Source organism: Gossypium hirsutum, chromosome D08 (genome assembly GCF_007990345.1).
Source record: "Gossypium hirsutum isolate 1008001.06 chromosome D08, Gossypium_hirsutum_v2.1, whole genome shotgun sequence".
Lineage (NCBI taxonomy): Eukaryota > Viridiplantae > Streptophyta > Magnoliopsida > Malvales > Malvaceae > Gossypium > Gossypium hirsutum.
In genome coordinates, this window is record NC_053444.1 from 32,301,266 (window position 1) to 32,373,354 (window position 72,089).

Consider the following 72,089-nt stretch of genomic DNA (forward strand, 5'->3'; position numbering starts at 1 on the left):
GATATGATTATGAGATGGTTGGATCTGACGTCTCCAACATCTCAAGGCTTCGTGGCATAACTCGAAGCAGACGTTGTTACAAGCCAAACACAGTGGGGAAAGAACCCATGGTATGGAAGTGATTTTAGAAAATTAACCAGAAATTGATGACAAAGAAGTTGATAAGGAAACAAGGGAGGACCAAAAGGGAGAAGTCGAGAATGATGAAGTTAACAAATTTTTGCATCTGATAAAGCATAGAGAGTACAGCGTAGTCGAGTAGTTGAACAAAACACCAGTAAGAATTTCTTTATTGTCACTACTTTTGAACTCGGAGTCACACATGTAGTTCCTATACGAGTTCTAAAACAAGCTTATATCGTTCATAACGTGTCAGTAGATAATGTCAGTCACTTAACAGGTAGCATTTTGGCCCCAAATTATATATCCTTCAATAATGATGAAATACCCCCGAATGGAAGATGAGGTACCAAGGCACTACACATCTTAGTAAAGTGTAAAGCTTATTCCATGGCTAGGGTTCTGATCGATAATGGGTCATCGATCAATGTCTTGCCTTTGTAAACATTGTCTAAGTTGCCCGAGGACACCTCATACATGGTATCGAGCCCTTTAGTGGTGAGAGCTTTTGATGGCACCAAAAGAAGCGTGATTGGCAAAATAGAGATTCCCTTGTTGGTAGGAGTTGTTAATTTCTTTATTCTCTTTCAGATGATGGATATAACACCTTCTTACAGTATGTTTTTGGGACGCCCCTAGATTCATTTGAATAGGGTGGTACCATCGTCCTTGCACCAAATATTGAAATTTGTAGCTTATCAGAATTTATGCATCATGCGAGGCAAAGAGGACCTGTTGGTAGCTAGCTTGCCAAATTCTCCTTTTATAGAAGTGGATGATGATGCAATAAAGAGTTCTTTCCAGACCTTTGAGGTGGCCACTGTGTCTTACGTGGCAGAAGGAATGCGAGCCCCTAAGCCTCATGTGCCACAAACAACGAACATGTTATTTGCCCAGACAGTAGAAAAGGGTTGCCAAATCCACTTAGGTTTGGGAAAAGACCTATAAGGCATCTCAGAACGTGTTTTTGTTCCCACTCAGAAGGATACAAGAGAGTTGGGATATAAGCCCACGAGGGAGGATGTCGAGAGGATGTGTAAAGAGCGAAGAGCAAATAGGTTGACCCACATGGCTGGAAAGAAGGTGGTGGAACCTCCTTTGATTTGTCCTCCACTATCTAAGACCTTTTACTCAGTAGGATTCAAGCACCAGGAAAGGACCCCGGTCAAGTTAATGATTAATAGAGATGTAGTGGATCTAAACCTGATTGGCGATAGGGTACCGATTTCAAGAGACTGGGTTTGCTACGACCCTTCTGCCTTGGACAACTGGTAGCTCATACCATTACCTACTATCCTTGAATCCTTCGAGATGTAATCATTTTTAAGATTTTTTATATCACAGTTTAATATCATTTAGTTAATTTAATTTCCTTCAAAAATCCATGTAAAATTGTTTTCTCTTTAATAAAATTAGATTTGGATCATGTCCCTAGTCACTTTTATTCATTCAATCATTTTCATTCATAAACCAATATAGATACTCATAATTATTTTAGGGATATACCTCATGAATTGATAAATGATCCAAATGACATCTTTGAATCAAATTCTCATAATTATGCTCACTATAACGATCATGAGATAGAAGAGGAGAAAGTTGTACTATATGAGTTTTTGATGCTAGTAGAACAAGAAAAGAAGCTTATAGAACCCCACTTAGAGGGAACGGATTTGATCAATCTGGGTGATGATGAAGTAAGAAATGAAATTAGGATTGGAACCACTCTCATGCCAGAACAAATTCAATTGTTGAAAGATCTACTTGTTGAGTTCTCAGATGTGTTTACATGGTTATACCAAGATATGCCAGGTTTGGACACCAATATCATGGAACAGCAGCTACCTTTGAAATCAGATTGCAAGCCCGTATACCAGAAGTTAAGAAGGATGAAACTTGAGATGTTGTTGAAGATTAAAGAAGAGGTCAAGAAACAATTTGATGCGGGAAAAGTATGACGTATTGAATAATTGAGAGATTATATGATCGATATGTGAAATGCTCACCTTGTTGTTGTAAATGTCTTGATAGGAAACTGTATTACATTAATTATATTTTTTTCCTTAATTGTAAACTGAGGTAAGAGTTTTGTTTAAGTACTTATGAACTTACTAAGCTGTATAAGCTTACTCTGTTTCATTTCTTATTTTCTGAAGTTGACGTTTTGTGAAACTAGGAAATCAGATCAATTTTTAAGGTTCACACGATCAAGCTTTAGTCTTAGTAGACTTTAACTCGTTTATTCTGGTTTTATGGCTTTTATATAGGCGATCTTTGGGTTGTTGGTTTGAAGTTATAAGTTGAAGTTTTAATATGTTATAATGGTTGCCTTGTATCAGGTTGAATTTAAAGATTCTTATGGTATGCTTATATAGTATGTAATGAATATACTTGATCTTGGTTCATGAAATAGTTGGGAAATGGTAAATCTTGAATGAAATGCATGGTATATGTGTTGTTGATAGTTGTGATATATGCATTTATTGGTTTAAGTTGTTTCATTGATATAGTAAGCTTTGAATATGTATATAGGTAATTGTATGTTTGAAATATATGATATGGTCAACTTTGGTAAAAGCTAGGTATGTTTAAGGTTGATAGAAATGTATGGTTTGGAATGCACTTATGGTAAATGAAAATTGGTGTTTTTATATATATACTAATATGAATGGTTAGGTTGTGTATTTTGAATTGGTTGTGATGGTAGCATAATGGTACATTGGTTAGACATTTAGGATGGACAATTTAAGTTGTGTTTTAGAATATTTCGATTGATTTGAAATGGTTGAAGAATGATTTAATGGTTGCTTGTAGAGTAAAAGAACTTACGATTTTGTAACTTGTTTGAAAAGGCACTTATAAGTACACACAGTCGTATGCCTTAATTAGGCATTTGGCACGACCATGTGGTATGTACGATTTAGGTGACAATTGGTTCACATGGCCACAATTAGTTACACGGCCTGGCAGCTAGTCGTGCGACCCTAAAGTACACGACATCAATCTGTTACACAGTTTAGGGACACGACTATCTGGTTTAGCTCCATACGACCTCAGCCTATCGCATAGCCTGATCACATGGTCGTGTGACCCCATTTACATTTTTACCATACTTTTTTTGAAATGTTTTAAATTAGTCCCTAATTTGTTCGTGAATTGTTTTAAAGCTTCCGTAAGCTTGATTAAGCTATGATAATGTATGAATAACATGTTTTTGACTATATGATTGATGATTAAAGTTCATTTAGAGAAATTTGAATTGATATAGCATGATTCTATTCTATTATGTACGGTAGAATCTCGTAACCCTAATTCAGTGTTAGATACGAGTGAAGGGTGTCATGTTTAGTAGTATTAGAGCTACGATTAAGTCGATTCTAGGATTAATGTAGAGCGGATTGAGTCTAGAATATACATGCCACAAATACCTGTGATAATGTGATACTTTTGATCCGATTTGACATTATTTTCTTATTAATTTAAAAGATGTTGGCTAAGTCTGACAGTGTTGTTATCAATGAAGTTGAAAGTAATGTCCCGGCTCTCAAGCAAATGTCCAGTAATAAAATGAGAAATGCCTTCTATGGTATGATATGTAACATTACGCCCGGTGTAGTCTAGGGAATTTGAGTATTGTTTATGAAGACATGCTTATAGAATAAATTTTAAGCAAATAAAATTTTAAGAACTTGTTGAGTGATTGAGAACTATGAGTACGCCCATGGGCGAAGTCCGTGTTAAGGCGAGCCTAGTGGTTGACGAAGCTCTTTTACAGAGTGTAAACCACCCCAACTGATAGACGTTAGTGGATCTTTCTTAGTATTGTTAGCCTTATTATTTCTTAGTTGAACTAAAAACTATGCAAGATAGTAGAGCTCGTTAAAGTTATTATAAACCTTTAATTTAGCCAGGTTAGGATCTAAATTAAGCATGCAGTTTTCAACTATTGTGTCCATTAGCCGTCATCTGGTTAGGATCACTCAGCTAAATATATTGCATTCAATCACGTATGAATAAAATTCATACTTGAGTTTAATTGAAACATGATCAATTGAGACACAAACACTATAAACATGATTTAAACAAACTTTATTGAATTGATGCAATCATCCTAGCTAAACATATTTAAGCTACCATTGTTGATGACAATATAGCAAAGCACATTGCAAACATGATTAAAATCAAAGTAACAAGTAAAAGAAGAATAAACTCTATTGAATTAGCAGTCTCACGAACTTTGATTAAAGATGTTTTCCTCTGATCCTCATGTTGCTCATTTGTTAATGGCTCCTCAAGGCGGTCGTCCAAGAGATGATCTTATCAAGGTTTTGTTGGCTAAGAAAAGAAAGAACTATGGGATGTTAGGTGTGGGAATGAAGAGAGTAAATGAGAGAATGGAAGAATGATATGAAATGAGATATGAGGGATTAAGTAAAAGATAAGAGATATATGAGACGAGAGTAGGTATTTATACTTGATGTTGGTGAGAGATTTTACTAAAAATAGTGAAAAATATCCCCCCTTTACTAATTTACTTGGTCGGCCACACATTGGGGAAAAGGGTGGATGATGGTTGCTTGATTCAAGCATGAAATCATGCTAGAATCAATCAAGGGTTGGACGGTTTCAAAGGAAAATTCCATGGGATATTTTTTGATTTAATTTCAACTGTAGGGACCTCTAATAAATATCCCAAAACTGATTTTTGGGCAGCCAACATGCTTGTGTCAAATTGGTCTTGTCTTCCCCTTGTCTGGATGGTTTTGTAACCCATTAAATAATTAGACCTGTCCACCATGTAACATCATTTTTAATTGGGTCAAAATAACATCTCCATGACCCAATTTGCATGGTTTTGTCATCTAAGTAAGGTATAATTGCTCATGTTCATGCAACAATTATAATAAGCTGCATATTATATCAACTTCATGTTAATACAATAAAGCACATATTTGCATTTTTTATAAATTCATGCCCATCAACGAACTATAAACAAAATTCACCTAAATAATTAACAAATACTCAGAATTAATATTATTTTTAAGTTAAAAGGTGTTATAAACTGCTAAAAAACCCTATATAAATTAGAGTTTACAACCGTCTCAACATCGAAACATGGAAAACATTGTGAATCTTTTCAAGTCCAGGTGGTAGAGCTAATCTGTAAGCTACCAGACCGATTCTTTTATAATCTCATACGACCCAATGAACCTCAGACTCAATTTCCCTTTTCTACCAAACTAGAGCACTTTCTTCCATGGTGAAACCCTCAGAAATACTTGATTGCCGACTGCAAACTCTATAATTTTCCTTTTCAAGTCTACGTATGATTTCTGTCGATCTGACACTGCTTTCAAACAATCATGAATTACCCTAACCATGTCTTCAGTTTCACGAATCCAATTAGTACCAACTAACTTAGATTCACTCAAATCTGACCAGTAAAGCGGTGTCTTACATTTTCTCCTATATATAGCCTCAAAAGGTGTCATTTTAATGCTAGATTGATAATTTTTATTATAAGCAAATTCTGCCAACGGTAAATACCTTTCCCAGCTACCTTCAAACTCGAGTATGCAGCATAATAACATATATTCCAAAATCTGTATTACCCGTTCTAATTGCCCATTTGTCTGCGAATGATACGCTGTACTAAAATTAAGTTTAGTGCCCAAGGCCTCATGAATTTTACCCTAAAATCTCAAGGTAAATCTTGGGTCTATATTAGAAATAATGGACAACGACACTCTGTGCAATCTGACTATCTCTGTCACATGTAACTCTACTAACTTTTCAAGTGAATGGTCAGTTCTGACTAGAATGAGATGAGCTAACTTTGTCAATCTATCAACAATGACCCAGATTGAGTCCTTCTTTCTCAATGTCACAGGTTGTCTCGATACAAAATCTATCGTAACTCGCTCTCATTTCCACTCAGGAATTGGGGCAGGATATAGTAATCCTGATGTTCAGCTTTTACCTGCTCGCAAACCAGACATTTAGTTAAAACTTAGAAATCTCACGTTTTATACTTGGCCACCAATACATCCGCTTCAGGTCATTAAACATCTTAGTACTACCCGGATGAATGGAGTATGTACTACTGTAAGCCTCTGATAAAATATCTTGTTTTAGCTCTAGATTATTTGGAACACACAACTTGTTACGGAAATACATCATACCATCAACATCTACAGTAAATCCAGTAGTCGGATCATTCTATATCTACTCTCGTTTATCTAACAACTTTCGGCCATCACCTTTTAACTCATGAATCCGTTAAAGAAATAACGGTCTATCCCTCAATTTAGCTAAAATAAAACCATCACCCTCCAATATCAAATACACATTCAATTCTCTCAAGGAAAATAATGACTTCCGACTTAATGCATCTGCAACAACATTAGCTTTCCTGGAATGATAATCAATCACAAGATCATAATCTTTTAGTAGCTCTAGCCACCGTCGCTTTCTCAAATTCAACTCTTTTTGAATCATCAGGTATTTTAGACTTTTATGATTTGTAAATATGTGACATATTTTACCATAAAGGTAGTGACACCAAATCTTTAGAGCAAAAACAATAGCAATTAACTCTAAGTCGTAAGTCGAGTAGTTCCTCTCATGTAGCTTTAACTAACGAGAAGTAGAAGCTATTACTTTCCCAACTTGCATTAATACACAACCCAATCTGCTGAATGATGCATCACTGTATACAACAAATTCTTTCTCAGATTTAGGCTGTGTCAATGTTAGAGCTTTTGTCAACATTTTTTTTAACTGATCAAAACTCCACGGGCACTCATCTGACCAAACAAAACGAACATTCTTCTGTAGCAACTTAGTCATCGGTGAAGCTATTCTAGAGAAGTTTTTAACAAAGCGACGATAATAACTTGCTAACCCTAGGAAACTCCGTACCTCTGAAACATTTTTCAAAGCTTTCCAGTTAACAATGGCAGATATCTTGCTCAGATCAACACGTATCCCATCTGCAAAAACCACGTGTCCAAGAAATCCAACCTCTCGAAGCCAGAACTCACATTTGTTGAATTTTGCATACAATTGTTTCTCGCGTAGAATTTGTAATACAGTTTTCAAATGTTGAGCATGCTCAGATTCTGTTCTAGAGTAAATCAATATATCATCAAAAAGTTCAACCACAAATCTATCCAACTGAGGCTGAAGAACCCGATTCATCAAATCTATGAAAGCAGCAGGAGCATTAGTTAATCTGAAAGGCATTACGAAAAATTCATAGTGGTTATATCGGGTTCGAAAAGTAGTCTTTGGTACATCACATTCTTTTACTCACATCTGGTAATATCCCGATCTGAGATCTATCTTAGAAAACACGGTTGCATCATTCAACTTATCGAACAACTCATCAATACAAGGAAAAGGATATTTATTCTTTATCGTCACTTTATTCAGCTCCCTGTAACCAATGCATAATCTCAATGAACTATCTTTCTTTTAAACAAACAACATTGGTGCACCCCATGGAGATACACTCAGTCGGATAAAGCCTCTGTCTAAAAATTCTCACAATTGTGCTTTAGGTTCTTTCAACTCGGCCAGTGCCATCCTATACGGTGGAATGGATATTGGTGTAGTCCTGGGTATTAGATCGATAACAAAAATCAACTTCACGTTCTGGTGGCAATCGCAGTAACTCTTCAGGAAATACATTTGTAAATTCATTTACAATAGGTACCTGATCCAGCTTCGACCCAGAATCCTAAGTATCTAGTATATAAGTCAAAAATGCCTCACAACCCTTACAAATCATTTTCTGCGCAAAAATAACTGAAACAACTCTTGTAAAACTATTTGCTCTATCAGACTCAACTGTAATCAGTTCGCCCGCCGGACATCTCAAACTAACCCGTTTCAGTTTGTAGTTTACCACAGCATCATGTAATGTCAACCAGTCCATTTCCAAAATTATATCAAATTCGTGATAGGGTAGCAAAATTAAATCAACGGGAAATACACAGCCTTGAATTCTTAGTGGACACTTATAATATATTAAATTAACTATTACACTTTGACCCATTGGATTTGTAGCTTAAACATCAAATTTGGTTGACTGAACAGGTAAATTTTTATCCGGAGCCAAAGAAGTGAAAAGATATGAATGTGTCGACCGAAGGTCAATCAAAGCATATACAGTAACATCAAAAAAATAGAATATACCAATAACGACTTTAGGCGCGGCAACCTCTTCACTGGCTCAAATAGTATAAGTCTGTGCAGGTGTTCTGATTTCAGATCTAACCGCTGTATCTTTAGTGCCACTGTGGTTCACCCTTGTATTGCTACTCTGACCAGGACATTTTCTCTTTTGTGGCATGGTCACAGGTTTTTCATTCCAAACATCAATCTCTCCCACCATTTTCGAACAATTGTGTACAAAATGATCAGTTGACCTGCACCTAAAACAATCACCCACTTTGGCCCTGCATTTACCAGTATGTCATTTCATTGAAAAACTCGTTGAACATTCTCCAACCAATACTCAAGTTTAGCCAGATCATCTTCAATTCTGCCCCGAAATTCTTCAACACCATATTTTCTAACCTTGCTAACCGAAGCCTGTCAACTCATTTCAACCATCGGAGGAGATGGAGGTATCACAGGAGGTACAATAGGGGGTGGAGGTTGTTAAGCCACGGGATTATTTCTCATAAACTTAGTGAGCCACTAACCTATTAAACTGAAAAACATACTCTTAACCTCATTTTCAGACATTTATGGAATCAGTATACTATGACTTGCACCAGAATCAGTAGTTGAAATATTACTATTAACTTCATTAGTTTCATCATGATCTGAATCAAATGACATCTTTAAAATCTACAAGAAAACAGGGGTTAGATCGAATCAATCAATATCACACTATCACAAGTTTATATGGCATGTAATTTTTAGACTTCAATCACACTACTTTTAGTCCGAGAATGGACTAAACCGTGACTCTGATAACACTAAATGTAACACCCATAACTCATACCCGTCGTCGAATTAGGGTTACAACATATTACAGTACAATTCAAAAGAAGCAATAACCGATAGCAACAAGTCTATCAAATTAATTAACAGAATTCATAAATAATTAAGATTAAAATAAATCATACATCTATGGGTCTTAAATCGAGCCTAGGAGGCCTTAAAATAGTTTAGGAACAATCAGGGACCAATTTGAATCAAATCAGAAGATTTGGGACAAAAATAAAAATTTTCAAAACAGGGGTCACACGGCCGCGCGTCTTGGGCATGTGACAAGGCCCAAATCGTGTGTCTCAAGACATGGTCGTGTGGCTATCCTACACGCCCGTGTACGACCTCACATGCCCGTGTAACTCTCTTAGGTCACACTGCCGTAAGAATGAAATACATATATTATAAAAAAAAATTAGTTGATATTCAATATAATATGTTAGAAAAGTATAAAAACATGGATGAGTCAAATCCAAAATGATTTAAGAACCTATTTATCTATACTATATATAAAGTGGTTGACTCAGTTAGTTTCATGAATCAACTCAACTCCAACTCAATTGTAAAATTATTAAAATACCCTTACTTTAAAAGATAATTAATACTATTATAAGAGTATTTTCATCTTTTCATACTTTTACATAATCTTCAAATAAAACTTAAAAATATTATTTAATAATAAAAAATAAGATTACAAATTTTTATAAAAAAGCACTTATCACTCCACTAAAGATCATTTGTTAATATATTTTTAAAAATATTTTTATGCACCCACTATGAGTGTGATAAAATGTAATTACAAAATAACCGTCTAAAATTATCCTTTATAAATAGCCACGGTTTGAAATTCAGATTTAAATTCCAAAATCCTTCCCAAATTGTAGTTTAAATTTTTTTTTTTAAATGATGCATCGATCCTATGAAAACTACTTTTTGGCCTTTATTCATATGATAGAATAGAGGCTAAACCCTTTCTTTAATATCGTCTCTAAAATATCCTTGACTCGAAACCATCTGGGTAGATTTAATCTTGAAAACCCTTTGGATCAAAACTCTTTATATGTATTTTATATGTACAGTGCAAAATAGTTGTCCCAAACTTAGGTACTTCAGTCAGTTTAAAATATAACATTATGTAATAACTGCTAAAACAAATTGGACATTACTGAAAACCAAGGAACAAAACAAGGAAAATTTGAAGAGAGAGATATATACATCATATACAGACCTCATACTCAACAATTGGCAACTTTCCGCCAAGATTCGTACATTTCCTATTAAGTGGAGGGTTGAGAGTTCCTAATCTACTCACACAAACTTTTACATAAAATAAACCTGCCTATTGTTCTTCAGCAGTAAAATCAGGCTCTGCAGGCTTCTGAAGTAGCATAGGTGGAACCCTCTCCAGCACTCTTGTTTTACGGCTACGGTTTCGCCGTAAAGCACGTAGTGCATTGGCAGCAAACCGTGAGGCATAAATGGTTGCACCCAGACTTGGTGAACTCCCACTCGCATTGGCTAAAGCGTCTTGCAATCTGTCCTCCTCTTCTCTAAGAGATTCTTCAAGTTTCTTTTTGCTGTAGCGGCGCCAAGCAGCTTGTATAAAACAAGCTGCCCAAGTCCTCCACTGCTGTGAATAAAACCTAAAAGTGTGGCGCAGCTGCTTACTGTGAAGCCGGCGGAATTGAGAAGCAACAAACTTCAAGTCATCAGCCACCAGAGCAAAAGCTTCAACTTCTGTAAGAGCTCGGACAGTTCTAGTTGAGATAGGGAGATTTGACGAAGAATGGGGATCTAGTGCCCAGGTGAGAAGTTCCTCTCCACAAAAATCCCCTGCCCCAATGTATTCAGAATTAAAGAAGCCAGTTCTTCCACCATTTGTTGTCATGGTCAACAATTTGCCCCTCATGATGAAGAGCATCTCATCAACTGGGTCTCCCTCCCGAACAATATAGCTCTCCTCTGTGTAGAGAACCGGCTTGAGACGATCACACATTGCATCCAGTAATTGCTCATCCATTTTTTCAAACATTGGCACCTTAAACGTCAAAGGAAATGAATGAAATAACCAAAATTAGTGATTGGCCGTGAAAATGCAAGTCAAATATTAACATGCATCATATTACCCCCGAAAAGCATGCAACCTGTTTAAAACAATGGTCAAGACGTCAAGGCACTCACTCTCATGAGCAGAGCCAAGCAAAGATGGCGCTTTATATCCCTTCTTAGGTCCTTGGGGAGATTACAAAGTAAATTCTCTTCATCAACTCCTCTAGTTTCTTGCCATTTGTATTGTTCATATCGCCTAATTCGTTCCCTCAGATTCTCAGGTAGTAAGCGATGGGACATCCATTGTTCTGCATCACGCCTTTTTACTCTCATCTCCTCCAACCTGGTAGTTGTGGACTGCAAATATGTCTGTTTCACAGAAAATTGACTCATTATAACCTATAATTTTGGGTCCTTAAGGAAGAGTGAAGTTGAAGCATTCACATCACTAAACATCCAAAAGTTGTTTGATATCTCCTATTGATTTGTAGTAGAAAGCCACTGGAAAAAATTGCACTGGTAACAGCACAAGACATGTACTTCCTATTTATCGCACATAAACATTATATTTGAAAGAGATACAGGGAGAGGCAAAATACTTGGACATTATAAAATCTGAAATCAACCAAAAGGCTTCAGCCATTTTAAACAGATTACATATCTCAGAAGAAGGGTTAGAGGATCCAAAGGCACAATCCAGTAAATAGCATGCAGAGCAAAAGATTTTGAATGATAGAAACTAATTCTTCAGAAACAGCCTTCAGAAAACAAGAATTGCCAACAAAATATTATGTCCTAGTAGATACTAGAAACCAGTCTCACTGCTACAAAACAAACATCTTGACATAAAAATTCAAAAGATTACAGATACTTGGTACGAACCTGCATATTTCCGATGAGAAATGAAAACAGAACCAAGCCCGAGATTGAAATGAAAACTGCAAAGCAGATTTCAAAGACATAGGTACTAGTTTCAAGGTTCTGACCCAGAGAACTGCAAAAACAATATGCAAAAGGATATCAGACGGTACTGTCTGATTTCAATGGCAATATGCTAACAAAATAGAGAGAGAGAGAGAAAACAAGGAAATAATACATGAATCTATACCAAAATTAAAATAAGCCCATTTCGACTGAAGATGGACAGAGACTCAACAAGCCTAAGTAAATCACCACAAGAGCTATGAACCACGCTTTTCAATTATGAATTAATCTCATTTCATCACCACCTCAAACCTTAGCACTAATCCTAACATTGTTTCCCATCTGCCTCAAGAAAGTAACGAAAATGTATTTAACACTTTTATAGAACAGGAGATGCTTACATAGAAACTTTTGGAATCATCACAACATATAAGGTTCATCACATTATATGCTCTATGTAGACTGCATGCATATTTCTGCAAACCACCCCCACATAGCGAAGACTGTTAATAGAAATGAAAGACCATTTATTTTTATTATGATTCTGAGAGGTCATGACTTATAAGTTAACCAGACAACTAAATTACATAGGTTTTTTCTTTATTGGCCATTAATTTGATAGTTAAAGAGCAAATACTTTCAGGAAATAGAATTTTTTAGAGTAATTAGATTCATAAATCTTGTAGATCCAATATGAACACAATAAAACAAAAGACAAAACAAATAACAATTGCAAATTTGGGAGATTAATGATTTATATCAAATGTTAAAATCAGTGTCAAAGAAATCAAAAGCTGCTTGCCAATAAGCATATTAGAGTTTGGTGTATATATATGTCAAAGATTTATCCGAATATTGCTGAAATACAGCCCATCTAGTAAAAAGAAACAAGCAATGACCAGTAAATACGTGATGGAAAAAGGAAAATAAATGAAAAGCATCTTATTTAGCACACCTTAGATTCTGCAGGCCCCACCAGAAACAGTAAAAGAATTTCTCTGGAAAATTTTCTGACTCCACAACACCAGATTGAAGGGCATTGAGGAAAATCCCAAAATTGAAAAGAGTCGTGTTGGGTGTTTGTATCGGGCATGACTGATTTAGAAACATGCTAAAAGAAGAATCACCATCACAGTAAAATGAACGGGGGTTACATTTAGTATTATTCCTACAGGCGTCTTTCCAGCATGTGTATTCCCTTTCAATAGAAAACAAGTACCAAAAAGCCCCAAAAACCTACAAGAAAAGCTAGTCATTTGACCATTATAAAATATAACAGAAGAATGAATTAGTCTTCAAGTCATAACAAGATATATATATTAAATATAACTATCCAGGGCTTACAAATATGAAGTTAACTAGATTTCAGATTTACCAAATGAAACGGAGATAATAACCCCCAGACAACATTTTACCCCACTGTTAGTTCTAGAGCAAAAATCAGCATCCAAAGAGGATGTCAGTGTTTGTAAAATATAAGTGATCAACTTTAAAACATAAATGCATTACGCAGGAAAAAACAAATATATATATATATGTTTCCAGTGGGGTGTCAATTTCAACGCACCATTATTTAAAAACAAGTTAAACTTTTCAGTGTAGCCAATAATTTGTTGTAAGAATTACAGGGACATTAAAGATGAAGAAAAATTGAAAACAATTCAAAACTTGTTTATCACGATTATAATAACCATTCAATGCCTACTCATTATGCACGGACTTGATCAAAAGTTAGAGTAACCCTTCATGTTTCACAATATATGCTGAACGCTTCCACCCATTTCAATCAAACGTTAATCAGCAAATAGGTATGACATGAATACCCCACCAAAATCAATATGGTAAGATACCTGCTCTTCTTTTTAAAAAAAGAAATGAAATGTCTAGAGTCCTACAAGCAATAAACCATTCAAGAGCATCCATAAACGAAATTGTAAGAAAAGATACAAACCTATTGTTAAAACTTACATGGCTTGCTAGCATGTAAAGAAAAAGATTGAACGCAGCTCCAGCCCATGCAGTTTCAGTTAGTATGCCAGAAGTCCTTGTAATTTCCTTATACAGTGGATATATTCGAAAAACTCTTGGAAGATATTGGAAGAGAACAATAAATGTCAACAAGTTCTTTGTATTCAATGACTTCAACCCTCTCATTTGGGGTATGATAATTAAAATCACCACCTGGACAAAAGCATAGCAAGTTAAAACCAAGATAATAGTATGGAACTAAATAATCATGAATTTATGGCTGAGTAAAACACTGCACATACTAGTACAGCAGTCAGGACTACATGCATTAGTAGATGAAAAAAAGGTTTCTATAACAATGGACTGTGAGCCTGTGATGAAACAACATATTTCCATTGAAGATGCAAAAACATAGCTAGTTACAGCAATTAAACTCATCCTTTGGACAACCTGATAACTAGCACTTGGTATGACAGATTATAGAATGGTTCAACAACTCAGGGTTTGATGGAATTTCTCAGTACTATTCACAATTCAAAGTGCATAACGAGAAGTTCATGCTCACCCTATAAATCAAAAAGATTCATCCACACATTTCATTTAACTTTTAAGGCCTAAATAGAGTATGACCTGCGACACATAAACCAGTTAAACCCAAAAGGAAGAACATTTTCATGTGCCTGTAATGTTTTCTTACCTGTGGAAGGGGAAGAACTGCTAGAACATCGATTACAAAGTATGATTTCAGATACCTCTTTGCTATTGCCAATGAATCTTCAACTAAAACGCCTCTTCCAAATACACGAGAAGAAGGCGCAATGAACCCAGTACGAAATTGAAAAATAATATGGATTATATAAAAGATATCTGTGAATGAGCGCAGCACACCGGCTGTGATCTCCATCTTTTCATCCAAAACAAGGCACTTCTTATCATCATTTATCACTGGGACATAAAAGAATAAAGGATCAATTGAGACTGCTATGATACAAGATAATAAAAATATCTTGTTCCACCTTTGAAGAAACGGCCCCTGTGGATCAAGAACTTTCTTACTAGACCCAAACCCACGGTTAAAAGAACAAGATTTAAATGATCTTCTAATCCCTTTAAACCTTTCAGAACCAGATTCAACCCCTCTTTGTAACTTTTCTGAAAAGGAATTTATTGTGAATCTAATTTTCCCCGAATTTATCCAATTATTATCAGAATAACGTCCTTCAGTGCTTCGCCCTGAATTCCAGTCCTGGAACCTGGAAGACATCATTTAAGCGAAGTAATCAGTCTAGCATTTCATGTTCTGGAAAAAAGAAAGAAAAGGAGCTGAAAGTAGTAAGAGAAAATCAACCCCTTAACTAATTGCACAATATAATTGCTGTCATGACTCATGTGAGAAATGAAGCATCAATAGTTACTAGGATTTCGGATATTAGAAAACATAGGATGTTGAATTTTGAAGGCGGTGTCAATGACAGTAACTACAGCCAATGAGAATTAATGATAGTATCATCGGGTAATGCAAAGGGTTGACGGCAACCTCACTTGCAAAATAGCATATCTAGTGTTATCTTAATGGCTTCCAGAATCAAGCACAGCATCCACTAAGAATACATATCATCATTCCCCATAACAAAATCAAAGGACGAAGTCTAAGAACGTACTAACCTCACAAGCTTTTCTGGTGGATAATTCATAACTATAGCTTCCTGAATGATAACACCAGGCCACCCCTAAAAGAAGAATGATCAGCTCTGAAATCTTATTGCCGCACAGCACGGATCCTGAAAAGGGAAGAAATTAAAAGAAACACCGAGTTAGAACATTCAAATCTCAATTGCATGCCAGACATACATAGTTAGAAACAAGGTCAGCGGCGAAAGAATATACTACGGCACAAACATTGAAGATGTCAAAACCACAGACATCAAAGACAACTGGAAAACAAGACATCAAATTAGTTATAGCCAATCACTTAAAAAACTGAAAAAAAAAAAGAAATTAGTTAACTACTCTACCTTCACATGAGGAATTACTAGAACATAACCTCGTTAATCGTTGTACAATCATAATAATTAGTGCCAAAAGAAAAAGGATAAAGTCAAATATGGCGTTTATAATAAAGTTGCAGACGAGCCACTAACTCAAATGACTAAAAACCAAAAATATCTTAATAATTCGATATCGTACTTGACACTAATATCAACACATAAAATAGGGAATAACAAGTAATTACATGATTATTAGAGTAAAAAAACAAATAAATAAATAAAGAAGACGGTAAAAAGCAAGCAACTTTATTGAAAAATCAGTTATCAAAGCATTTAATCCTGTTTGCGAAAATAAGGAGCACTAAATTGTCAGGAAAATTTAATTTAAAAAATTCCTCTATAAAATAGCAGATTAAACTACAAATCAAATTTATTAAAAGAGTATAGGAGAGAAGGAAAAAGGAAACATACAAAAAGAGTATAGGAGAGAAGGAAAAAGGAAACATACAAGGATTAGGAAGGAAATCTTAGCGTGATAGAAAAGAATTATTGTTATTGAAACTAAAAGTTGCTTCTTTACTTTCTTCTTCAAAGAGGAAAAAAGGGTAGGGAAGTGGAAGAAATTTCCTGGAAATATCTAGGTAGGGTAGGGTCTCATATTTTTTTATAAAATATAAAATTCCAAAAATAAAGACGCGAAGGACTTAAAGTTCCCAAGAAATTGCTGTGAATTGGAGTGGGTCCCACTGGGGATCCTATTCACTCTTTTGTTGGTGAACTATCAGTCAGTCCGTCAGTCCGGTTCGCTATTCTCCACTTTCATTTTCCGATGCGAGAGTTTCACTCACTCTACCCTTCAACTCATCAGATTATTCTTACAGGTGTTCCCCAGCTCAAAATTGCGATTACTCCGCGTAATTCCGCTAATTTTGATATTTAATTTTGGATAAAATACCAATAAAAATCTTTTTTTTAATTACGGAAATAGGCCTATTAAAAAATTAATTATAGGAATGGTCCAATTTCCCGAAAGCGCGTTCACGTCAGCGTATTGTCAAGTGAAGAGGTAGGAAAATGCTTCTTCAAAGGAGCGCTTTGCCTACGTAGACATAAAGCGCGCCCTCAAAGACGCGTTTTGCTCGTGTCTCCTACTGGTTAGGGTTTTGGGCTTTTTTTAGGGTTTAGGGTTAGGGTTTTATGGTTTTTAGGTTTAGGGTTGTAAAGAAAAAATTAAATAAATAAGAGATTAGGGTTTAGGGTTTATTAATTAAATTAATTATAAATTTTTCAAAATTAGATTAAGTTTCGTGTTTATGGTTTTTAAAGAAAAAATCAATAACGGCGTTAACTACCACGTGGTTAAATCTAAAGCTGATAAGTTTGAGGCAAAGTGTGCATTGCAAGATGATACATATTCATGGAAAAACTACGTCTCGTTGAGGAAAATGACAGGGTTGCGGGAGATAAAAAAGTACAAAAGTCCACATACATGTGCTGCAGGTACAGTATTTAGGGTTTCTGAATAATATTGTTATTATGTAATGTTGCATTATTTAATGTACTCCATTGATAGGTATTTCACAAGATCATCCCAATATGAATTCAGCTATGTTAGCTAGCTTGATACTACCCACGGTGAAGGCATCCCAGGACTTCAGTGCTAGTCTTAATTGCCAATATTCGTAGTCAAATGGGGTACACGCCCTCTTATCTCAAGGCTTGGATAGCTAAGCAGAAGGCGCTGGAAAAGATGCATAGTGGGTGGGACGCTTCATATAATGAAATATGGCAGTGGTGTCAAGTGCTAGAGAGATACGTCCCAGGTTGCATAACAAACCTTGAAACGGAACATGCGTACTACAACGGCCGATTGCTACGTGGATGCCAAGTGTTCAAACGCCTGTTTTGGACCTTTAAGCAATGTCGAGACGTATTTCCATACTGCAAGCCCTTGGTACAAATTGACAGTACATTTATGTTCAGTAGATATACCCATCAGATATTGCTAGCAGTGGCATATGATGGCAGTGAGAGAATTCTTCCAATTGCGTTTGCAATAACACTGGGGGAGTCAGCTGATGATTGTGATTTCTTTCTATTTAGGTTAAGGAGGCATGTGTGCCCCCAACCTGATATCTGTGTTATTTCGAATCGGGGCACCGGAATACTAGTTGCAATTGATCGACAGGGAAGCTTATGGCAGCGCACACACCATCAGTATTGCCTAAGGCACATTGCTTCCAACTACTACAGGCAATATCCATCTAAGAGTGAATGACGACAAGTGACCAACATGGGTATTTAGTCTCTATTAATATAATTTCGTTTGTCATTTTGAATTTATTCTAAATGAAATAGTGGTATGTAATATTCGCTATGAACTTATATTGGCAGGGTATGAAATAAATAAAGATCGTTTTCATGTTGGCAGTTTTACGTTCAATTAATGACAAAGGCGCAGACTACCTTTGTAACATACATTTCAAACAATGGGCATAAGCATACGACGGTGACCTACAATATGGTCATATGACCTCAAACCTGGTTGAATACATAAATTCTGTTCTAAAAGGAACGCGCCATCTACCGATAACATCGGTTGTGTGAGAGACATATTTTTGTTTGGTGGCGCTATTTCCAAAGTGAGCAGCGAGTTATACAGGCCAGATGCAGGGAGGCCATGTATGGTGCAGTAAGGTAGTGCAAGAAATTAACAAGGCCAAGGCGCGGGCAAACACCATGAACACAGTGTGTCACGATCGAGACAACTTATGGTTTCGCGTGACAAAACTTGACAGACCGCACCAAGGTGTTATTGGCGGGCAATATCGTGTACACTTGTGAAATAGGACTTGCGACTGTGGGATGTTTGACGCACTTCGTTATCCATGCGCTCATGTAATTGCAGCTTGTTAGAATCTCCGTCTGGATCTAATGAGCTATGTCGACAAATTGTACAAATTAGAAAACATGAACAACGTCTAGAGACACGTATTCCCACCGGTCCCAGATGAACGTAAGTGGCTGTCTGTATCGCTTGCTCCCTTTAAGCTGTTACCGGATAGAGAATTGCGTCGCAAACCAAAGGGTCGACCTTGCTTGACTAGAATACATAACAATACGGATATCCGAGAAACAACCACTCAACAGAAGTTGTGCGAATGGTATAGGAACCCTGGCCATACAAGCCGATCATGCCCAAATCACAATAGTTGAACGTTGTTGTAAAAAAATTTGTATTATTTATATATTTTTAAATCAAATAATATTGAAATATTCAGGATATTGACTTATTTAAAAGAAAATCTATTTTATTAAAAATATTAAAGTAAATTACAATTACTTTATTTAAAACAACATTTTATTTTATTAAATGAAATAATATAGAACTATTCAAAATATTGTGTTATTTAAAAGAATTTCTATTATATTAAAAATGTAAAAGTAAATTTCTATTTTATTACATGAAATAATATAGAAGAATTTCTAATTTATTACATCAAATAATATCAAAATATTTAAAATATTTGTACAAATATATTAAAGTAAAAATCAATCTTCGTGCCTGCCGGATTCAGTGCCACATGGCGGCCGTCGACGATTACGCGCTAGATTCCTCCTTTGTCCAGCTTTCGACGAGGGTTGTGGTTGCTCCGGTGGAGATTTTGGTTCCTCCGGTAGGGGATCTGGTTGTCGATGTTGGGACGATGAGCCACTTTGATAGAATAGTGACTGTGGAGGTGTTTGCATCACCAACGGTGAAACTGTTTGAAACTCATACGGTGATGGGGATTGGTAAAAAGAATAGCTCCCCGACGGCCCCCCATGCAATCCCTCGTGCGATGGTGGCCTATACATTGGCGGTCCACTCGACGTAATCGAAAATGGAGATGAACCGGACCATTGACTCTAACCTGCCATAGGACTAGAAAAGGAAACATATAAGCGTTAGGATACATAAAAGGGCTAGGATACGCACCTGGCATCGTCTGAAAAGGCTGTGCTGTGGGTGCCATCGGTTGAAGTGTTGAGCCCGATGACTGTGTAGGTGCTGTTGTTGGGCCTGGTGATAGGCCGGGTGATTGTGATGGGCCTGCGTCATCGTCCCTTCTTCTTGGATTTAAAGGGCCACGTCATTCCCTTTGGACACGCAATTGCCGCTACCTCTCTTCTGCTGACAGTAAATACGACTTGCCATGGATCCTAAACCATGGCATGTATTCTAGCACGCACGCTAACTCTAGAACGATGATCGATTCCCGAGTAGGTATATAATCATATCGATCTTCCCACATTTGGATGTAGTGTGACCAGAATCTCGGCTAATCCGTATGCAATTGCCGTAGGTCGATTTTGTGATAATCATCCAACACCTCAAGTGCCACAGGAATCGGTTGTCGGAATCCAAATTCCCGTAATACTCTGCCCGACTGGTGCATTTCCACGGTCTCAAAGTTGACCAATGGGACTTTCACATGCCAAGCGTTTAGATTTTGGAAGTACTCATCCGAAATTACTGCTTGAATTGTCGGATTCTTGTATGGTGTCCATTGAAAATATATGAACATGATGGAAATATTAGTTATATACATAATACTAAATACTAAATACTAAATACCAATCGACTATCTCATGATGGAAATATCTATTTTATTTAATACTTACTTGTGCTTCCGACTGTTGGTCTAATAGAAGTCATATATCTTCAAAAGAGGTAGGTAATCGAACATAACTTGTCGAATGGTTCCACCTAATTAAATAAATTTTTAGCATTCGATTATATTTTAAATCTACGTAATAATTGTAAAATCTAATATAAAATTTACCTCGTTATGAATGAGAATGTATACAGGTGGCCCACTCGAGGACGTAAAAATGGAAAGCAAAATCGTGCCTATGACTGCAGTAGTTATAGGCAACCTCCGATTTTCACTTTATTCGGTCGCGTCACCCCGGACATCTCCCGGTACAATGTTACCAACACGATAGACCCCCAACTAAATTCACCAGCTGCTCTAAAATCAACGAGTTTCAGCAGCCATCTTAGATGTACAAGGTTCTGTGACAAGTCCAGCATCAGATAACCTCCAATTATATGAAGAATGTATGCCTGAACATATCGGATTTTTTCCAGTTCAATAGAATCATCAACCGGCTCTAGAAATATGTCTCGTAACCAGCCCATCTCAATCCGACCTCCGTTAATATTCTTCAAAATAGTGCCCAAAATCTCGTAGCATATCACTCCCCAATCACCTGATTAAATAGACCCAGTGACCGCATACCCGTCTACTGGCAACCCCAATTGCAAATTTACGTATTCCAAAGTGATAGTGCATTCTCCACATGGAATATGGAATGTGCACGTCTCGGGTCTCCACCTCTCAATCAATGCAATGATGAGTTTCAGGTCCAACTTGCATCCCCGGCCTACCGTCGTCACGTGCCAAAAACTCGCTTCTCGTAGGTAATTCTATAATAGCCCGATTTTTGGCCTAGTCGGAATAGTGGTTTTGGGACCACAAATCTGACGAGGAAAAAATTTATTTTTATTATATTTTTATGGTCTAATATTTCATGGAATTATAATGTGAAAATTTCGTTCGAAAATTTCGACGTTTGGGCACTCAATTTAGTAAAAAGGACTAAATTGTAAAAAGTGCAAAAGTTGAGTTCTGCATGTTAAAATGTCCAATTGTTATGAAATTTTAAATTAGAGGTCCTTAAATGGACATTATACTATTGGTTAACTTTTTGGACAAAAATGGACATGAGATAAGTGAAATAGGATATTTTTAAGTTGGGGGCATTTTGGTCATTTAGTAATTAAAAGAATTAAAAAGGCCAAAATAGCCAAAAAATTGTCCATCTTCAAGCCTTGGCCGAAGTTCACAAGGGGGGAGCCATAGTTAGGGTTTTCAAGCTTCCAAGCTCCATAGTAAGTGATTCTAAGCCCCGTTTTTAATGTTCTTTATGTTTTTAGAGTCCCGATAACTTGACTTAGCTTATTCTAGAAATAATTTAACCTAGGGTTTATATTAGGAAAAATACTCACAGGTGAAATGTGTTTATTTTTATGTTTTATGGTAGAATATGAAGCTTGAAATTATGTTAAACAACTTTTGCTAAGCGGTTTTAAGTGAAAACGAGTAAAACGACATAATCGGTAAAAATACCTAATGTTCATAAGTATCTGTTAGAGTGGGAATTCGATGTTGCCATAGAAGGGAAAAATGTTCAGCATGTCATAATACATAATAATAAGGGATGATGTTTAATTTACGAGCTTTGGGGCAAAAGTGTAAATATGCAAAAGTTTAGGGGCAAAATCGTAATTTTGCCAAAGTTTGAGTCAAGAACTGTTTTGATAAATGTGAGTATTAAATAAGTCAAATGTGTTATTATAGATCAAGAAAGAAGTGGAATCAACCTTGATCGGAGAAAAGAAAAGATTAAAGACTTGCTAAATTTTTATATTGTTGCACTAAAGTAAGTTATGTGTAAATAATAGCAATATATTTTTATAAATTGTGAATTATATTTGATATGTGAATTAATATTGAATGTGGAAGGAAAATTGTTCATGAATTATTCAAGTGATAAAGTGTTTAAAATAAAGTGTTAAGTGTAAATTCCTGGTTGAACTTAGGAATAGAAGTGGATACAAGTGACATGTCACTAGAGACCAGTGTTACAGTGAGTCCCAGGTGCTGGGTGATCTAGCATGTGTTGCAGACACCTAATAGCTTGTGTGAGCAGGCCCGTGGACATATCCAGTGTTATTGATCAATGGTAGCTTTCGCTACATTTCAGTGGTAGCTACGGCTACATATCAGTGGTAGCTTCGGCTACATTTCAGTGGTAGCTACGACTACATATCAGTGTGATTAAAAGCTAAAGTTACATATTTTATGTAGCTAAATTGGTTAATTTATGAGAATGCACCACTAATTTTGCCATATTTATTGAATTTTGTGCAGGAATGTAATTTGGGGCTAAATAGAAGAAAAAGGAAACAATTGAGGCAAATTGAAGAAAGAAGTAAAGAAGGAGGGCCAAAGTAGAATTTTTCCAATATTAATTAGCTAAAAATTGTGTTGACTTAGTGGGGGAGATTATTTTGGGATTTATTTTATTATGGGATATTTTTTTCCTTAATTTTCTATGACTAGTTGCCTCCTAATTTAGTAAACTCCCTAGTATAAATAGAGCTTGTATTGTTCATTAATTCATCAATCAAAAAACATTTAGCTGTTGTCTTTCAATACATTCTCTCTTTTCTCACGTAGCATTGTTGTTTCTTTAGTTTCCTTTCCTTCAATTTTTAATTTCCAGTAGCTAATCACCAAATCAAGCCATTTGCAAGTCCCTTTTTCAATTTTTTTCCAAACAGTCAACCACCCCACTTTAATATATTCCAACCCCCATACTCAATCACATCACCCATCTTTTCACCATTTCTACCTTATTTAATTTATCAAACACCAACATGCCCCAAACCTTAGCCAACTAAACCCATTTTCAACTTTAGGCCGAAATTAGCCTCGTCAAAACCCGTGAGTTACGAACCCGAGCCATTTAACTCCTAAAATTCCAGTACTTATTACTTCTCCGGATTAAGAGTATGATTTTGTCAACTCATAAAGTCAGATCAACACTAAGTCAAAAAAGACGTCATTTGATTTAGTGTGGTTAGACGTACAGTTGGAATTTCGAAAGGAACGTTTCTAATCGGTTTTCTGTGAACACATTGGCGTGCCAAGTGGAGATTGCTGTTTGGTTCCGTCAAGGGAAGTAGTAACCGGATTTAAATGTCCCACGCAGTTGAGGGCATTGGTTCGAGCTAGGCTCTTCTAGAACGCAAAGCTGCCGGAGTTCTAAATCACGAACGTTTCGTGGTTGTTCGATCGGTAAGAATTAGTTATTGGACGTTCCATAACTAATTTACACGAGGAAGAGTTAGTGTCCGAGGCGTCCTTGGTAGCTATAACTAGCTTATTGGAAAAGAGGAGTTCATCCAATTTCGAGGATCGGTTCAAAGACGAGGAAAATTTGTGTCTAAAGCTGAGCTCATTCTAATTAATTTTTCTTAATATTTATTTCACGGTTTTTATTATTTTGTTTTCAAATTTTACTTTTGACGTTATTTTTCTGTTTATTTTAAGTTTTCAAATTTTTATCCCCCCGAACATCTTGGGCACGACAGCTGCCCCGACTAAATCTGGTCAAGCGAGCAACAATTTACAGTAAACCAGTCTCTGAGGGATCGATCCTACTCCATATACTACATAATTTGCAAACTAAGGCGTAGGTTTATATTAGTGGATTCGACACGCATCAGTTTTGGCACCATTGCCGGGGACTGGCAACACTTATAATTGTTTAAATCATCTTCATGACCAGATCTTCATCTGGAGATCTCGAATACGACCCAGAGATCGAAAAATCAGCACGAGCACGACGTAAAGAGACGAAAGTTCTTTAACGTGTAGAAGCAATTGAACGTGGAAAACAAGTCGAAGTGGTTGAACCTGAGACTAAACCACTTCCTGAAACAAAAGGAGTAGAAGACAACCTCGGTGAACCAGAAAGGATGGCAAACCGAACCATTCGTCAGCTAGCCTCTGCTCCCAACGAGCAAACACTGTTATGCATCAACTATCCAGCCGGAGAAACCCCGTTCGAGTTGAAGTCAGGCCTGATCCACCTTTTGCCCACTTTTCGAGGCTTGAAGAACGGAAATCCACATACCCACTTGAGAGAATTCCACATGGTCTGCTCAAGCATGAAACCACAGGGAGTAACCGAAGATGAAATTAAACTTCGGGCCTTTCCTTTTCCTTTAGTTGATACAGTAAGAGAATGGTTATTTTACTTACCCACTGGTTCTATTACAACGTGGGATGACTTATCTCGTGTTTTTCTTAACAGATTTTTCCGAGCATCGCGAGTAGCTGAACTTAGGAGAGACATAGTGGGAATTTGACAAATGGAGAGTGAATCGCTCTACGACTATTGGGAGCGATACAAAAAACTGTGTGCAAGTTGTCCTCAACATAGTTTGACCGAGCAATCACTTCTTCAGTATTTCTACGAGGGTTTGCTCCCTATGGAAATGAAAATGATTGACGCAGCTAGTGGAGGGGCGCTTGTCAATATTACTCCTCAAAAGGCAAGAGAACTGATATCCACCATGGCGGCAAATTCTCAACAGTATCGGCCGAATTCAGAACCCACAAGACGGCTTAATGGGGTAAACGTTTTGTCCTTAGAAGATAAATTGGATAAGCTTACCAATATTGCTCAGTCTATGCTTACAGAAAAGAAGAATCTGACCCAACTGTGTGGAATATGTACTACGTCTGAACATCCGACGGATTTGTGTCCAATCCTTAACGAAAATTCAACGGCACATGTTGGCGATGTCGGAGGTTTTCTGAGACCTCTACAAAGATGCTATGATCCTTTCTCCAACACCTATAATCCCGGGTGGAAGGATCATCCCAACTTGAATTACGGAGCTAATCCCCGATATAATCCGTCATACCAACCGAGACCTTTGCAACCACCGCAACTGCCACCCAAGCCGAGCACATCTCTAGAAGCTGTTATAGAGAGACTTGTCATTGATGCTGCAAAATACCAACAAAGGACAGACGCATCAATACAGGAGTTAACTAATCAAGTTAGTAAACTCTCGATGGCAGTTAATCATTTGGAATCTCAAGGTAAATTGCCTTCAAAGCAGAGCCGAATCTTCGGCAGAATGCAAGTGCAATAACTCTTCGTAGCAGAAAAGTTCTGGAAACAGTTCCAGACAAAAGTCATGGGCAAGACAAGGAACGGGAAAAGCAGATCTCTGATCCAAAAGCCAGACCAGAATCAAAAATACAAAAACCAGTTGTGATGCCACCTCCTTTTCTAGGGAGGCTTGCGAAGGATAAGAAAGAGAATGAGGAAAAAGAAATACTCGAAACATTCAGGAAGGTAGAGGTAAATATCCCTTTGCTCGATGCTATCAAACAAATCCCTCGCTATGCAAAATTTCTCAAGGAATTGTGCACTAGCAAGAGGAGGTTAATAGGTAACGAAAGAGTAAATGTAAGAGAGAATGTCTCTGCAGTACTGCAAAAGAAAGTTCCGCCCAAATACAATGACCAAGGTATGTTTGCTATTTCTTGTGAGATAGGTAATGTAGCATTAAGAAAGCCATGTGTGATTTAGGGGCTTCCATTAATGTTATGCCTTATCCTATTTATAAGTTGATTAACGCGGGTCCTTTGAAAAAGACAGGAGTAATAATCCAGTTGGCGGACAGGTCAGTCATCTATCCCGAAGGGTTGCTTAAAGACGTCTTTGTTAAAGTTAACGAATTAGTTTTCCCTGCAGATTTCTACATGATTAATATGGAGGACGATAACTCAACTAATTCGTCTGACATTTTGCTTGGAAGGCCGTTTCTAAGTACCGCAAGCGCAAAAATTGATGTTCAGAGTGGAACATTGACAATGGAGTTTGATGGCGAAATCGTGAAATTCAATGTCTACGAAGCCATGAGTCATCCTAACTCATTATCAAATATTTCCAGTATCGATAGTATAGATTGTTTAACTCAAAATTATTCTGAATATCATGACTTTGATGAGTTGGAAATTGTCCTTTACAGAAGCATTGACATGGATGTATTAAGTCGTCTCGAGGAGTTATCAGTTATAGAAGATCCGTTGCGAGAAATTGTCAAACACTTGGAGACGCAGCCATCGTCGACGAGTCGAGGATTTTTCCAAATTCCGCTGGTGCCTGAGGATCAAGACAAAACAACTTTCACGTGCCCCTTTGGAACGTTTGCGTCTAGATGAATGCCGTTTGGACTCTGTAATGCTCCGGCCACTTTCCAGAGATGCATGGTGTGCATATTCTCCGATTATATCGAGAAAATCATTGAAGTCTTCATGAATGATTTCATGGTGTATGGATTTTCCAGACAATTCATAAAAGACTTCTCCAAGATCATGCAACCGCCTTGCGGTTTATTACAAAAGGATAAAGAATTTGAATAACACAGGTCGTCGAGCTAAACGACGTTAAACAAAGCGCTGTTGGGAGGCAACCCAAATTTTCTTTTCCTTTATGCAAATAAAATTTTTGGTAAAATGGAAAATGAAAATGCATGTCAAGGATTAGTTCTGTCTAAGGAAAGACTTGGTACTTAAGTATGTCCACTGTGACTCACCTCTCTTTCCTGGGAACTTACGTGATGCATTTATCACGACTGTTTTACCAAATCTCGTAATCTTAGTTTTTAATAATTTATTTCTCGAGTTTATAGCTTAGCTAATAAATTTGAAAAAAAATTTAATTTTCCTATTTTTATTATTTAATTTTACTATTTTATTTAATTTTCATTTTTATTTTTACAGGAAAATATTCCAAGACAAAATTAAATTCCACATGTCAACCCACAAAATTCTTTTTATTTCAGCCAATGCCCACTCTATTTACGAGACCACCCTCCGCGACGTTGAAATACATGGGGATTTTATTTTTCTTTTTTTCTCCTACTTATCTTTACTTTTATTTTTTAAATTACATTGGGGCAATGTAATTTAAGTAGGGGGAGGGAAATATAAATTGGTTCTAATTTGCTTATCTGTCATTGCTATTTTTGCATGTTTTCGGTAAAAGGAAAAATATTTCTTTTGATAAATTGGGATGGTACACTTATGGTTTGACCTATTTAGCTATTTAGTTCCTTACACATAAACTTTTCAATAACCTAGACTTAGTGGGTAAGAATTTTTTGGGAATTATAAGTTTGCTTGACTGTCTACTTTTTATCATATGTCAAATTTTTGAATGCAAAAAAAAAATACTCCTCTGATACGAATGTTAAGAGTGAAAAATTGGGGTTGTACATCAGGCTGAGTAACCGGAACGTGGTGCTTGGGTTGTCATCACATCTCGCGTAAAAAGATTCGTGTGGCTGTCCAATTTCTTTGCACTCACTCCGCTAATAAGTTATCATGAGTAGGGCGAAATAACCTGCTTAGAGAGATCCGAATTGAGTAATCGGAACATGGTGCTTGGGTTGTCATCATGTCTCGCGTCAAAAAATTCGATAATGTCCTAAGTACAAAAATAAATAAAATAATAAAATGAAAGGTAAGTCTATCAAGCTCTAATAAATTCTGAAATATATTTACTTACTTCTTAGGCTAGGATATTTGAGATGTTAATGTGCTAGGATTAAATTGTTAAAATGTGCAAACCATGGGGGTCAAGTCCTATTTTGGAGAAATTTTTTCCTTTTGCAGATACATACAAAATGCTCGAGGACTAGCATAAGCTAAGTAGGGGATTTGATTAAAAGCTAAAGTTACATATTTTATGTAACTAAATTGGTTAATTTATGAGAATGCACCACTAATTTTGCCATATTTATTGAATTTTGTGCAGGAATGTAATTTGGGGCTAAATAGAAGAAAAAGGAAACAATTGGGGCAAATTGAAGAAAGAAGCAAAAAAGGAGGGCTAAAGTAGAATTTTTCCAATATTAATTAGCTGAAAATTGTGTTGACTTAGTGGGGGAGATTATTTTGGGATTTATTTTATTATGAGATATTTTTTTCCTTAATTTCCTATGACTAGTTGGCTCCTAATTTAGTAAACTCCCTAGTATAAATAGAGCTTGTATTGTTCATTAATTCATCAATCAAAAAACATTTAGCTGTTGTCTTTCAATACATTCTCTCTTTTCTCACGTAGCATTGTTGTTTCTTTAGTTTCCTTTCCTTTAATTTTTAATTTCCAGTAGCTAATCACCAAATCAAGCCATTTGCAATTCCCTTTTTCAATTTTTTTCCAAATAGTCAACCACCCCACTTTAATATATTCCAACCCCCATACTCAATCACATCACCCATCTTTTCACCATTTCTACCTTATTTAATTTATCAAACACCAACATGCCCCAAACCTTAGCCAACTAAACCCATTTTTAGCTTTAGGCCGAAATTAGCCTCGTCAAAACCCGTGAGTTATGAACCCGAGCTATTTAACTCCTAAAATTCCAGTACTTATTACTTCTCCGGATTAAGAGTATGATTTTGTCAACTCATAAAGTCAGATCAACATTAAGTCAAAAAAGACGTCGTTTGATTTAGTGTGGTTAGACGTACAGTTGGAATTCTGAAAGGAACGTTTCTAATCGGTTTTCTGTGAACAATTGGCGTGCCAAGTGGAGATTTCTGTTTGGTTCTGTCAAGGGAAGTAGTAACCGGATTTAAATGTCTCACGTAGTTGAGGGCATTGGTTCGAGCTAGGCTCTTCTAGAACGCAAAGCTGCCGGAGTTCTAAATCACGAACGTTTCGTGGTTGTTCGATCGGTAAGAATTAGTTATTGGATGTTCCATAACTAATTTAAACAAGGAAGAGTTGGTGTTCGAGGCGTCCTTGGTAGTTATAACTAGCTTATTGGAAAAGAGGAGTTCATCCAATTTCGAGGATCGGTTCAAAGACAAGGAAAATTCGTGTCTAAAGCTGAGCTCATTCTAATTAATTTTTCTTAATATTTATTTCACGGTTTTTATTATTTTGTTTTCAACTTTTACTTTTGACGTTATTTTTCTGTTTATTTCAAGTTTTCAAATTTTTATCCCCCCGAACGTCTTGGGCACGACAGCTGCCCCGACATAAATCTGGTCAAGCGAGCAACAATTTACAGTAAAGCAGTCTCTGAGGGATCGATCCTACTCCATATACTGCATAATTTGCAAACTAAGGCATAGGTTTATATTGGTGGATTCGACACCCATCACAGTGGTAGCTTCGGCTACATATCAGTGTGGCACTTATGTGCTAATTTTCTACGTATCCGTGTATATTCTAAGTGTTCAACGGGGAATTGACTAAGTGAAAATACATGAGATCATGTAATGATTAAGTGTAATTGAATGATGAATATATGTGTGGAATTGAATTGAATAGTGATCGAAAGTGAAAAGAAATAGTAGAATTAGCAACAAAATAGTTTTGGACAGAAATAGTTGTGTGACTTTGAAAAATCACCAAAAATGGTGGAATCAAATTAGAGAGTGAATAAGATATAAAATGAAAGCTAAATGAGTCTATTTTTACATAAAAGAAATAGAGCAAGCAAAAGACTTATATATTTTGAGATGTTTTAAGTTTAGTGAGACAGGGTCAGAATGAGTTTGGAATCCCCTGTTCTAACTTTGGAAAATTGTTAAAAATTGTACAAAAATAATTATGGCTAAAATTTATATGTTTAGAACCCTGAATAAGTCTATTTTCAAGTGAAATAAATGTAAGTACCATCCAAATTATGTATAGTGAGATAATTAATTTTTAGTGAAGAGAGGTTAGAAGTATTGAGCAGTGAAACAAGGGAAAATTTAAAGAATAAATTGTACTTATTGGCTAAGCCAAAAATTCTAAAAATTTTATGGTAAGAAGATATGCGAATATAGTTTCAGGTAAAATTAATGAATCTTAATTTAGAGCTCTGTAGCTCAAGATAAAAATAATTTAGTGACTCTGACTCGGATAGACAGCTTTGAATATACATGTGAGTGAATAGTAAAATTATAGAAAATGTTGTTTATAAGAGTGTTATGTACATTAAGGATGTGGAATGGAGAGGAGGAGGAGGAAAAATAAAATATATGAATGATTTGTATATAATTGGTCATATGCTGATTATATTTGATAAACGTTGAATTAGAAATGACATAATGTTTCATTTCAATTAGTTATTATGAATTGAATTGTAAATTCATATGGATGAAATCAAAAAAATGATTGTTAGTATTATGCATGACGTAATGTATTATTCTATATATATATTCATGGTTGAATTATGATTGTTGAGAAAGATAGATAAATTGGAAAGAAAGTTCAAATTAAGTAGAACGCAGGGTTGAGTACTTTCGTTCAGTGATAAAGACGAATTGACGGAAAATACCATGGATGGACCATGGCAGTAAGTGATATGTAATTCTGTGTAAGACAATAGCTGGGCTATGGCATCGGTATATATTATGTGATTATCTGTAAGACCATAGTTGGACTATGGCATTGAGAAAATAAAGTACTTAATTCCATAAGACGTTCACTAATTTGACAAAGTAGGTAAATGTTACATGGACTCACACTCAAGTGATAGATTTATTGTGATTGTTGAAGTTGAATTCAATTAAGTGATTTCACCAATTGGATATTGTATATGGCAAGATGTGTTAGTGAGTTACATATTTATGAAATGATATTTGAAGTTCAGTAAGTGATATATGAAATTAATATGAAAAGATTTATGATTGTTATTAGTATTGTTTCTGACATAATGTGGATCCTTCGATATTGAAATGATTTAACAAATTTATTGAGCATATGAATGAGTATGAGACTCATACGAGTTAGTATAGATATGTACATGTGTCTTATAAGCTTTGAAATGATAAGACTTGTGAATTGTTAATTAATCTATTTGAAAGTATATGAGATAGATTAGCGAATCTTTACAAGATATTGAATATTGAATATTGAATATTTAATATATTACAATGGTTTAATAGGAAAAATATGATGATACGAGAATATGAAATGATACGGATCAATTCAGGTACTCGCGAGAAGCAAGTAATAATTGATAAATTCATGTGACGAGAAAGTGAAGGATTATAAGTTCATATATGGCTATGAAATGAACAAATGGTGATAGCTATAAGGCTTGGATTGAATGAGTATATATATTGGGCCTTGTAAGCCCTACTTAGCGATTCAAAGATAATAATTTGAAAGTTTTAATCTGTATGAAATTTTATAACTCAGTTTAATATGTTTATAAATGTATGTGTTTTGGTAATGCCTCGTACCCTATTCTGGTGTCGAATACGGGTAAGGGGTGTTACAATGTAACATCGCCAGATTCGACCATAACGTTTAGGCTGGGTTTGGGGTGTTACAAATTCTCTACCAACGGTGATGGAGGACCATGCATATTACGGATATAGCATTGAAATATTTGATCTACAGACTTTTATAGGAAATAATAAAATAAAAATTATTTAAAAATTATAAGAAATTTCTAATAAAATAAAAATTATTTAAAATTACATAAATCAAAAAAATCTTAAATAATATTTAAAAAATAAATTTAACACTTACCATTTTCATTTGTTCGACAGATATGTGCTTGTTATTGAGACGAATTAATTCTCCGGCCATTGCTAACACGATCAAATTTTTATGATTTAAAAAAATTCAAAAAAAAAATAAAATTAAAGCTTGTTTTAAAATAATTAAAAAAACTAAAGCTTTCTTGAGAGGAATTTGAGAGGAATTTGAGAGAAATTTGAGAGAATATTGGAGAGAAATTAAATTTTCTGTCCACATGGACAAAGCGCTTCCTTAATGAAGCGTTTTGCTACTTCATCACTTGACAACGCGCTGACGTGGACGCGTTTTGAGGGAAATAGGGTCATTCTGGTAATTAATTTTTTAGTGGGCCCATTTCAGTAATTTTTTAAAATGGGCTTTTATTGATATTTTGCCCTTTAATTTTTATATTTTAAATGTTTAAAATTTAAATTCTCTTCTTTTTTATTTTAAAAAATTAAAATTATTTCAAGCCTATTAAGTCTTGTTAATGAAGGCTAAAGCCCTGAGATTTAGCCAGGGGACTCTCCCCTATGCTTAATTTGTCTCTTCAACTATGTTTATTTTAATTATCATTTTATTATTTCGGTTTAACCTTTTTTATTATAGTATTAAAAATACGATCGTCATATGGAACCAATCAAAATGCGTCATGTGGCATATTCAATCAATCGCAATATGTCACATGACAATTAACTTAATTTAAAATTGAAATATTAAATTTAAATTTAGAAAAAAAATCTTTGACTTTGATTCACTATTCGACGGTTGATTGGCTTTGATCCCCATTGATTGATGTTGACCATAATTGACCATCCACATATCGTTATTAGAACACGCCATGTATCCTCTTTTTTTTGCTTTTTTAATATTATATATATTCTATTTATTAAAAACTAAAAAAACATATATAATATATAAATAATTCAAAAAAAATTAAAAATTTTCAAAACAATTATAAAACTCTAAAAGTTAAAATAAATTTTATAAAAATTAAAAAAGTATTTAAATTTTAAAAAATTTAAAAAGAGAACTTAAATTTTCAAAAATGCATTCTAGAAGAAAACTTAAATTGTTTTTAAATTTAGATATATTGTTTTGAATTCTTAGAATTTACAATTTTTGAAAAAACTAAAACTTATGTCATGTTTTCTAGAATATAATTTTTGAAAATTCAAGGTTTTTTTGTAATTTTTAAAAATTTAAATTATATTTTTTTATATTTTTTTCAATTTTTTTATATTATTTTGAATTTTTGAAATTTATATTTATATATTTTAGAATTTTATAAATTTTAAATCTTTTTAATTTTTTTGAATTATTTATGTATTACATATTATTTTTTACATTTTTAATCAATATAATATATATATTAAAAAAAGACATGTGGTGTGTTCTAATAATGTCACGTGGATAGTCAACAGTGATCAATGTTGGTCAACATTAATCAATAGTGGTCAATGGTGTGTCAAAGTCAAGGGTTTTTTCAATTTAAATTTAATGTTTTTATTTTAAATGAATTTAATTACCACATGGCAAATTGTGATTGGTTGGATGTGCTAGTGGTACATTCGGATTGGCACCATATGACGACCATTTTTTTAACACTGTTACAAAAAAACAAGTTGAATGATGGTTTAGGTATCAATTTGGGACAAAAAAGTTCAAATACCAAAATAGAAAAATAGGCATAATTCAGGGGTCAAACTGAGCATTAAGCCAAAAAGTTATGTGTGTACTAGTTATTTAATTGAGTTCAGTTGGTTTGTTTGATTTGAGTTAACTTATTTAATTTAATATTTTTAATGATTGATTTTATCAAAACTGTCAATACAATTAATTGTAACCGTTGATATAGTTAACTTATTTAGTTTAGTATTTTCATTAAAATTTACCAATTTGACATAATTATTTTCTTAACCAATTTTCTTATATATTTCTTACCACAAACCTCCCAAACTTCAAACAAACTAAATTGAAATGCACTATAACCCATAAGGATCAAGCTAATGTAACATCAATAATGCTAATTGAGTTAAAATTCAATTTCAATTTTTTTTAAATTATCATAATCTAAAATGGTGGTTAGTTATATTTATGATTGAGAAGTGTAGAGCTTGAAGGCTTTATTAGTAAATTGATAATTAGTTCAACTATACCTCGATTCTCAAATTGGTTCTTTTGTTTTTTTAGAAATAGTGCCTAAACTATTAATTTTGTATTAATTTAACAAAAAACAAATCTAGCTTATAAGAACGTGGCATGTGGTATATTCTTATTGGACGTCATACATTTTTTGGGTAAAATAAAGCAAAATTAATAGTATAGGTACAACTTTTGACAAAAGAAAAACTTCAAGAGCTAATTTGATAATCAAGTATAGTTCAAAGGTCAATTTAGAAATAAAACCTAAAGTAAATAAAAATTGATGGGATCAAACATTTATTACCATTGTTGCGCTTGCGCCAACAACTCAATAGTGTAGAGTATGTTTTAACAGAAGTCAAAGGTTCACTTTGGTTGACCTCACGAAATTCCAGATTAACCACAGACAACCTTTGTGTATTGCCTTCATATCCCCTACCCTTTTTTTCCTTAAAAGACGGTGTGAATATTTCATGATAATTTTTAATATATAATTAATAAGAAATTTATTGAGAATTGAGTACATTTTATGGCGAGTTGTTTATCTTTTCGGAGAGCAGTCATGGTGAGAAGATTAATTCAAAGATTAATTCAATTTTATATATGAATTTTGTTTCAAAGTGAAATTTGATACATGAAATTTTTGATTTTGATTCAATTGTACACATTTAAAGAAATGAATACATGCATTTATTTTCATATTGGATTAATATAATAGTTTGTGTATGCAATATATTCATTTACCCATGTCTTGGGATATGAATTCTACTGTTGTGGATGATACTACATATAGCAAAAGCCGTACACCCAACGTACTAGCTTTCGGTTCCTTATCTATTCAAACTCAAACTTTTACTTACATCAAAGTGTACGAGTCACATATATATCACAGGCTTCAATTCAAACTGTGGTGCCTGGTGCCTCTATCTCCGGTCTCCTAATTCCTAGATTAAACTCATTAAAAGAGGGGCACATCATACTATCTTATAGCTCGATCTCTATCATCAACAAAAAGGATTAGATTACGAGTATTAGTAGCTCCATTCCCATGAATTTCATTTTGATTTTCAAGGTCGATTTCTATGGCTTATCTCTGGGCTAGTCTTTCTCGTCTTCTTTGTTTAAATGTCCGCTCGATTTCAGGGTCTACTGGGAGTAAATCGATTATTCGATCTATGCTCATAAACAGCTGAAAAGAAAATCACAAAAAATAAAAAATTAATTAAATAAAAACAAAATTAAATAAACCAAATTTCAAGTAATAATTTCACAACCAATTATTAACAGTCCCCAGCAACAGTGCCAAACACTTGGTTCGCGACGGAATGTGCAAGTATACACAGTCGTTATCAAGTAATAAGTAAGTAAAAATAATATTGTCTCCATAGGGACTGTGTTTAAATCAATAATTGTAAAATTAATATTCACAAGTTGGTTAAAAAAACATAATATCTTGAGGTAATATATGTTAAAATTAAACTAATCAACTATATGCAAATGAATTCACCTAAATGTAATGAAATGAGATGGTTTAGTAGCAGTTCTTAAGTTTTAACAATAACATGAATAAGCTAGAACAATTACAACACTTCACTCAATTCATTCTTTATCATGTTTAACAATGTTCCGGAAAAATTCTATGGCAACCCAATCATTTATTAACTTAGAAGCTAATATAAGTTCTTTCAAAGTCTTATACTTAGGAAAACATATATATTTCTATATCCATATTTAACTAAGGATTTCTTAGAATTTATGAAAAGTAACAGGGACTGGGTCGGTTTGAAACAATTTAATCATATAAACCTAAAATTATGTAAGGTAATAGAATTCTTTTGGAATCATTACGAACCTTTAATTTATTTTGAGTCGGATATAAATTAAGCATGCACCTTCCAATTATTGTGTCCATTAATCACCATCTAGGACGAATTAAGCAACTAATTCTAATGCATTCAAACGTATTTTATGCATGAATAACATGAATGATTTTAATTGGAAGCATGAACAACTGAGGCATAGAACAATAAAAAGATGAATTGAACGAATTTAATCACATCATTGCAATTATTCTAGCTGAAACAATTTAAGTCATCATCATTAATGGAAAAACAATCAAACAATTTGCAAAAATGTTTAAAAACTAAGAACAAATTAAAGATAAAGGAAAAAGAAACTCTTGATGAATTCGATGATTCCCCAAAGACTGTTCGTGGTGGCTTCCTCCAATTTCTTTAATTGCTCATTTGCAAATTGTTAAACTAAACCTTATTGGATAATATGTTTTGATGTAACAAATTAAAGTGTTTTTGAATAAAAGTAAAGTTGAGCAATTTGATAAAATCAAGTTGAAATGGTTTCAATTGAGTCAAACATTCTCAAATATGTTTTAACCATTTTCAAACCTTGGTAGGTATCGATACCCCTTTGATAATTGATACCAAATTGACATCCTGTTTCTTTCAAACCCTGACAGGTATCAATATATTTCCTAAGGTATTGATATTCCTACTCCAACGATCACTGAAATCTGTATAATTACAAAAAATATTGATACCCTTTTAATAGGTATCGATACTCGTTGCTACAAGTGAAGTTAATGACCTAGTATCTTATTCCTAACAACTACATTCACTTCTACAATAGCCACAACAATTGGAAATCAATTAGAGGGTATAAATACCATCTTCCAAAGGTTTAGCAACAACAAGAAACATGTGCAAAGCTTAAAGATCAATCAAAACAACCTAGAGCTTAATTCTTTCATACCTTTTCTTGTACACACTTGTGAGCTTTCATTGTATTCATTTAGCTCAAGTGTTCTTCTTTGTATTTTTGCTTCATTGGTAAACATCATAATCTTGTAAGGATTATTTCTTTACTTGCTTATTTTTTTCTCTTTGAGAGAGAGGGTTAATCCTTAAGGTTTGTTTTGAAACCTTAAGGGAGTTGTATCTTAAGATTTTGGGGCATAAATCTTAAGAGAGCTTGTAAGGTTAGACCTTGTCATCAAAGGTTTCCAAATTAGTGAATATGGGGAAATCCTTACTTATGGTAAGCTAAGGTAGTAGAGTAGGCAATTTGGGCCGAACCACTATAAATTCATGTGTTCTTTGTTGCATATTTTTCATTGCTTCCTCCACAATTTCTCAAAGGCTAGTTTAACCTCCCTATCAACGATCTAGAATTGATCTTTTCAATCTATCACAAATTGCTCCTCAATGTGGCTGGCCAAGAGAGTTTCTTTCTCAAGGAAATTTTAGCTAAAAGAAAATGGGAAGGTGGAAAGCTTTAGGCGTGGAAGAGATGAGAGAAAGATGAGAGAATGTTGAGTGTTGGGGGATGGTTTGAAAGGTAAATGGTAGGTGCTATTTATACTTGAGGGAGAGCTTGAGAGTTTGTTAAAAATAGCATACACATCCCTTAAGAATCCGCCATGCACGGCCGACCATGAGTTGCGGGATGAGGGGTTGTTGGTTGTTTGATTTGTGATCAATTCTCCCTTGATTCAAGGCATGGGGTTGGACGAAAATCAAGGGACTTAGTTGGGGTTGATTTTTAATTTTTTCACACAGTAGGGGCCTTCCTCCAATTGTTCCAAAGTTGATTTGGGTTGTTCTTTCATGTCTTTGTCAAATTTGGGCTCATTTTCCCCCTATTGGATGGTTTGGTAATCCAATTAGAGAGTAGACTAATTCTTTTCAACAACCATCTTCCAAGATGAGTTAGACCAATTTTTATGAGCCTAATTCATCAACTTGCCATCCACATTGCCGGATAATTAGCTCACCTACATGTGTTTCCTTACTAGCTCCTAACATTGAGTAATTTAATAGTTCATACTGTAGCATTTTAAGAAAAAAATTGTCATGTAGCATAACTTAGTGAAATTATGTAAAATTACAAACTTTACTTAAATTATGCCCAATGTCTCAATATGAACTAAAGTTACACAATTAGATATCCAATTGTTCGGGATTTGCATAAATTCCAAGTAGAAAGGTGCTAAATAAACCTATATAATTTAGACTTATCACACCCCCAAACTTAATACATTGCTCGTCCCGAGTAATGTTTCATGAAAACAAAAAATTTAAGGTAATCTTGCACAATATTTCACTAGACTCAACTTTTCACATAACCATGCATCAATAAATTTATGCTCACAAACTATTCTTGCTAATAAATTGCTCACATGCAGATATAATTTCAAAATTTTATATCAAGTAAAAGAAGATTTTAGCAATAATCATAATTCACTTGCTTTTCCAAGCCATATGTAAGTCTTACCATTTAAGTATTCTTCCTTATTTTTAATTAAGCAAACAATCCTAAGGTTTAATAATGGTCTTCATATGTTGAAGTAATTTCTCTCCACTAAAGTAGTTGGCATAATTATCAAAATCAATATGTCTTTCACAGGGTTGTAATGGGGCTAAGCTCAAGGTAGGGATAAAGAGAAGTGATTTTTAGGCTAAATAACCTTAAACTTGCCTTGGATATTCGTAGCACAATCCATCTTACTAATTGGATTAATACCCCTAAACTTAATTTTGAACTCATGCTTTTGAACACTTTGATCATAACACTTGATCATACATTAACATCTGATCATACTTTTTTTTCTGAAGCATACACCTCATTTTGACTTCTTTCTCAAGATTTATTTTCACCAAAGCAAGTAAAGTTAAAATTGGTGCAAAGATAAGGTAAACCTTATGAAAAGAAGGTAAGATGTCTTATGATGTAGGTAAATCAAATAACAAAGACCATATAGCTCAGAATAAGGTTTCAAGGGTTACTTATAAACATGGTAGGCTTGAAATGCTCAAACGATCCAAACAAAATGTGCCTATATCATTTTCAGATTCTCATGCCTACTAGGATTTCACCTCAAGAAAGTTACTAAGTCAATTCTAAAGACTTAAACGTTTAATGCATGCCAAATTTCTAAGGAAAAATAAATTTCATGGCTAACATACATAAGGCTTAGAAACAAAATCATATTATGATTAAGCTAACATACTTTCAAAAATAACTTGAATAGAATAAGAAATTATACTTTCGTATGAGCTAACTTATTAACAAAAATTTTCTCTAAGTATAATTTATTTCAACATACTTATGTGTGAAAATTGAAAATTTTAAAAATCATGCAAGATTGGCCCTTACACCCCCTTAAAAAGAAGCAATGTCCTCATTACAAAATAACAAATTAGTGAATGAGAATTGTATACCAGATAGGATTTCAAGAAAGAGAGGTGATTCATGAAGACTACTTAAGTACCAAGTCTTTATTGAAAATTCCAATCCTTAGACATATATAGTCATATTACCACACTACTATGCATTTTACTAGAGAACAAAATTAATGGAAAGACATCAACTTAGTTTATTCATAAATTGCAAATTATTCAATTTTATTGTGTATAAAATAAAATATTCCTAAAATAAATAAAAATGTCTTAAAAACAATACTAAGAAAAAAAAGAAATTCCCCTTCTTTATTAATTTGTATCATCCCCTTTGTCTTGTTCTTTCCCCTTCTTGCTTGAATTCCCAAATTCTTATTGCCTTGAATCTTGCTCCCATGACTCGAAAACATGATTTGGAAACTCAAGAATGAAACTATTAGAGAAGTTCTTAAAAGTATGCTTATGGAATCATCTTGAATTTTAGCATATTTCCAATAAGTCTGTTGTTGGTTATGCATAAATTTCCACATATCCATCATAGTTGAAAATTCTGACTTATTAATGGTGTTCGAAGAAGTGGTCATCGGGATGGTCAACAAAGGATTAACATTTGTTTAACTAGTTCAGCAATATTTGGTCTCATTCCTGATTTAGGGCTATTCAGTTGACCTTCAGATTCTATTTTTCTTAATTCAGTTATTGATTCAACTTCTGGTTCAGATTTGATTGACGACTCGTCAAATTCTAGTTCGTTTGGCTCGGTATGATTCAATTGTTCAACAGCCTCTACTAACCTTTCAAGACCGTGTCTTGTTATGCAGCCTTGAACATAATGACATTTGAGGTTTGCTTTTGACTGAACTTGTGCTCGTAAACAAAATGAAGTAATCAATAATGGAAAGCAAGTACTTTCTGCCTTTTTCTTAGCACGATCTTGGATTTCTTTGAGACCAATTTCCCAACATTGATTGACTTTTCTTTCATAATTACATATAACAAAAACATTCCTTCCATTGAGATGGTGGAACTATGTGAGATAGGCATGAAGCTATATCGTACAAAGTAGAATCATACATTAGCCACTAGTTTTAAGTACTCCTTTCGACAAGAGTGACTTCCATATTTTCTTATGATTCATTGGGACCTTAGATCTGCAACAACGTTAAGTACTTGTTGAAGAAAATCTCAATTGATATTTATCATCATGGCAGAGTATTTATCTTCTTCAACATTAGGAAAATTAAACAAATCATTAATAGATTTTGAAGTAAGGGTTACCTTCTTTTTTACAAATAAGAACTTTAGAAGCATCTAGAACAGTTAAGTTGGCGTAGAATTCTCGTACTATTTCCTCTTCAGGTAATGATCGTGCATCACAAAATTGATTCCACTTTAAAACCTCAATTGTTTTCTGAATTGACATTGGCACGACCATCTTATCATTGCTTTCCAAGTTGAAACTTTTTTCTGGCATCATGGGCTAATTTTGGAAAATGGAATCAAATCTTTCCCTTGGTTTCTTGTAACAACCCAATTTTAGCTAAATTAGAACAGTTGTTTTGGAACCACAAATCTAATTTTTTAAAATTTATTTTAATATTATTTTTGGTGTTTACAGTATGTGAATTAATATGTGTGAAAGTTTTACATGAAAATTTTATCGTTTGTGTGCTCAATTTGATAAAAGGACTTAATTGCGTAAAATGCAAAAGTGGCTAACTATTTGTTAAAGTGCTACATTGTTATGGCTTTTATTATGTGGAGTCCTTATGTTGTAATTGACCATTAAATATTTGAGTGGACAAATATGGACAACCATTATATAGTTTCTAATTAAATACTTAAGGTTAAAATAGTAAAAAGTATAATAACATGAAATAAAATAAAACAAAACTAAAATGGCCATGCATTCATCTTTCTTGGCTGAAACATAAGAAGAAAATAAAGCTTTGAAATCTTTGAATATTCGACACCTTTGGAAGCTTGATTCGGGTATGTGTTTTACTCAGTTTTTGATAATTTTTATATTTTTGAGATCGTTGCTTTGAATACTAGCTAGCCCATGCTTGAATTTTTGAATTGGTTGTGTATTTCGTGATGTGCCATAGATGAGAAATTGTTGTTTTTGTTGTTTGATGATGGAAAATAAAAATAAGTTCTTAGATTATTATGTTTAATTAAGTGATTTTTAGTAAAAATGTGTATTAAGGATTAAATTATGAATTTTGTAAATTGAGGGGTCAAAATGTAAAATAAATGAAATAAATGGGCTGCTATGAACCTTAGTAAAATTAAGCTATATTTGAGTTTGGTGAAATTTTGAATATTTTGTGTTTTGTGAAATAAGGACTAAATTGTGAAAAATATAAAATGTTAGGGGCTAAAGTGCAAATTTTCCTTTTATGTGTTTTTGGATAAATTTGAGTAAATATGCGATTAAATAAGTTAAATTTGTATTAAATTAGATTAAGAAAAGAGGAAATTGGATTTGGATCAGGGAAATCAAAAGTTATCAATTAGTCATTTCGGTTCGTTCATCTCCGTATGAGGTAAGTTCATAAGTGAATAAATGATGTTAAATTGAATGTATTTATTATGTACATAGCCGAATTGAATTGTATGTATGTATAACTATATTGCCGAATTGAATATAGCATGCAATGATTTATTACGAGCATGAATCGATCGAATTATGATGTTTGAAATCCTCGTACAAACGTTAGGAATAGTTAGGATACTTATGTCATGACATAGGACTTCGATATGTGATTTCGTGTAAGATTACGTCTGGTACATTGGCATTGATTTGAGATTTACGTGTAAGACCATGTCTAAGACATTGGCATCGTATATGATTTCGTGTAAGATCCTGTCTGGGATAGTGGCATCGATAGTTGATTACATGTAAGACCACGTCTGGGACGTTGGCATCGTGGGAGCTTTTCGAGCTATCTGAGTATCTTTATTGATTCCAAATGGTTCAACGGGCAATGTTGAGATAAGATCGAATATGAAATTGAGTTATATGCTCAGGTACGTGCAAAGTTAAATGTTCATGAAAATAAGGTAAGTATAGTATTTGTGATGATGATATAAAGTATGCATGATAAAAGAGTGATTTATATGTATATGAGATTGTTCATATTCGGCCTAGTTGAAATTATAATGCTAATGTTCATTTAATAATTTTATTTTCTTATGACTTACTAAGCTATTTAAGCTTACTATGTGCATGCTCTTTAGTTGTTTTATAGATTTTGGAAGCTAGTTAAGAGCTCGGGGATTGTCAAGGAACTTCGTCACACTATCGATCCCTTTTTCAGTATTTTATAAGTTTAAAATTTGAACCTATGGCATGTATGAGCTAGATAATATGTTTGATCTTGAAGTATGTATATATTTAACCATGCAAAAATGAATTGATTATAATGCTAATGGTTGTGTAAATTTGGTCATGTGTTTCGGCAATGAGGTAAATGATGGATGCTTGTTGAGTTATAGTATATAATATATTAGTAAGTAATATGCATGTCATATATGTGTGGTGTGCTTGGTATATGCTTACGGTTTAAAGTAATGATATGTATGGCTTATGATGGTTCATTATGGTAAGCTTGACATATTGGTATGGTTTGCATTTGTTGATTTTTATGATTCGGCTCAAACGAAGTAAACATGGTTGATGGATATATATTTCGGTTGTGGCTTAATATTGGCTTATTTGGAAGGTATGATTTGTAGTATGAATTAGTTCAAGTTAGTAAGCTTAATATTGAGTATATATGTTTGTTATGTTTGTTATATGATTCGGTAAGGGGTAATGATAAGCATAATGTATATTCGGCCATGATGCGAATTTATTTTAGAAGTGTGTTTATGGCATATGTTATGGGATGGAATGGTATGATTATTGTGTTTATATTTGATTATTGAAATTATGACCATTTGGATAGTTAAAAATGTTAAGTTAATGGTTATAATCGGCTAGTCATAAGTAAAATAAGTGTGCATGCCAACGATACGATCATGTGTAGTTGGTTATTTAGATTCAGCTTGTGATGGCTAATAATGATCATGATTTGTAATGGCAAAGTTAGCTTAATATTGAATGGTAAAATTTTTGTGCTACTTTTGAATCTAAATTTGAAAGCCGAAATAGGTGAGAAGGGAATTGGTTAGGCGAGTGCAATTTATGCATGATAATTAGCATGCGAATGGGGTGTACTATGGTTTGTATTTTGTGCTCTTATAATGGTTCATAGTGATAGGCTAAAATGTGCATTATTTATGTTACATTAAAGATATGTTCGACTATATGGTAATGATACTAAGGTTGCATATGTGTTTGGACAATAATTGATGTGTAATAGTTTGTTTGGTTTTTAACATGGACACATGCAGAGTTAAGGAATTGATATTTTTGATATTATTCAAAATAAATAGATATATTGACATGTATTTGATATTTGTTTGAATATCTTAATGTATGCATATGAAATTTTTCATGTATTAAGCTATGTTATAATTTGATTTTTTGAATGCTATAAAGGAGATGTACATATGATTCGTATAATTGAGTTTTTATTACCTTAAAACATGAATAGTAATGAATGAATCTCCTAAGTTGTGTATTGTTCGATAATGCCTAGTAACCCCAATTTGGCAACGGATATGGGTTAGGGGTATTACATTTTTCATCTTCAATCACAATTGGGTTTTTGGCAGAAGTCTTTAAAGATCTAGTTCTCCGATTCATGATGATTTTTCTCGAAAGAAGTCGAGCAAGAAAATTTGGCAGTGGTGGTGTTGAATTAAAATGGCAATGAAGCAACAACAATGGTCTTTGCAGCGGCAAAAGGGAAAATGTTTAATATGGAGGCTGTGACAAAGCCTGGCTAGGAGTGGAGATGGTTGCTGCGGTGAAGGAGAGTTGCGGCGGGAAAGGGTGATGCGACAGCTAGAAAGGAAGAAACAAAAACAATATTTAGGAGGGAACCTTTGAGCTTTGAGGCCGATGACTAAAGGAAGGAAAATAAAGGGAAAAATTAGGTCTAATGGCTTAAATGTTGTGAAAAATAAGATGGTGTTAAGGGGATTTTATTGTGGTAAACTTGTGACAGCCCAAAATTGACCCTAGTCGGGAAGTGGTTTCGGGACCACAAAACCGAGTTATGAAAATAATTAATTGTTATATTCTACGTTTATTATGTGTGTACATGCATATGTGGAAGTTTCATTCCCTAATTTTGCCAATTGCATGAGGAATTATTAAATAGGGATCAACATGAGACATGGTAAAATATGATAGGCTAATTTTAAAGGGCTTATTAGTGCATGTCAACACAAAGGTGGACTTGCATGTCAAATTGCCCAATTTCCTTATAGTGGCCGGCCAAGGTGGGTTGATGATGGGCAATATATTTGTGAAATTGATATGGGGTTGTGGGATTTAATGAATAAAAGAAAAGAATAAAAAGAAAGCAAATGAAAAAAAAAAGGCTTCATCCTTGTCTTCTTGGCCGAATTGAAGGAAGGAATAGGGGCAAAGAACTTTCGGCCATTTGAATGCTTAATAAGGTTAGTATATTGTGTTAAAGTTGTGAAATTTTAGCTTGTTTTAGGTTAATTATCATGGTTCTTACTTAGACCATGCAAAATTTTTAACTTTGATGGATGGATGGAGCATTCGGCTATGGCTATTAAAGAAGGAAATTTGATTACTTCCTTTAAGTTTTGATGAAGAATGTGTTGAGGAAAGAAATTGATCTTGCTAAAAATATAAATTCTAAATGCTCATATATGTAATACCCAAATAAAAATGCTTGATGTCTTGAACAAATATTGTTTCGATGGGTGGAATGAGTAATGTCATGTATAGGTTTCGGCTATGGATTTTCATGTTTAATATTTTTATGTTGGTGTTCAAATTGAAAATGGATGTTAGTTGTGCTATAACACTTGCTTAATGATGAAAGGATCATGAGCTTAGGGCTTGAGAGGCATTCGGCTTTGGAGTAAAAATAATAGAAATGGTGTTTAGTCAATGCAAGTGTCCATACTTGTAGAATGTATTGAGTGTTGCAATCGGCCTTAACATAGACATGTGTGTGTTCGGCCACATAAATGAGCACCTAAGTTGATGTGTATGTTCGGCCAAAGGTAAGCATGTTGATGGCTTTATCTTGACTTAGAAGGTTCGGCTAAAGGGAAAATTAGCTAATATGTCGAATTCGATTCGTGAATTCGTACATATGTGACTCTAATGTCTAATGTGTATATGGACTAAGTACCTTGAGGTTCTCTTTTGATGTTCGAGTGAATTGTATTGAATCATTTGATGTGATTAAAAAATGCATATGACCATTGTGTATTTGAGCTAAAAGGTGGCCATATGACCCATCAAACTCCTTGTCATATTCGGCCTTAAGCTAGCAAAATGAGACTTTAATGAGTTAAATTTGTTAGATTTAGCTCAAGGAGTTAAAGGAGGTGAATCGAGCAAAGGCAAAGAAAAGGTCATCGAGTAGCCGAGTTGGAACCGTCTTACCTAACACGAGGTAAGTCATTAAGCATGTAGTTGGTATTATTTCAAATGGTCATAATGTTTATGTATTGATGCTGAATGGAATGAATAAATATACATATATATATATATGCATGAACGTATGTGATGATGAAATTGTTGAATGAAAAGAAAAGAGGTAAGATGTACTGAGTTGTTGATCTCGGCACTAAACGTGCGGGTATAACCATTTATGACCATGAGATTGGCGCTAAGTGCGCGGGATTAAATTGTACAGCACTAAGTGTGCGATTTGACTATGTTGCACTAAGTGTGCGAAATGAATATGATGCACTAAGTGTGCGAATTGACCATGCGGCACTAAGTGTGCGAGTTTGACTGTGTAGCACTAAGTGTGCGATTTGATTACGTAGCACTAAGTGTGCGAGTTGATTATATAGCACTGAGTGTGCGGACTCAATATACATTCGTGAATCATTATGGACACTATGTGTGCGACACTATTGAGTCGATCGCGGACAGCGGATCGGGTAAGTGTCTTGAGTACGTGGCTAATAGGTGCTATGCTTATACTTGGTGTTGAGCTCGGTAAGTTTGAACCTATGTGACAAATATACTTGAAGTCACGTACATAAAATTTATCGTAGGATGGGTGAAAGGCCGTTTAGTCGTTTGATTGTAACGGAAATAAATTGATTTATGAAAATGCTTCAATGTCCTATTGATGAGTATATGGAATGTGAATGCATGAATTGATATGAAATTGAATCGATAGGTTGGAGGAACTATGGTATGGTTCGGTATGGATGGAGTAAATTGTCTCGTTCCATTTTGTTTCCTCTTGTGATAATGTTATTGATGGATGGTAGTGCATTGCTTATGACTTACTGAGTTATAAACTCACTCGGTGTTTCCTTGTCACCCATTATAGGTTGCTTGGACTCATCTATTTTTGCGGGGTCAGGCCGTCATCGAAGTCATCACACCGGATAGCAAGTTTTGGTACTTTCTTCTTAGTTGGCTTAGAAGAACATTTTGGCACGTATAAGCTATTACGTTGTGTTTGAACTTTGGCATGTAAACTTTAAGCCATGCGAAAATGGCACGAATGTTCGATTGAGTTGGATCAAGGGTAGGCATGAAATGGACCTAGTTACTTTCGTAACAGATGCTGGCAGCAGCAGTGTCATGAGATTGAAAAATCACTAAAAATAGTAGGAGTGGAATTAATTGATGAATAAATTATGTAATCGAAGCTCGATGAGTCTGTTTTCATGAGGAAGTAACGAAAAGATCATATGGGCAGTATATTAAGAGATAATCAGATTTTTGTGGGACAGGGCCAGAACGGTTTCTGGATTCCCTACTCCGACTTTGGAAATTCATTATAAATTAACCAGAGATAATTAGGGGTCATACCATATATGTATAGATTCCTCTCTGAGTCTAGTTTTCATAGAAACAAACGGCATCAGTATTGAAGCCCCGTGCAGGGAGATATCCAAGTCGTAATGGGCAAAGGTCAGTGTAGTCGACCCCTGCAACATGGGAGACTTTGACTAATAAACTGTACTAATTGGCCCGACCAAAAATTCTAGAAAAAAATACATAGATGGGCACATGAGTCTAGTTTCTGGGAAAAATTACGAAACCGATTTTTGAGTTACGAAACTCAAGATATGATTTTTAAAACGACTAGTACACAGATTGGGCAGTGTCTGGAAAATAAATTTTATAAGGGGTTAAAGTCAGTTAACACCTCGTGTTCGACTCCGGTGTCGGTTTCGGGTTCGGGGTGTTACAAAACTAGGGTAAAATTTTAGCAAAAATTTAGCTAAAGGGGATGCTTGGGCTGCAAGGTATGGAGGGAAATAAGTGGCGGCATTACTAGGGTTTTAGGGAAGCTTAGAGGTGGCAAAATTTTGGGTATTTTCCTCATTTTTACTATTTTGGGCCTCGAGCCCAAGCTGCAATTATTTCTTATAGTGAAAATTAAACTAAACCAAAAATAAATTGATTAGTACTTGAGCCAAATGACCCTCTTTATTTAGCATAAAGATGAAAATAAAATTAAAAATAAAAATTCCTTTTAAAATACTTAGAAAAAATTTCTCGAAAAATTACATTAAATTAATTTCCCAAGAAAGGTTAGAGGTGTCACAATTGGTCCTACTTAAGTTTCAATCTCCTTAGACAAAATTAATTTAATGTATTAATCCAAGAGTATTTTTCTAATTATGCCATTTATTCAAACCAATTACATAAAAAAATCAAGGGTCTATTAAATTGAACGAATTATCAATTCACTCAACTTCACCATCCCAATAGTGCTTGAGACATTGACCAGTAACTTTAAATGTACCTCCCTTTTTATCTCGTAATTCCACTATTCCATACAGATAGACTTTGTGAATGGTGAATAGTCCGATCCATCGGGATTTGAGCTTCCCAGGGAATAACCTTAGTCTTGAATTGAACAACAAGACTCTTTGACCTTCTCTAAATTCTCAAGGTTGTATACGTTTGTCATGCCATCTCTTAGTCTTTTCTTTGTACATATTGGCATTCTCGTATGAAAACAACCTCAATTCCTCCAACTCATCAAGCTGTAAAATTATTCTCTCACTGGCTTGCTTTATATCCACATTTAATTGTTTCAAGGCCCAGTGAGCTTTATTTTGCAACTCAAGTGACAAGTGACATGCCTTTCCAAAGACTACTCGATAAGGAGTCATTCATAACGGTGTTTTGAAAGCTGTTCGATAGGCCTATAGAGCATCATCAATCCTTCGAGAGCAATCTCTTTTGTTAGGTCAAACCACCTTCTCAAGAATTCCTTTTATCTTGCGATTTGCAAGCTCAACCTACCCATTCTTCTGTGGATGATAGGTAGTAGCTATTTTGTGTTTCACATCATACTTGTCAAGCAACCACTTAAGCCATTTATTTACAATGTGAGATCCTTCATCACTAATTATATAGGAATTGCATGACTACCTTAGCATCATTTGTTGGGTATGCCTCGGCTTCCAACCATTTAGATACATAATCAACTACTACTAGGATGTACCCGTTACCATAAGAAGGAAACGGGTCTAGAAATTCAATGCCCTAAACATAAAAAAAATCTACCTCTAGGATGTTTATTGCTGAAATGAGAAGTTGAGTTTGCTATAGAATTAATATATAGGACTACTCTAATTATTATTGCTTTGTACAAAATGACTTCATTCGAATTTAAAAAATTAAAAATTTAGTTGCAAGGATTAATCAACAGAGGTTTCACTCGATTAAGTTTATCATTTTGTGACACACTCGTATTGTTTGTGAAAAGAAAGATGAAACGATGAGTTTGTATATAGATTACTAGTGGTTAAATAAAGTCGTGATAGGGAATAAACATCCATTGATTCGTATTGAAGAACTATTCAATCAATTGAAAAGTCATACAGTGTTTTAGAAGATAGATTACGGATCTGGTTAATATAGTTGTTAGTTACAGATGTAGATGTACCAAAAATAGCGTTCAGAAACTGATAAGAGCACTATGAGTTTCTAGTTATGCCTTTTGGATTAATTAATGCCTCTGCAGCATTTGAAGACTCGATGAATTGGAATCTCGTTAATCACATTTTGACGAATTCATTAATGTTTTGTATTGATGATATATTATATTTTTGAAATAGACTATATTTTTTCCAAATAATCCTAACTTAGAGTTGTAACGAGATATTCTGACTAAAGATCTCTGTAGAAGTGTTAAAGTAGGTCATTCTACTAATATCATCGAAGATAGTAGTTAGAGTATAGTTCAATTCTCGGATGTTAATAATTGTAATAGTCTTGTTATGTATCCAACTTCTAGCTTTCAAATGGGGATAAATAGTGATAAGAGTGTAGACAGTGGAAGACCAAGTTTAACATTGCATAGCAGTTCTCATCACTCAGATGATCTTGAATTATGTCAGCTTAGTTATTATAGACTCAAGAGTTAAATCGTTATTCTTTAGAGAATTTGTGGGATGCAAAGAAAAGACTCGAATTGTTTAGTTAAATGGAAGCTGATTCAAAATGATCATATCACCAATTTCAGTGTAGATTGTAATAATAGTTTTTTTTTCTAAAATTGAATATAGGAGCTGACTAGGTCAGAGGTGGTATAAGATATTTTATATAAGGTTGTGAGCAGTTTTTAATTAAGTTAAACCAAGTAGCAACAACATGTGAAATGACTTGAGACAAAGTTACTAACGAACGAGAATAAAACGTAGAAATTTTAGAATTTGTACCAAGATGTCCAATATGTCAACAAGTCAAAGTAGGGTATCAGGTTTTGTATGAATTATTATGGTTTGTTATGAATGGATTAAGAATGAGTCATGATAGATTCTGTGTTTGGATTACTTTTGATGGTGAGAAAGAAAGATTTGATCTGAATTGTTACTATCAGATTGCTGAAATCTACTCATTTTGTTTTGTCATGGCACAAATAGGTGGACAATCAGAATGAGAAAATCTGGCTCTGGAAAAGATATATCATCCAAGTGAAGGACAAATAGGGAAATGTTTACCATGGGTTAAATTCATTTTTGATAACAACCATCAGTCTTATATTAAAATGATATCGTTTGAAACTTTTCACGGATTAGATGTAGAACCCTGCTATGCTAGACAAATGGAGTGACAACCAGTTAATTGGGACCGAGTAATTGGAATTCTTATCAGATGAGAAATTTCGAGGACGAAATTTTCTTAAGGGGGAGAGTTGTAAAGCCTGCTTTTTAATGGTGTCAAAAATAGTAGTTTTGGGGCCACAAATCCAACGAGTGAATTCGTAAATATTGAATAACAAGATTTACGAGTCAAATATATTATTATAATAAATTTTGATTTGATAATTTATGTTATTTAAACGAATAATTAGGATCAAGTGATAAATCTTTAAAGTTAAGTGGTTTTAAAAAATGAGGTATCAGGACCTTGTTTCTATAAACCGAGCCCTTAAATATTTAGTAACATATTTACGGAGTGTTATTAGGGTCGTATAAAAATTTGGTTAAGAAATTTTAATATTTATTTAGTTAATTAATTAAAAAGGACTAAATTGTAAAGGTTACAAAAGTGGGTTTCTATTAGTTTAATGGCTTAAATGATTAAGGAAAAATAAAGAAATGGACTTATATGGTAATTTTACCAAATCTTTAGATATTGGATGGTTAAGGGGTTGAAAATAGTTAAAATTTGATGTTAATTAAATGGTAGAATGGTAATTCAACATTAAATCATAAACTAAGAAAAAAACAAGTGGGGTATCATCTTCTTTAGTTCTTCCTTCCACCGAAATTAAAGAGAAGAACACCATTTTATTTGTTTTAAGCTTCTGCCAACTTCAAAGCTTTGCATGTAAGTAATTTTTGGCCTCGTTTTTAATGATTTTTATGTTTTTGTTATAGTATTAGTTTAATCTAGCTAACATGGGGGTCAAATTGCAAAATTATTAAATGTTTTAAATTATTCCATAGATGAATTTGAGATGGTTTTGAAGTTTTAAGGGAAATTGTTAAGCTTGGTTGTTAAATAGACATATTTTGTTAAGTAATTTTGATGATTTTAAGGTTTAGGGACTTATTTATGAAAATGGTAAAATTTAAGGAAAATATTGTAAATTTTTTTATAAATATGGGCTGTTATAAGATTAGGTAAAAATCAGCTAGCATAACTTATGGTTAAAAATGGTGAAATTTCAAGTTTTGGGTTTAGGGATTAAATTGTATAAAAGGTAATCTTTGAGGGTAATTTTATAAATTTTCATTTTTAAGGATTATAAGCTAAATTAATTATTTTGAATGCTAGAATGGAATTAATTGAATAAACATATATATTTTTATCTAGATCAAGAAACAACTCAAATAGACACAAATCGTAGAAAAGTCAAAGTAGTGGAATAGTGGTTGGATTGTGTTAGAAGTCGTTTATGAGTTCAGGTAAGTTCGTAGTCCTTTAACCGAACTTTATAATTTATTTTAATTAATTTAGTTACTACTTAGTATCTAATTATATTCTTAATGTAATTGGTTAATCTAGTTGGATGGAGGATTATGGATGTATATATGAATGAATACGAAATTGATCAAAGATATAGTTGTGGTTGTGATTGATTGAATTATAAAACGAGGAATTGAAGGCTTTATAATTTTGTATCAAATCGTTATCGATTTATCCAACTAGTGCTGGGCACATTTTGTAATATCGTCAGTTTATCTGACTAGCGCTGGGTGCAAATCGTTGTTGGTTTATCCAACTAGTGCTGGGCACATCTTTAATAACATCGGTTTATCCAACTAGCGGTGGACGTAAATCATTGTCGGTTTATCTGACTAGTGCTGGGCACATCTTTAATATTGTTGGTTTATCCGACTAGCGTTGGGCATAAATCGTTGTCGGTTTATCTGACTACTGCTGGGCACATCTTTAATATTGTCGAGTTATCCAACTAGCGCTGGGCGCAAAAATTTGTTACGGTTTATCCGTCAGACACCAGGTGCTAATAACAGGTTGGTTAATATTGATAACGTTTAATCAATCTCTTGAAGATGATTAGTAAATAAAAGATAGCTTGAATTGTATATGAAGTGTTCATGAGGACTTATGGTACACTACGTGATAATAACCATTACATATTGGATATTTTGAATTGATGAACTATTAAACACATATGTAGTTCTTTGAGTTAATGAAGTTATTCGGTATTTGATCATCCTTTTGTGTGCAGGTTAGGTACCTATATTTTTTCTGTCGACTCAACGTTGGTGACATATTTTTTTTTGTGTCTTGGCATGTACCTAGGATGTTAATGCTTAGAGAAATGGTCTTTTGGTATATAGTTAAACTTAATGAAAGTTACTTGTATTGGATGTTGTCATGTGAACTTTGATTTATATTTTTCCTTAAATCTAATGCTTGTATATAGATGTGGATAAATATAAGTATGTTTTATCAGATTGACTCTTTCGAATGTTTATGTTATATGTTAAGTGATTTTGGATTGAGATAAATTAGATTGGTGGTTATTGATTTTTAGGTGTATGTATATGTGTTTTTCTCATGGAAGATATTGCATATGGTTGGTCTTTTATGTTCTATGGAATTGGCTCTTTTGGAAGTAAAGGATTTAAGTAATTTTGGTTGAGTTGTGATATGGTAGGATATGGTAATTAAAGTTTATGAATCTTAATTGTTGTGTAAGATGAATGTATGATTTGATTAAGGTCAAATGCCTTTGTATGTGTTGATTAAAATGTTGTGTCAATGAGGACACATTGGTTAGGCACTTAGGTTGTATGAAATTGGTATGTTTTGAGTTGTTTTGAAGTGTATTTGATGATGTTCAGAGGATGGTATTAGGCTTGAATTGTTAACCAATATATGTGTGATAATTGCCTTATTTTAAAAGCAAATTGTGGTACACACGGCCTGGGACATAGGCTGCCACATAGTCATGTGTCACACACGGTGATAGAAGGCTACACGCGGACGAAGATCGAGTTGCCAAGTCACGAGGAAACTCCTACGAGGCTCTAGACAAACAAATCTGAAAACAGAAACAAAGAATCGAATTAAAACAAATCAGATCTGTAATTAAATTCCCAAATTCAATTAAATGAGCAGCAAGGAACAAAGAACGAATGAATAGATGCTTTTGGAGTTCAAGAAGATGAAATCGAACTCCAATAGTGAAATCCCACTAGCCGAATCTGCCCAAGAACACCAAAATAGTAAGTAAATTAAAACAATCAGATTTTTAATGGAAGATTAGGAATTTGGGGCGGCAAAAGAAAAGAAAGAAATTGATGAAATTGAACGAGAACGACTTCTTGCTGCCAATGAATGATGATTTAATTCGATTCTTTGAGTTGATTATGGCTGGAAAAACACAAAAAGAACAGCAAACAAATGAGATAAAGAATCGACACAAGAGAAATTAAATAAAGAAAACGAAACAACAAGAAATAAAAGATAAGTCCTAAAGATCCTTGAAATCCCGGAAGACTTCACAAATCTCTTCAAACAGCTCTAATCTCCCCTCCAAAGAATATCGATGGCAAGAAGAAGGTTGAAGATGGCTCCCACAATCAAAAGATTGTTAAAACAACTTCTAAAGAAAACTCAAGAGAGAAATCTTGGAGAAAATTCTGGTCTCAACAAATCTGAAATTTAAGAATAATTCTAAGTGTGTTATACAAGGGGTGGCCGGCCATGCCTTTAAATAGGCCTCAACTAATCCTAATCTCACAAGTAACTAATAAAAATTAAACCTAATTAATAAAATAAAAAAGGAAAATTCGGCCATGCACTCATATGGGCTGTTTTGGGCCGAATTTTACATGTAATGTTCCTAAAGTTTAAAAAATTAAATTAAACAAGTAAAATGTTTACAAATTGGGCCCTTTGATATTTTGGCTTGATTTTCAACTAAGTATGAAGGAATTTCTTGATTGGGCTGGAATTTGGTTATTGGGCCTCGCCTTCGAGAATTTGGACTTGTGATCCATCTTCTATCAAAATTGAGTTGTTGATGCTCGTGACGGAGATCCAATGCGCTTTGGCTGCAAGATTCGGTTTCGTGGACCAAGATTTCCAAGATTTGAAATCTTGATTTTCTTTATTCTTGAAATCGCTCCAAACAGCAGAATTGGGCCAAGATTCGGTTTCTTGATTTTCTTGAAAACAAGAAAGTGAATCTTGATTTTCTCGCTCTTTTGTGTATGCATCTAAGGCCTTTGTGACTCGTATCACACGGCCTATCTGCACGATCGTGTATCTTATTGTCTTTAGGTGAAGGTTTCACACATCTGGCACACGGCCCGCGACACAGTTGTGTATCCTAAAATAGTTTGTTACACGATTTGAGACACAACCTGCAACATGGCTGTGTGACCCAACATCGAATGTCCACACGGCCAGGATTGTGTCACACGGTTGTGGGGCCCCTGTTTCCAAATTTTTTAACTTTTTCTTAATTCTTTTTTATTTGATTCAAATGGATCCTGAAGTGTTTCAAAACTATTTTTCGGGCCCCATAGTCTTGATTTAAGGCTCGTATGTGTATTTTGAATACCCATTTGAATGTGATTTGATTAATTGTAAATATACTTGAATGTATGTTTGTAAGCTTGTAAATGTTTAATATTTTATTATAATACTCCGTGACCTTAATCCGGCAACAGAGACGGGTTAGGGGTGTTACAAATACTAGTAGGAAGTGATTGCTTAAAGGTTTTAATAGTTTAATTTAAGACATAGAAAATACATGGGAATGCTGGAACTCACTAGAATTGTCAATCGATTCATTAAATTTAGATGAAATTGAAGAAATGAATAAGGAAAATATCTGAGAAAGCTTACATAAAAAATAGAGGAAGCTACGTAAAAAAATCACTACCAGGAAACGACAAAAAAGGAAACTACGTAGGAAAAAATCACTACCAAGAAACGACAAAAAAAGAAGTTAGTGGAAGCAACCTCAAATGGACAAAAGATGTTATCCTTATCTAAAGAAAAGATGTCATCCTTATCAGAAAACTGTAGGGAATTCTTACAGAAGGATGTAGGAAAGATTATAGAATGAAAGTAATAGTAAAGGAAAGCTTTACAAAAGAGAGAAAGAAAGAACATAAAGGATAGCTGGTAGGTTACAAGAAGGAAACTAATTATAAAGGAAATATTTACAAAAGAGAGAAAGAAAGAATTTAAAGGTTTATGAAAAAACTTGAATCAAAACTTGAATGCCTTATTTAGGGTCTTACACCTCCTTTTATAGGAGTGATTCATAACTCAATTTGAAAAATGTTAGAATTCCGCATAGTTTTTCGATAAGGATGACATTTTTTCTTTAGATAAGGATAACATCTTTTGTCCATTTATGGTTGCTTCCACGTAATTTTCTTTTTTGTTGTTTCCTGGTAGTGGTTTTTCCACGTAGCTTACTCTGTCTTTTTTGTCAGCTTTCTTGAATATTGTCCAGATTCATTTGTTCAAATTCATATAAATTTAATGAACCAATTGACAATTCTATTGAGTTCCAGCTTTCCCACGTATTTTTTATGTCTTCAATTATATGGGATGGAAAATTATCAATCTCCATTTCAACTATCTTTTTTAGTGGTTGAATGGACTCTTCATTTTATCTCATCCTAATTATTTCAAGTATCATACACTATTATTCCTCACCCATAAGTCAAAAATCTATAAGTTTTTTGTTGCAGTAGATTCTTGGTTTTGGCGATTAGATCAATTTCTGCTTGGATTTGATAAAAAATAGGATTATTATAACACTTGTCAACATATTTTGTCAAGTGCTCTTTCTCTTCTAAAGCTGCAAATAGTTTTATTCCTATGATCATTTTTGAGGTAGTCAAAATTTGATATGGCTGATAAAATTTTTCTCGTTCAGCTATACCAATAAGACTACAAATGTAACACACCTTAAATCGTATCCATCGCCAGAACAAGGTTACAGAGCATTACCGGACTAACGGAATAATAAACCATTCAATTCATACATCAATGCATACATAATCTAATTACATTCTAATACATTCATAATATCCCTTAATCGAGTCTTTGAGGCCCTAAATATACTTTGAAAATAATCTGGGACTAAATCGAAAACATTTGGAAATTTTAGGAAAAAGTTGAAAATTTTGAACTGCAGGGGTCACACGGCCGTGTGGCTAGACCGTGTGATTCACACGGCTGAGACACACGCCTGTCTCTCAAGCCATATGGACATTCGAAATAGGGACACACGGCCGTGTCCCAGCCCGTGTCCATGCCCATGTAACTCACTGACTTTGTTCACATGGACAAGCCACACGCCCGTGTGCCAGGCTGTGTACCCCTCGAAATGACCTCACACGCCCGTGTGCCACGCCGTGTGCTAGGCCGTGTGATAGCCTGACTTGCATACCTTGAACCTATAGGGGACACACAGCTGTGTTGCATGGTCGTGTGTCACATACAGTTGAGACACATGCCCGTGTCTCAGGTAGTGTGGACTTAAAATGTACCTTAATTAACAAGTTTACCATTTCAAACTTACTTGGAACCTAAGCAAACCATTTACCAATCAAAATACCTATCCAAATTGACTTTAATCATGCCAAAAACATACCAAAATCAACCTAATTCTGTGCCTAACCAATGTACCATCATTGGTACCATAAGTATACATAAATTTATATCAAAACATAACATCAATTCAACCTATCAATTCATTCAAGATATCACCTATCAACACCAATTCAAACATACCATATCTTAGATACTTAATAACCAATTCATCACATACTCTTTGAACCATTCCAACAAGTATCAAATGACCATATTAACACATATTGATAAGGCACCAAAAGTACCAAAAGAAAATCAACCAAAGCAATTTGTACAACCAAATTCATATTTAACTATTTACATAACCAAAACACTAGTATCATCATTCAACCTATTACATGCCATATAATCTGAAATAAATGTTTCAAAAGCTACATAATTAAGCTAGATAGTTTGACTTGAGTGCTGATCAGATCGTCCAACCTTCCTAGTAACTACAAGACCAATGTTTAACACAAGTAAGCTCAATGAAACTTAGTAAGTTCGACGTACTAAATCGATAAATCTTACCGAAATGAATACAAAAATCAAAAAGTAATATAACAACCATGAAATTTTCCTTTCATCCACAATCTCAATTGGTAAGTTATAACTTATCAATTTAAATTTCAAGCATATATGAAAAATTCAACAGAGGTACTCAACAAATTAACTTACCGAGATTTTCAACTCAAAAGAACAGCTTACGGATAGAAGTACATCATCAGTCCAACCAAACACACCAGATTCTCACTCGAGTCAATCCATCCATCACACCAATGCTCATAAGAGCTAATCTGACCATCACACCAATGCTTATAAGAGCTAAACCAACCATCACACTAATGCTCATAAAAGCTAATCCAACTAGCACACCAAAAAGAGAGTATAACACGAGAGTTCACAACAAATGCTGAACCTCAATTTACTCGGGCAATATATAAATATATTCACCCAATACCATCTCCACTCCAAACCACCATATCACACCAAATCCCAACTGTACTCTATCCCGCGTTCAAATCTAACTGAAGATAAAGTTCAAATACTAAACCTCAAATTATCATTCATCATCAACAATTAAGACTGATTATATAAATTGTAACATGTTAGACTACCTATTAAATTATTTTGATACTAAATTCTAAATCGTACGAACTTACCTGGACTATATTGTAGAAGTCGCAGAAGTGCAAGGACTATTCCGTAATTTTTCCTTTTCCTCGAGTATCTACGGGATCTTGATCTAAAATATAAAATTCTTCATTTATCAGCATATATTTCATTTCCAATCTATTTTACAATTAATACCCTTTTATTTTCCAAAATTACACAATTACCCTAAACTTTTATAATTTTTACAATTTAGTCCTTTAACCCCAAATTCATCAAATTAATCATTTTTTTTCTCAATTTAATATTTATCCAAATATACTAGGCCCTCAAAATCCCCTAATAAATATCAAATTCACTATCAAACCCTAATATTTTGACATTTTCACAATTTAATCCTAAAATCAAAATTTAACAAAAATCACTTTACAAAATCATCAAATAACAAAATCAAAGCTCCCAATACACAGTATTTATCAAGAACATTAAATATTAATTAATGGAAACTTACAAAATTTTTAACAGAATAAAAAATAGAGGTACGAGCTAGCGGGACTTAGTAGCAACGATCTCAAAAACATAAAAATTACAATAAACGGAATTAAAACAGACTTACATGCAAGCTTCCAATTCTAGCCGAATGTAAAGCTTCAAAAATGGTGGAAATACCCTAGGTTTTTCGATAAGAATATGAAAAAAATGATGATTTTGGCTTTTGTTTTATTAAATTTTAGTTTATTTACTAAATTACTTAATTACCCTTTAATTATAACCTTTTTAAAACACCATTTAAAACCCATTATGGTCCATTAATAATCATATGGGCTAATTATTATTTAAGTCCCTTTTTATTTCATAAATAAGCTATTAAATCTATGGCATTCAAGATTTACTAAACTTTTGCACTATTTTCAATTTAGTCATTTTCTTTTAATTAACTATCTAAACGTTAATATTTTCAAACCAAATTTTAATACGACTTTAGTAACTCTATAAATATTTTAAAAATAATAATTACGAGTTGACACGATAGAAATTTGTGGTCCCGAAACTACTATTTTGTCACCACTGAAAATCAAGCTATTATAACAAAGTTCATGATAAAAATAATAAAAGAAGTCATCTTCATATACCATACATAATAACACAAATTTAATAAATTCTAGAAAATCTTTTAATAAATGAAAAGAAAATTTTGGAACTATTATTCTTTAACCAAACCCCATTCAATATGACTTATATCAAATGGTTAATGATCAAGCCTAAATTTTATTGTAGGAAATTTTTCATCTAAATAATTTGTAAAAACATAAACTTGTGAAAAATATTCAGAAAAGGCTTTTTGGAAATAAGCTTGCTGGTTGTGAATAGCTCCATCAATTTTAGAAAATATTTATATAGGTAGGATAATTCTAGTAGGAAGTGATTGCCTAAAGGTTTTAATAATTTAATTGAAGACATCAAAAACACATGGGAATGCTGGAACTCACCAGAACTGTCAACTGATTCATTAAATTTAGCTGAAATTGAAGAAATGAATATGGACAATATCCTCTGTTTTTTTTTGTCAAGTTTCTTGGATATTATCTAGATTCAATTCTTCAATTTCATCTAAATTTAATGAACTGATTGATAATTCTGGTGAGTTCTAGCTTTCCCATGTATTTTTAATATCTTCAATTATATGGGATAGGAAATCATCAATCTCTATTTTAGCTATCTTTTTTAGTAGTTGAATGGATTCTTCATTTATCTTTTCCTGATTATTTTTAGTATCGTATGTCATTATTCTTTGACCATAAGTCCAAAATCTATAAGTTTTTTGTTGAAGTAGATTCTGGGCTTTGGCAATTAGATCAATTCCTGCTTGGAATTGATAATAAATAGGATTATTATAACACTTGTCAACATATTTTGTCAAGTGCTATTTAATTTTCTCATTCAACTATACCAATAAAACTACAAATTTTATGATGAAAATAATAAAAGAAGTTATCTTCATATTCCATATGTAATAACATAGATTTAATAAATGTTGGAAAATCTTTTAATAAATGAATAGAAAAATTTTGAATTATTATTTCTTGAACAAAACCCGACTTTTATTAAATGGTTCATGATCAAGCCTAAATTTTATAGTAGGGAATCTTTCATCTAAATAATTTGTAAAAACATAAGTTTGTCAAAAATATTTAGAAAAGGCTTTTTGAAACTGAGCTTGTTGATTGCAAATAGCTCTATCAATTTTAGAAAATATTTTTTTAGGTAGGATAATTCTAGACTTATTATATAAACATAATCTAAATATTTTATTTATAATAGGATTAGTTTTCCCTTGTTAATAAAATATTGAGATATATAAAAAAGATTGTTTATCTCCTTAATATCTAAAAAACTAATTTCTAGTTCTTCCCAATCACGATATAAAATAGATTTTAACAATAAATCATGAGCTTCTTGTTCTTTAGTTGTTTTTTCAACTAAGAATTGTTAAGTCTTAGTAAGAGCTCTTCTAAAGTTTACTCTTTGCTCAGTAATATGGGTTTTTCAATATTTCATTAATAAGATTATATAATTCTAAGGGTAAACATAGATTATAAAAATATTTTATTTATTGTATTTGTTGTGGTTTCAATAAATTTTCTGTTGTACAAAATTTTTCCACCCCTCGAATAATTTCAACATAATAGCTTGGTATATTGAATTTGGATCTTGGGACCATGGTAGTTGACTTATTCGATTGTGGTGTAATTGACAATCGAGTTGAAATTGCAACTGGTTGTCTTACCATTGGATATGGAACATAATATCCTTGATTAGGATAAAATGGTACTTGAGAAGGTATTGACACAAATCCTTGATTATGATATTTTGATTTGAAGGTGATCCCTTTGTTGGGCATTTTATTAATGGTAGGCTATAACTTTTTCTAGAGTTGTTTACCTTTATCTATAAGGCATGCTAATATAATCAACAAAAATATTGTCAGTGCCTTTGAAATGTAAAGCCTCAAAATTAAAAGTACATAATTCATTATACTATTTAATTCTTCTTGGTTCAATTTTCAAATTTTTATTAGTTAGAAAATGTTTAACTACCTGATTATCAGTTTTTATGATAAATTTTTTAGGTGCTAAATATATAATAAAATTTTTTATTCCTTTCTTTATAGCTAATAATTCTTTTTCAAATATGACATAATTAATTTCATTTGGTTTAAATTTTCCTGAACTAGATCCACATATTAATTCTTCATTATTTATTGTTCTAGCTTTTAAAATACATTCTGAATAATTTTGTGAGTCATTTGTTTCCAAAATTAATTTATCTTCTTGTTTAGGTAAATAAACTTTTTGAATCTGAATGATTTCAGATTTTAACTTTTTTATAGTTTCTGAGTCTTTTTTAAACCAAGAAAAAGGTTTATCCATTTTTTTTTCATATAACATAACTATTTTAATATTTAAATGCTTTCTATGTAATTCTAGAGTATATGAAATTATAAAAAAAAATCATCTATACAAACTACACAAACTTTCTTATATTTATTAAAAATAGAATCCATCCATCTTTGGAATATTTGTGGTGCATTATATAATCCAAATGACATCACTTTCCATTGGTAATGTCTATTGGGTGTACCAAAAGCTGTTAAAGGTTTATATTATTTTGTTAGCATGATTTGTCAAAATCTTAATTTATAGTTAAACTTATTAAAGTATTCTGCTGGTTTACCCTAATTAAATAATACATCTTTTATTGGAATGAAATAACCATAAAAAATAACATTTTTATTAATCTTTTATAATTAATAACCGTCCTAATTTTACCTATTTTTATTTCTGCATGATTTCTAACCATAAAGGTTGGACTAGAATGTAGACTATTAGTTTTTTCTATTAATAATTTTTCTAATAATTCCTTAATCTTTATATCAAATTCTTCTATATCTTGTTTAGTATAGATCATAGGTTTTACTCTAATAAATTTATTGGGATTTTTCAATTTAATACTACAAAATCTAGGACTATTTTGCCATAATTTTAATAGTTCTTCACTAAAATTATTATCTAATATATTAAGCGACGAATGACTTGTTCCTAGTTGTTTAATTTGTTATTTTTTTTGTGATGAAATTTTTTATCATAAACATATTTATGATTTTTTACTAATGATATTTCTATAATTTTTTTTTACACATAACATAATTATTAGTAAAGGAAATATGTATTTAACATATGCATGACGTTTATACACTTCAACATCGTTAAAATTTGACTTTTATATTCAAACAAATTGTTTTTTCTATGGTAATATATAATCAAATAAATTGGATATTGTATGTAATAACCCAAAAATTTTATTTGCTTATTTTATATTATTTTATATTTTAGCTGTCAAAAACAAACAAAAAAGGTAAATCACCATACCACATACCAAGTTTCGGTATACCACTAGTATTTTGTAGTAGTAGTAATTTAGAAATTAGAGCGCAAATTCTAAGCGCAAGCAAGCGCAACCAGAAGATCAGGCTCCCAAAATAGAAGTGGATGCATGAAGAGTGCCACGTTGCCACTTCTCCTCCTCGGTGCCAACCGACAATATCTCTACTGCTTTCTTCAAATCTCCTCTCCTTCCTTTTCACTTTTCTCCCTATAGGGTTTTTACATTCTCTTCTCTTCTCATACCAGTTTTCCTGTTCCAGAGAAAACTCCACGCTACGCTGTCCGTCCCTACTCATCTCCATTTCTGATTGGCATCCTCCACGTCTTCCAACCTGGATCCGATCCGGTTCTTTTATCCGGAATTATCGACCAGAGGTCCCTTTTTCTTTTATTTTTTATTGTCCCGCTTAAATTTAATCGATAATGCTGCCTTTTTTTTTAAAAAAAAAATTCCTTCTGTGTTGTTTGATTTATCAGCTCAAACAATGAGGCGATTGCTTTGAAATGTAAAAGTAAGATTTTGATTCCTCTCGGATTTTCCTTTTCTTTCTACCTATGCTGATTTAACTTATATCTGTAAATGGAATCTCAGCTTACTGATGCTAATTCTTGCTACTTATGGACAGAATAGGCAATGCATGTACTCGTGTTGTCTTTTTATATTTTTCATGATGATATTATATATTTATATATAAATTTTGATACCTTAATATATTGTGTTATATAACTTTTAATGCATTTTTATTTTTGTATTATATGCCTATTATTTTTGTGGCGTTCTAGTGTTTTTTCCCCCTGTATCGTAACGTATTGTGCTATGATAATCGGACTTGGCGTTGAGAGTCGGATACCATATGTGTCAAACACGGAAATGTTATTTGCCAAGTTTTTGTATGTACTTGGGAGGGTCTTCGGATGATCATATTTTCATATCCATATCCTATTATGCGTTAAACATGGTGACATACACAAGTACTTAAATAAAATGAAGAGTCTGAGCAACCTACGTTTTCTGTAATCGTGTAATTGTATTTGGTCTAAAGTTATCAAGTCACTTTTGAATAATAAACATGTTCATAAATATATTGCTAGTATATTCAAATCTAGTGTGTAATAATGAATTTTTCTTGGAAGCTATTCAACCTATGCAAATTGTAAGAGTTAATTTTGTGTTAGTTGATTTATGAACATCTATTCAGAGGGGAACCATTGTATTTTGAACGTATTTTGAACAAAATATAAAATTCCAATTTAAAGCACTTTGATTTTGTAGCCAGACTGATATTTCTTACCCAGCATTGTTTTGTTGTTGTGAGTTTGAAGATCTGGCAATTAAGGCCATAAGTGGAGAATTTTAGATGGTATGCAAAAGTTATCCAAGGAGTGTGATTGTTTAAAGGATAAGATTTACCGTTATTTACAGTTTCTGGTAAATATTATTTAGTTAACATTTTAGTAAAGTTTTGCATTTAATAATATATTACTTGTACTGGATTCAAGAGAAAATAATGCGTTGATTACATTCAACTTTCTATAAATATCGCTTATCCAATGTCACTATATGTTGATTAACATTTTCCTTCTTCTAACTGGGCATATAGGAAAAATATTAACCTCGAAAAGGGTGCTTTTATAAGATTTTTGAAGGAGTTTATATGCCTGTGCTGGATTAACGTTTTCGTGAAGCTGTGAATTTTGGGTGGGTGCTAGGATGATGGTTGATTCAGGTGCAACAACAAACCAGGGTCCCGTTGTTGATATGATATCTGAGAAAGATGGTGATGGCGGATATGTTACTGGAGGGTGGAAAAGGTAAACATCTGAGTTCCACTTGTTTTAAATAGTTGTTCTTACTTTTTATCATATAGATACAAATCTCATGATTCATTTTTTAAAAATGATTTTTTTCTGAATAAATGTTGCTAGCAGTTTACTGTATGCTGGTTTAATTATTTGGTCAGATATGAAAATTTCTTTCCATGTTTGGTTCAGTTAATGTGTTTCCCAATGATTGAAAGCTACATATTGTGTTGCTACTGTCAGTTACTGATTATTTATGCAATCTGAGAAATTTAACAATGTCAATTTTACATGTGTTGATATTAGTACTCTCATAAATTCATATAGTCTCATAGTGGAATAAGTGAAAATGGGTTTTTTAGTAAATTCCTTTTCATCAGTTTGTCTTTACTTTCATACCCTGGTTCCCTAATTAAGAGGGAATAGATGGAAATATTGTTTTATTTCTTTGCAAGACTTGTAATATCATTGTTAATATTAATTTTATTCTCTTTGTAATTTCTTTTACTTCCCAAAATCAGCACTGTCACAAGTATTTTCCTCTTCCAGTTCCTTACATAAACAATGCATCTTACTTGAATTTATACATTTTGAATGTATCATCATTTTTCATGCATGAATTTCATTTTATTTGTTGATTTAGATGTTAAAGAGAGATTCAAATACTTTCTAGTTGTTATTTGTAATTTTGTACAAGTGATGCTATTTACTAACATTAGATTTAAAATCACACTTACATGGTCGGTTTCTTGTCTGATTTGGCAGTGAAGATGGAAAATTAAGCTATGGCTATTCAAGTTTCAGGGGAAAGAGAGCAACCATGGAAGATTTCTATGATATTAAAACTTCCAAGATTAATGGGCAGATGGTCTGCATGTTTGGAATCTTTGATGGTTAGATTCTCTCTTAACATTTCTTACCTTGTGAAAGGATATGAAATTAAAATATTGTGTATATGCTATAACACATTATGGACAAATATTTGAAGGCACAACATCTGATGTGATTGGAGAAGACCTCAGTCTAAAATGTGGGACTGGTCTTTCCCCTTATCTAGGTTTCCTCTAACACAATGTTGATAGTGCAAAATATGTTATAAGAAATAAAATTATGTGGTAGTCTGTTTATGGGTCATCTGAACACGAAATATGCCACTTCTATCACATTGGTATCTTCATAATAATAATTCACGATCAGGTACCTCAACTTTTGCTTTGCCAATAATTTTTTATTACTTGCTGATGAGACCCACCTTGGAGCTGTCGGTATTATTACCACACACAAACCGGTATTGTCCTCTTCGGATGCCGGGGGCCTCCTCAAGTTTTTGTCAGCTGCTCTGAATAAAGCTAAGGTGCTCTCCAAGTTTCAAACCCAGGACCTCCCATGACTATAAGAGGTCTATTTGTAACTCTGGTACCATTTGGTATCCACTCCTTTGTGGGTCTCAACAACAGTACTTATTTTTGAAATTGGAAAACAAAGAAAATTAAATATAAAATATAAAGAGAGGGAGAGAGGAGGGGAGCGGAAGGGAGCTAGCTGGCACCTTGTGGTCTTGACTCCTTGTAAGTGTTCCAGTGTCCAGACTTCTAATTCTCTCTCCCAATGTTGGTTTTGTGTCTGGCAGTCTTCAACTTGTCATATTTGACTAGTGGTTGCAGCTTGAAAAGCTTCAGATGGCTTACTTACTCCATCCTGGTTGCTGTGTTGTGGTCATTTGTCATGGTTTTTGAATCCTTTGCTTTAGTATCAGTTTTTTCCCCCTTTGTTCTTGAGTTTTCCTGGATTGATATGGAGAGCTACATGCCATTAGTTTTTGTTTTCGGTCATGATTTCATAGCTTTTTTAATCGATGAAAAGATTTTGTCCATAGAAAAAATGTTGAGACGATGAAGAAAGGTTCCGTGTTCTTTGGGATTTTCCCATAATTTTTTTCTTTTCAATTTTCAATTTTTTCTTTTCTATTCTTTGGAATTTAAAAAAAAAAAAATTCTCGACTTTTCTTGTTGGTTTGATGGTATTACATGTGCTTATGTCTAAAATGATTACTGGTCTTGTAAATCATGTTATTATTTTGACCAGTGAAGATAGTATGGGACAATTTGCCTTTTTACTGAACAAAAGTTCAGGTTCCAAATTGGAAACTTCTATTCTTTGAGTACCAAAGTGACAAAAGTGGCATAGTTCAAAGGTCAAATACACCTCTAAATCATGTGTAAGTCTTTCGATTTCATTTAAAACTGAGTAGAAATCATTATGAGACTGACATTCTTTTATTTTACATCCCAAATGTAGAATTTGACAAACACTTTGAGTTTCAACCTATTCACACTATCTTCCATGGTGGTGCATGTATTTTTGGATGATAAGGAACATTTCCAGAGAGCAAGATCTCTTTGCTATCTGCAATGACAGTTTTTGTTACCCCACCATTTAACAACTGTTATGTGCAATTTCAGGGCATGGTGGTTCTCATGCTGCTGAGTATTTGAAACAACACCTTTTTGAGAATCTAATGAAGCATCCAAAGTTCATCACTGACACCAAACTTGCCATAAGTGCGTTCAAGAACTCTGATATTCTCTGTTTATGGAACATTTAAAATATTGCATATCCTTTGCTATCAGCCCTCTATGGGGGATCCATGCATTTACAAGTATTCACATCTCTTTCTTATTTTGAGTAGGCTAGAGATGGGATTGCCTCCACATAAAATGATTATCAACCTACTTGAATGATCTTTTATTCATTTTGGTTTCACTGGATCTGCCTGCAGGTGAAACATATCCACAGACTGATGTAGATTTCTTGGATTCTGAAAGAAATACTTATCGAGATGATGGTTCAACTGCTTCAACAGCAGTATTGGTTGGTAACCATCTATATGTTGCCAATGTTGGAGACTCAAGGACTATAATATCCAAGGCTGGAGAAGGTATGCGCTGCTTCATTAAAAAAAACTGTATATTAATATGTTGGTTTCAAGTGTATTAGTATATGGATTAACATAATTTGCCTTTAAATTCTATACTTGAATATACCGTGAAATGGTTCAATGAAATTGCATGAGGGAAGGACCCATTAAAAGTGAAGAAGGCCAGGACACATATTCAGTAGGCATTTTGAGTTTTATTTGCCCTTGATCATATATATATAAAAATAGTCATGTCAAAGCACATTGTGGGTATGCTTATTTATCACTAATAAGCATGAACTATATTATATAGTCTAACCTGCTGTTTGACATGATAGTGAATGTTGAGAATTTTGGAATTCATAAGTAGGGACTTCTAAATGCAGCTTCTTTTTCATTTTCAAGCTATCCCTCTCTCAGAGGATCATAAACCAAATAGAACTGATGAACGGAAGAGAATTGAAAATGCTGGTGGGGTTGTTATGTGGGCAGGTAAGAAATTTTAAAAATCTAGCTTGTCTAAATTGAGTCAGAATAAATGTTTTTCTTTGTATCTGGTACTTGAATCAGAAGTTCTGGCTCCTGAAAGTTTATAGTGAAATTTCTTGTTGATCATGTTTTCAGGAACTTGGAGGGTAGGAGGTGTATTAGCTATGTCTCGAGCTTTCGGTGATCGCATGTTGAAGCAATTTGTTGTTGCAGAACCAGAAATTCAGGTGATCCTCAAAACCATATGCTAATAAGCTAGTAATCTTTAATCATCTTAATTGCTCTGCTTACATTTAATTTTTCTATTACTTTCTCCATTGTATTGCTTTGCCTTTAGTAGTACCAACTCATTTGGCAAAAGCATCATCTGATGTGAAAATGTTGAAAATTACAACCTTTTGTTTTCATCCTTCCTAAAGCTAATGTTTTAGAATGAGATGCTGAATGTGCTTATGGTTTTATTCTTTTTATTTTGACTATAACGTTAAATACTTTTGTCTCATTCACTTTTATCTCGACTTCTACTTTTTCTTGCTCCATCCTACTTTGTCTCTTGATCTCTGTCGGTGATCTGACTACAACAATTCATATAGCATGAGTTCAAGCTGGTAGGTTTTGAAAATATTAATGAAATATTTTCACTCTTAATGTTTATTTCTCAGGATAAAGAGATCGATGAAGAGTTTGAGTTGCTTGTGCTTGCTAGTGATGGGTTATGGGATGTAGTGCCTAATGAGGTAAACCTCTCTTGGACACATGTTAAAATGTGGTGATGTGCATGGTTGCACGTAGTTTATCTGTCCACATATATCAGGCATGTGCCGGGTTCTGTTTTTGAGCTTCATCTTAGAATGAAGTACTAGTTATTAATGACATTTGAACTTGCTAAAAGGAAAGAAAAATAAGATGGACACTACCAGGTTTCAGGAGCATACTGATTTGACTGTGTTCCAATAATAGATTAGATTAGATTGGTTATTCTTTCAATGCTCGAGTTAGAACGGTTTTAGGGGATTTTTGTGCTTGTTTGCTTGTTATAAGTTAAAATTGCAATTCCAGGATGCTGTTTCCCTAGCAGGAGCAGAAGAAGAACCCGAGAAAGCTGCCAGAAAGTTGACTGAAGCAGCGTTCACACGTGGGAGTGCGGACAATATAACATGCATTGTGGTGAGATTTCACCATGAGAAGGCTGCTCCAGTTAATCCCAAGCATGAGTAGTGGTCCTTATATGGTTTGCATTTTCATGTGTAGATTTATTGGCAATTTGGTTTAATTTTGAAATTTGCATGTGCCTTTTATGGCCAATGTGCATTATATCAAGGACAATTTGTTTATTCATTGTTTTGTTGTTTTCGGTTTCCTAATGCGTGTGTAACACATGAACCAAACGTCCTATTTTTTCCTACACTTTTACGCATACTGTTTACAGGTGATGTCATTTCATTTGTTCATTGCATTGTTTAGTTGAAGTTTAATAAAGCTATTCTAGTTACTTAATAGGTACCTTGGGGAAACCTTTAATTGGTGAAATGACATCACCTGAAAATGCATTGCCTTTGCGAAAGTTTGAACCAAAGTATTTGAATTCTCAAATCAAGGAACACGAATCGTTCTTTGTAAATTTAATCAAACACATTGCCCTTTATATTGGTATATGAATCCTTGTCTTAAAATAATAGAGGCTTATTTTGAAATTTGAATCCATAAATGGTATTCTACTCTCATCTGTTGGCACTGTGAACTGGCGATCCAAATATAATTTTTAGTTTGAGTCCTAAAACAGATATAGCCTCTCTTTGAGAGCCTTAATAAAACCTTTTTATTTTGTGAGCCTTAAAAATTAAAACAAATATAGCCTCTGTTTAGTAAGCCTTAAAACAAACGTCCTATTTATTTGCCTGGAATTTGGAACAAAATTTTGCTTGTTTGTTTATTCCATGACTTGAGATAGTAAACCTGCAATCCTCTCTATCTGGAACCATTTCGAATAACTAAGAATGGTCTTTAACTGAAAAAGAGTCATCTATGGTTCTCACTAAATCCTACATGAGTAGAATAAAAGGGAATTGGACCCTAAAACTATTCTCGATCCATAGTATTTGATCAATTAGTCCACTAATTATTGTAGTTACGTTGGTCCTATGAGCTTGATAGGCTAACTAGATTTTAATTGTTTTGCAAGCCATCGTTCTATGTGGCTTGGTCAAGGTCATCTTAAGAGCTTGATAGGTTACCCTTGAATCCATAAAGCTTATCTTATAGGCCTTTTAAGATGTTTTAGAATTTTCAAAACATATTGAACTAATTATTTGCCCCCTCAGCATCACATGCTATCACATTTTATGTCAGTGATCATTCATTAGCCATACGTTTGCATCTAATGAGAACCAAAACAATAATAGTTGTGTTCGACATGCAATATCCAATTCACCTAGCTTGTAAAGTATAGAGGGTTAAATAGATGCAAGAATAACTATGTGAGGAAGGGATGAACGGATTAAAATCAAGGGTTTTTTTTTCTATTTTTGGGAGGAGAGGATAAATTTGCAAAGAAGTGGAATTCTAAGGGAGTGTTCTCAGCCAAAAGTGTTTATGAATTAATTTGGTAGCAAAATAATCCTGATGTTAATCTTTCAACAAACGGTTTCAATTGCAAAGTCTTGTGGAAACTAAAATATCGTGCCAACTAACCTTGTTCTTATGGGAACTTTGTAATAATTGTCTGTCAGATTGAATAGAGCTTAAGAGAAGGAACTTGAATGGCTATGAGCTATGTTTAATGTGCAAAGTTGAGGAATTAGTGGATCATTTATTTTGGACATGCCCTTCGCATGAGCAATATGGTTTAGGAGCTATTTAAATGTGGTTGTGTGGCAAAGAAATTCACATCCATCATCTAGGGCATTTGGAGTTGTTGAAATGAAAAAGCTTTTTGAAACAATTATTTCAATCGATACAAGCAATTTCTTCTATCAATAGATTTATAGCAACATTCGAGATGCATCCCAAAACATTATTAACTTGCAAAGATAAAGATAGTTTTGTTGAGGGGGATTGACTATTTCGGAAGAAATCTTTAGAGTGTTGTTGTCAGAAGTCGACCAGTCTCCCAACGATCGAAGGTATTGTCCTTGTGTCAGGGTTTTGTCCCTAACTTCCACGGAGAGTCGTGTACGGTTCATGGAGCGGAAACCTCGATTGGAGGAGATAATAGCATGGGGTGACTCAAACTGCCAACCTGAAGCTTAAAAGGCAACATACTTGCAATTATGGTACCACTTGAGCTATGTAGGATGGATCATCTAAACCCACTTGACAATATACTTACAAGTATGGTACCACTTGGCAACATACATAAAGGCAGCATACTTGCAAGTATGTTACCACTTGGAAACATACTTGCAAGTATGGTCCCTTAAAAAGTCTCATATGCCAACTATTTTGGATAACCTAAACCTAATGCAAAGCATTGAACATATAGAATGGATCATGTTATACCCTAGCTACTGGGACAGAGTAGTGAACTTACAAGTGGTCTGAATGCACCCCTTGGAATGCTCTCTACCCTAGCACTCAAAAGGGTCCTAGTAATCAACCACCCTGCCAGACTCCAACTACTATGTACATGTGATTGAAAACACGACTTGTTGTCACCCTACCTTGGCCTATAGTGACAATCCACTTGGCCACTTGCACCTTAGGGTTGGGGCGTAGGACATATAAGTCTCAAGGTCAAGATTCGAAGGGAAGCTCTCTCTCCCTTTTCATCCCTCTCATATTTCTTACCTCCATATTGTCCTATCTAACCACCTTGAATGGTAACCATCTTGTAGCAAACAAGGTGAACCACACATCTTCATCACCATCTCTGCCTTGTATGTTATCCCATTAACAATTGGTGTTGCGAGTGTAGACTTACTTCCACCATGATATCTTTCTGATGGAAAACCTAGAAGCTAATATCCTCATTGACCAAAACTAAGCCTAAGACTGTAGTACCCCATACCCGACTTGATTGTTGAGTTTGAGCTACAGGATGTTACATTCATTGTTGGAGTAACTAAAATCTCATTTTCAAATCAA

General features: G+C 33.7%; 3 protein-coding genes across 11 annotated transcripts; 2 read left to right on the forward strand and 1 right to left on the reverse strand.

Annotated features, from left to right (window-relative positions):
* Positions 1–10,289: 10,289 nt before the first annotated feature.
* Positions 10,290–16,722, reverse strand: LOC107908944 (cyclic nucleotide-gated ion channel 1). 7 transcript variants are annotated; one of them, XM_016836265.2, is made up of 8 exons: positions 16,561–16,722; positions 15,730–15,845; positions 14,762–15,317; positions 14,065–14,277; positions 13,052–13,332; positions 12,055–12,166; positions 11,305–11,541; positions 10,290–11,161 (listed from the first exon to the last, which is right to left on the reverse strand). In XM_016836265.2, the coding sequence occupies exons 2-8, from the start codon at positions 15,756–15,758 to the stop codon at positions 10,463–10,465; spliced, it is 2,127 nt and encodes a 708-aa protein (XP_016691754.1). In that variant the 5' UTR covers positions 15,759–15,845; positions 16,561–16,722; the 3' UTR covers positions 10,290–10,462. The 7 variants fall into 7 exon arrangements, with proteins under 7 accessions (XP_016691754.1, XP_016691769.1, XP_016691760.1 ...); XM_016836280.2 differs by having other exon boundaries at positions 16,524–16,722; XM_016836271.2 differs by lacking the exon at positions 16,561–16,722 and adding an exon at positions 16,080–16,294.
* An 8,319-nt stretch (positions 16,723–25,041) lies between these two features.
* LOC107906467 (uncharacterized) lies at positions 25,042–26,911 on the forward strand. The gene is made up of 3 exons (XM_041100001.1): positions 25,042–25,780; positions 25,864–26,214; positions 26,346–26,911. Exons 1-3 carry the CDS (start codon positions 25,042–25,044, stop codon positions 26,909–26,911), a joined length of 1,656 nt encoding a protein of 551 aa, XP_040955935.1.
* Positions 26,912–62,789: 35,878 nt separating this feature from the next.
* On the forward strand, positions 62,790–69,340 carry LOC107908925 (probable protein phosphatase 2C 76). 3 transcript variants are annotated; one of them, XM_016836228.2, is made up of 10 exons: positions 62,790–62,943; positions 63,061–63,175; positions 64,511–64,612; positions 65,366–65,493; positions 67,063–67,161; positions 67,380–67,538; positions 67,923–68,009; positions 68,142–68,233; positions 68,669–68,743; positions 69,066–69,340. In XM_016836228.2, exons 1-10 carry the CDS (start codon positions 62,910–62,912, stop codon positions 69,222–69,224), a joined length of 1,050 nt encoding a protein of 349 aa, XP_016691717.2. In that variant the 5' UTR covers positions 62,790–62,909; the 3' UTR covers positions 69,225–69,340. The 3 variants fall into 3 exon arrangements, with proteins under 3 accessions (XP_016691717.2, XP_016691726.2, XP_016691742.2); XM_016836237.2 differs by adding an exon at positions 63,278–63,312 and having other exon boundaries at positions 62,825–63,175; positions 64,402–64,612; XM_016836253.2 differs by adding an exon at positions 63,278–63,312 and having other exon boundaries at positions 62,825–63,175.
* The last annotated feature ends 2,749 nt before the right edge of the window (positions 69,341–72,089 follow it).

Bases quoted from the DNA above. Each gene is read 5' to 3' on its own strand.
- LOC107908944 (XM_016836265.2), bottom strand. From the start codon at position 15,758: ATGAATTATCCACCAGAAAAGCTTGTGAG. The intron at 15,318-15,729 runs GTTAGTACGTTC...GATGTCTTCCAG, and splicing joins CCACCAGAAAAGCTTGTGAG to GTTCCAGGACTGGAATTCAG. The intron at 11,162-11,304 runs GTGAGTGCCTTG...TTGACGTTTAAG, and splicing joins GCTTGGCTCTGCTCATGAGA to GTGCCAATGTTTGAAAAAAT.
- LOC107906467 (XM_041100001.1), top strand. From the start codon at position 25,042: ATGGAGAGTGAATCGCTCTACGACTATTGGGAGCGATACAAAAAACTG. The intron at 25,781-25,863 runs GTAAATTGCCTT...TTCTGGAAACAG, and splicing joins TAATCATTTGGAATCTCAAG to TTCCAGACAAAAGTCATGGG. The intron at 26,215-26,345 runs GTATGTTTGCTA...TGAAAAAGACAG, and splicing joins GCCCAAATACAATGACCAAG to GAGTAATAATCCAGTTGGCG.
- LOC107908925 (XM_016836228.2), top strand. From the start codon at position 62,910: ATGAAGAGTGCCACGTTGCCACTTCTCCTCCTCG. The intron at 67,539-67,922 runs GTATGCGCTGCT...TTCATTTTCAAG, and splicing joins AATATCCAAGGCTGGAGAAG to CTATCCCTCTCTCAGAGGAT. The intron at 68,010-68,141 runs GTAAGAAATTTT...TCATGTTTTCAG, and splicing joins TGGGGTTGTTATGTGGGCAG to GAACTTGGAGGGTAGGAGGT.